Genomic DNA, 68,448 nt, shown 5'->3' with positions numbered 1-68,448 from the left:
CTAGCCCATATTTATGTATTGAGGAGCGAGCCCTTATTCTATAAAAGGAACTCCCTCACCTTCAACGCCATAAGCCGAGCCAACCAAGGTAACATAAGCCACAAGCAGAGCAGGCTCGCAACATGTGCTACTTCTAATTGAGCATCATTTCAGATTGGGCACCGCCTCATATCGAGTATCAGTTCTAGATGACAGCCAACCAAGGTAACATAAGCCACAAGCAGAGCAAGCTCGCAACATGTGCTACTTCTAATTGAGCATCATTTCAGATTGGGCACCGCCTCATATCGAGTATCAGTTCTAGACGACATCTAGTTACTTCGGCCCACACATGGACTGAATTTCAAGTCTCTAGCCAAAAGACTTTCTTGACTGAAGACTTGGAGGACTACTGTTTATACCATACTTAGGGCCTCCGTATTTAGACCTCGTATAAATACTCGGGGGACTCAAATGTAATTATGTAATAAAGGAAGAGGCAAATATGTAATAAGTGATGAGCCCTTATTCTATAAAAGGGACTCTTCACCCTCACAATAGGGGCAAGCCTCCTTACCCCCAAAAGCCCTCTCATCCTCTCAAAGCTCTCACTCTCATATTCAGAGCTCTCTCTCCCTCAGAAATACAATATCAGTGTGGACGTAGCCCAAACATTGGGGTGAACCACGATAAATCTTGTGTTATTTACTTTCTTGCAGATTCACGGTCGGATTTACGTTGTTCCAAGACCCCTCCGGTTTTGTGCATCAACACCTTTATTGTTCGTGATTTTGTTCGTGATTTTGTTCAATGGCTCAATTTAATCATAGTGTTGTTATGCATCTTTGTGGAACAAATAAATGGATAATTGATACTGGGGCCACTGATCATGTGACTAATGACCTTAGAGTGTTTGATGAGTTATGTGACTATATTCGTGATCCGTATATTACTAGTGCAAATGGAGCACTTTCCCCTGTGAAGGGTGAATGCACTATCTCTCTCACTCCAACCTTATAACTAGTCCGTGCTTTACTTGTTCCTGATGTTAAGTGCAATCTTTTGTCGGTTGGAAAATTTCTTGATACCTTATATTGTTCTGCTCACTTCTACCCTACGCATTGTTATTTTCAAGACATTCAAACTCAGAAGATAATTGGTCGTGGTAGAAGAATAGGAGGTTTGTACATCTTGACTATGGAGGATATTGTTGTTTCCGGTTCATATAATCATCAAGCTTTAAGTGCTAAAGTGGATGACAGACATCAAATTTGGTTGTGGGATCGATGATTGGGACATCCATCATTCAGTTATATGAAGCATCTATTTCCTTCTTTGTTTCGCACTTGTAGTGATTCAGAGTTCAAATGTGAAACATGTGTCCTGACTAAGAGTCATCGTGCTTCCTTTCCCGTAAGTGATTCTAAAGCTACTTTGCCATTTGATTCGATACATTCTGATGTGTGGGGTCCGGCGAAAATTACTTCTAATGGATTCTGTTGGTTTGTTACTTTTATTGATGATTGTACTCGGTTAACTTGGGTGTTCTTGATGAAGAATGAGAGTGATGTTCCGTTACTTCTTTAAGAATTTTGTACAATGGTGTCTACTCAGTTTCAGACCAAAGTTAAGGTCTTCAGGTCTGATAACGGAGGAGAATATGTGAATCACACTTTGGCATGCTTTTTTCGTGATCATGGTATTATTCACCAGACGACTACTCCGTTGACACCCTAACAAAATGGTGTGTCCGAACGGAAGAATCGTCAAATAATGGATGTTGCTTGCTCCTTGATGTTGGATAAATGTGTTTCTAATCATTTGTGGGGTCATGTTGTTTTGGTTGCTGTGTATTTGATCAATCATGTTCCAAGTAGGGTTCTTGATTTTCAGACACCGTTTGATGTGCTACAAAAACATATTTCTCTTGTTTCTGTATCAAAGCTTCATTTGAAAGTGTTTGGGTGTATTGTGTATGTGCATGTCTACTCTCATCAGCGGAGTAAACTTGATGCATATGCTCTCCGGTGTGTCTTTGTTGGGTATGCTAACAATAAAAAAGGCTATAAGTGTTATCATCCTCCAACTCAAAAAACTTATATTACCATGGATGTCACCTTCCATGAGGAAGTTTCGTATTTTGTGAAGCCATCTTCCGACTCTCCACTTCAGGGGGAGATGGGGAGTGAAGTGCAGATTCGAAGAGATGGTATGGATGATGTGTTACAGGCAGAGTTGGGAACATAACCTATTATGTTGCATGATACTGATCAGTCGGCTACAGATAGTGATCGATCACCTGTCATTCCCGGAACTATTTCTACTGACGACAGATCAGATGTGCCCAACGAGTTGCCTGTTAGTATGTCTGACGAATTACCTTCTGATGATCAGTTGCCTGCTGCTGATATGTCTAACAAGTTGCCTGATGATGGTTTGTCCAATGATGATTTTTCTAACAGTTTGGTACAAGATGGTGGCATACATGAGGTAAATTATGACGATTCTTCTACTTATCAGTTGCCTCCACGAGCTAATCGTGGAAAACCTAAAGTACAATATGAGCCTAATATGCATGCCAAAGCCAAATATCCTATCAATAATTATATGTCTACTCATCCTTTGTCCAAACCGTATGCATTTTACATATGTCAGCTATCTCGTGTATCAATTCCAACAAAATTGAAAGATGCTTTGTCTGACCCTAAGTGGGTTAATGCCATGAAAGTTGAGATGGAAGCTTTGGAAAAGAATTCTACTTTGGATTTGGTTCTTTTACCAAACGGGAAGAAAGTCGTTAGATGTAGATGGGTGTTTACTATTAAGCACAAAGTAGATGGTTCTATCGACCGGTATAAAGCCAGATTAGTTGCTAAGGGTTATACTCAACCCTATGGGGTGGATTATTAGGAGACGTTTCCTCCTGTTGCCAAACTTAATACTGTGTGTGTTCTTCTGTCCTTAGTAGCAAACCAGGATTGACCTCTGTTGCAGTTTGATGTTAAGAATGCTTTCCTTCATGGTGATCTTAAGGAGGAAGTTTATATGGATCTCCCACCTGGTATTGGAACATCTCCTGAAAAAGGTGTTGTATGCAGGTTACGAAAGGCTTTGTATGGTCTAAAACAATCTCCTAGAGCGTGGTTTGGGAGGTTTACAAGTTCAATGAAGAAGTTTGGGTATATCCAGAGTCATTCAGATCATACTTTGTTTCTAAAGCGACAAAATTGTAAGCTAACTGCATTGATTATTTATGTTGATGATATGATAGTGACTGGTGATGATCAGAAGGAGATACAACGCCTTCAAAAGTACCTAGCTACTTAATTTGAGATGAAAGAATTGGGTGAATTGAAGTATTTTCTTGGAATCGAGGTTGCACGATCTAAGCATGGTATTTGTCTGTTTCAACGGAAGTATGTTCTTGATTTGTTAGCTGAAACAGGTATGTTAGATTGCAAACCTGTTGATACTCTGATTGAGCAGAATCATCGTATGAGATTATTTCCAGATCAAGTTCCTACTCATAAGGAACGGTATCAGAGGCTTGTGGGGAGATTAATTTATTTGTCTCACACTCGCCCTAACATTGCTTATGCAGTTAGTGTGGTAAGTCAGTTTATACACTTACCTAGTGAAGCTCATATGGATGTAGTAACCCGTATTTTGAGGTACTTGAAGATGGCTCCTGGCAGAGGCTTGGTTTTCTCCAAGAATGGTCATTTGAATGTCAAAGGGTATACAAATGCAGATTGGGCAGGTTCTATCATTGATCGGCGATCTACATCTGGATACTTTATGTTTGTGGGTGGTAATTTAGTTACTTGGAGAAGCAAGAAACAAAAAGTGGTGGCTAGGTCAAGTGCAGAAGCTGAGTTTCGTGGTATGTCTCATTATGTATGTGAGTTTTTGTGGTTAAAAAAATTGTTGAGAGATCTTGGGTTTAAACCCAAGCGTGCTATGAAACTTCATTGTGATAGCAAGGCTACTATTGAGATTGCTCATAATCCAGTGCAACATGATCGAACAAAACATGTGGAGATTGATCGACATTTCATTAAGGAAAAATTTGATGCTGGAATTATTATGTTTCCGTTTGTCAGATTTGAAGATCAACTTGCTGATGGTCTTACTAAGGCTGTGTCTATTAGTGGGTTTTCCAACTCGCTTGACAAGTTGGGCATGCGTGACATCTTTGCACCAACTTGAGGGGGAGTGTTGTGAGTTATATATTAGTTAAACTGTAAATAGTAGTTTATTGTCCCACATTGGTGAAGTACATATGTAATACCAATTGTAACTCCTATATATACTCCACTTTGGAGATTAATGAATATATAAGAAATTCCCAAATATTGTTATATATATTTTTGGTATTTATTATATAATAAAACGATGCAATTCAAATGATTTTTGTTAAAGATGATCTTAAAATGAAATTTAAGAGAATAAAAAGTTTTGATTATAAAATTTATACGATGAAGATACATTATTTGCAACAGGAGATGCAAGTATTATCCTGGTCAAAATATGTAAAAGATCAATTGTCGGCAAAAGAATCCCTATGGCACCATCTCTAAAAGAATGTTTACATCTAGGGTTGTGATTTTCACACACCCTTAACCACCTTTCCCACACCCCTCCCTATTTTTTAATAGTTAATTGGTATCCTACTATTTAATCTTCCGTATATATCCTTCCTACTTTTTTATGGTAATTAATGAAAGATTAAATAGGGAGGGATATGTATGGAAGATTAAATAGTAGGATACCAATTAAGTACTAAAAAATAGAGAAGGGTGTGGGAAAGGTAGTTTAGGGTGTGTGAAAATCACAACCCTACATCTATTAGGAAGAAAAAAAGGGAATGTTCCTACAGCTATAGGCTATAGCGATATGTGTTTTGGACAATTTCCTTTGCCCATATATGCATATTAGAGATTCAGAGGTAAAACATTTAGAATATATACTTATTTTTTCTCTCTTTTTTTTTTCTTTCTATTTTCATACTTAAAATTTTGATTTTTCTGCCACTTTGATACTCCATTAGCCTAGTTATTAACTGATGATGTGGTAGAATCTTAGCTCACTAATTCTCACTTTACTACTCTCAAGTATCATGAAAGTCGTATTTTGTTACCCTAGTTTTTTCATCTCTTTCATACCTAAAGTGACATTTTGCTCCCAGATTCATATTTCCGTTAGCCTAGGCAACAGGAGCTCCGTGAATGCGTGAGCATGGTGGCTCCATGTGGACATATGAAACAATTAAAAAAAATTTAAAAAAAAAGTTATTGTCAAAATAAAAATAAAATAAAAATGTCAAATTTTTTGTGGGAATAAGGATTTTTCCACGTAGCAGCACATGCTGCTTAAGATTTTGAATTTTTTTAATTTGGCAGGAACTTATTTCAAAATCTCCGCTTGAACCATCTGTACAACTTGCGTAGCCCACAATACTACATTTTTGCACAATCATTGTTGTGGATGCAAATTTCTTCATTCTTCTTCGACAAAATTGCATCTATAAAACAATCAACACCTTAGGGTCAAGGCCAAGAGCCTCACGCGCCCACGATGAATGGGGGAGGGCTTTGGCCGAAGAAACTTCGATGCCAAACTTAGAATTGTAGAGAGAAAAGTGTTTAGAGAGTTTTTGGAGTTTGCAAGAGTGTGAACTTAGGTTTGTAGAGAAAATGGGGCTCAATATATACAGTATGGCCGGTCCCTTTTGAATAAAAGGTGGCCGGCCTTTGGGATGTTTTTTGGGAGTATTTTGGGGGTTTAATGTGTGATTTATTTGGCCATTAATGGATTAATTAGGCAATTGATCCATTAATTATCCAATTAACACATTTTTAGAAAGAAAGTTTTGGAGGTTATGGAATGAATAAAATAAATAGCTAATTGATTAGCTAAAAAAGGGTAAAAAATATATGGAATGAAATAGGTTTTGGGAGTTACCTTGTATAAGGGATTTGATGAGATAGGTTTTGAATTGTTACCTATTTTGGGCATTTTTGACTTGGTTGAGGGATGATTACCCGCTGCTCGCGCGTAGAAATTCCGTTGTACCTCAAGGGTATTTTTGTCCTATTTTATCCAAAAATCCACGTGTCGCCTTGTGATTATTTTTGGCTCCACAAATGCCGCCACACCTGTTGGGTTGCTCGTAGGAAAGGGCAGCAGGTGTAGAGATCTTCTTGCTTTAGGAAACATAGGACTGCTTCCTTTTTTGATGTAGATTCCCTCTTTAATAGGAAATTAGATCCGTCTTGGAAAGGGAAATAAATTTCTCTCAAAGCCTATTTAAGTCCACCTTAAGTGGGTTATTAAATCAACTTTGGAAAGCGATTTATTCTACCCTACAAGAGAGAGAGCTTAGATGATATTTCTTCCCTTCCTTTAACAATCTTCTACATCTTGCCCATGCAAATGATCGTCTTTCGTTGATTTCTTCGTCTTCTCCGTGCCGCATCGATGTAAGAAAAATTTAATTTTTCTTGTCTTCTTCTTGGATAATGCTATTGCGAGGCAGTTGTCGGGGTGGTGCAGCATGTCAGCTGGCAAGGGCCAGGAGTCGGCTTGGCATGGGCCAAAGAGGTGTTGTGGCAGGACCACTGCTTTAGGCTGCCTAACTTGGCTAGAGTCATGGGCAGCTTGTGCGACTGGGACCGTGGATTGAAGCGCTAAGATGTAGTGCTAGGTGAGTCGCATAGCTCATGTCTTTTGGGCTCTTGGACCTGACGCTGGCCAGGCCGACGATTGAGAGAAATAAGGAGGTCGCGGGCCTCATGGATTGCTGGAATACTGGGCATCCAGGCCTCCTGCCTGCTGGAATGCTGGGTTAAGCTCCCCTGATGAGTACCGTGAATGGTGTTGGCTGCTTAGTTCTTTTCGTCGAGAGAAAGGTGGGCTGCTCCCAAAGAGGAGGTAAACAGGATCAAGGCGGATGCATTGGCTCGTCTGATCATTGTCGTGGAGCTTACTATGAATAAAGGTGGAAAGAAGAGATATTCCTCGCCTATTCAATAGATGTCGGTTGAGAAAAAATTGAAGACTTCCTCCGTTGCTCATGAAGATCTGTCTGCTATCGAAAGGCCTGTGGTTGGCATAACTTCTTCCAATGGGAAGAAAAATAAGGCTACTAAATCTAAGCGTGTGGCGTCTTCCATGTTGAGAATGGCTAGTACAATTGTTGATAAGATTGCTCAGCGTCAAGGTTTTATTATGCCCCTAGTGCCGATGTCTGTACCAGGACGTCCGTTGGGAGCCAAGTCTGGTTCACCTTTGGAGAAACTTGCTATTATGAAGAGTGGTAAGGTGGACTCTGTTGCTAAAGTAGCAACAATGCCCACTCCCTCTGCTGTTGAGACTGATTCGCCTGCTGGGAAGGAAGAGACTGCTTGCATGGGCAGCTGTGAGAAATCCATTAAGCCTGTTCCTATTGAGATCTGTATGCTCTTGAAACCATATCCGCTTGAAGATATGGATGTTTGTGCCAAGTTTGTTGATGGTGTTAGAAAAGTTTGTTTGCCCAAGTTCCTTAGCGAAGCATATGACCCAATGTAGAAGGACTGCTCTGCTTGCTATGATGCAGATATAACAAGGCTACCAAGGTGGTGGTGAAGACTATGGCAGCTGAAACTTATTCGTCAGCCGATAAGACCAAGAGGTTAGATTCTGAGCTCGTTACTTTGAAGGGGTCTAATATTTCTGCCCTCACTTTTCTGCAGCTTGAGACCATACGCCAAAAGATTGTTGACTTGAAGGCTAGGCTTGACACGATCCAAGTTAAGTATGAAAGTGCAAAGAATGAGATTGGATGTTACATACCTCAGATTCAAGATCTTGAGTTTGCAGTTTTTGAGCTTCATTTTGCTATTTATGCAAAGGATGAAGAGTTGATTGCTGCTTATAATTAAGTGATCTATTTCAAGAGAGTCGTCGATAGGCTTGAACCCCAAGTATTGGAACTTCAATGTGTACTGAAGATCAACGAAAGTTTGAAGAAAGAAGTGGATAAGCTGCAGCGTGTCCGTGTTGGTTTACTCGATGAGATAGGGCAGCTGAAAGGTGAGAAGGCTGGGCTCGAGGCTTCGTTTGTTCAGAGTCAGACTGATTTCTATAAGCTGGGTTATGTAGATCATCTCTTTGGTAAATCGTCTGACTTTGAGTTTGCTGGGAGAGACTTCAAAACCTTATCTATTTCTCCAGAAAACTTGGTTGCCTTTACTTTTGAGGACTCCATTGGTGAAGTAGTCAGATATGTTGGTGCCTAGGCTAGAGCAGCCGGGGGTGAAGCACCAGATGGTGCCACTGCTAAAAATGTCGCGGCTGTTGAACATGTGGCGACCGAGTAGTCATAGAGTGTCCAAGCTACTGAAGAGTAGTCTTCTAGATAGTCTTTAGGATTTTCTTTGTTTCCTTCATTATTTTTTGCTTTGCTTGAACTCCTTCGGTCTTTGCTAGTTGTTTATCAATTTTGCTAGAAAATTTAATAAACCTACTTCCCTCATTTTTCTTCATTTTTGCTTCTTTTGTTCATGCCCTAAACTTTAGACTTTATAGACTAGTGGCAGACGTGCTACTTTTTTATAAGCAGATAGGCCTGCGTAGCCTATGCAGCCGTAAGTGTTGGTGTATAACTTTGCAAAGTTGTTAGCCATAGGGTTGGTAGCCGAATGCCTTACTTACAGAAGTAGACAAGTCCGCGTAACCACTAGGCTTTTAACCTTGGTTTTATCTAATTCCGTAGGCTGCGTAACAAGTATCACAACATTTTAGGACTTGGTGTAGGTTGTTCTGCGCTTGGCAAAGGTGAAGCTTATTGACTACATAGCATGTTAGCAGTGGATAAAGCTTCGTATATACACGCTAGTTTGTTTAACCTTTCACAAGAATGTGCGGTTGTATAAGTCTAGCGTGGTTTTACTGCTCGAAGGGCAAACCGTAAGCAGTCTTTCAGAAACCGTAGGCTACCTTAGTACATTCAGTAGCAGCTTTAGGGTTCCAGGGCAGCCGTCTGTAGGGCTACTGTGTAATGCGCCCCCTCCATCTCTAGGGCCCGGTTCCCTACGGATTAGGCCAAGAGACCCAAAATCCTTCAGTTAGCTAAGCCTTGAAAAAGACCATTGTGGCTACTTCAAGGAATCTCGGTGCAAGCCATCGTGCATCTAGTTATACTAGGGCAGCCATGCTTATCCACGTCTGGATATTCGAAGTGTAAAGTTTATCCTCCCGTCTTGGAGAGCTGACCCATGTGGGTGTCAGGGAATTGGTTTACCCTCTCGTATTAGAGATCATAGTTGGTCCCTCAGGGGGCGCAATTCATGTGATGAGTCCCTAAGAAGGGCGTAGTCTTCTTTTGAAGTGCATGAGTGATTAGTTGTTGCAAGCATGCAGCCAAGCCAAGTTGTGATTACTTCTGAATTCCTCATTGAAAAACGAGTGAAACGAACGAGAACTTAGCTGTAAGGTAGGAACTGCATAACAACTAGATAGTCCTCGACTTGTGAGGTGGTACCCGTCGGGCTTCTTGAGTCTTCGGGCTTTGATGTAGCGGGAGGTCACACATGGTACTTCATCACATTGTAGGCGCTCCACTGCTTTTCGATCTTTTTATCGTTTCATGGTGGCGAGGTGTAATTACTTTTGTCACCTATTCTGCTGATCTTGTACGGACCTTCCCAGATGGGATCCATCTTTTTTAAGCCTTCTCTACGGGTAGTTATGAAGGTTTTTCTTAGGACTAGATCTTCGGGTTGAAACTACCAGATCTTGGCCCTTTTGTTGTAGTTGGAAATGAGTTGTTGCTGGTAGGCTGCGATGCAGGTGATGGTTTTCTCGCGCTTGTCCTCTACCAGATCTAAGCTTGTGGCCATCTCCTTACTGTTCTGCTCAATGCTTAGTAGTAGAGCAGTGATACTTGGCTTAATGACATTAGGATGAATGATTGCTTCTGAGCCAAATACCAAAGAAAAAGGAGTCTCACTGATTGCTCGTCTTTTGGTGGTGCGATATGCCCATAGACATCCAGGGAGTTCATCTGGCCATTTTCCATTCTTGTTGGTGAGGGATTTCTTGAGGCAGTTGAGGATCATCTTGTTGGATGCTTCGGCCCGCCACTATCTTGAAGATATCTTGGCATGGACATGTGTTGCTTGATGCTATACTTTTGGAAGAACTTCGCCACATCTTGGCCCACGAATTAATGGTCGTTGTCGGTGACGATGGACTGAGGGATGCCAAATCGGCAAATGATGTTCCTCCATATGAAGTGCTTTATGTCCGTCTGAGTCGTGGTCATCTTAGGCTCTGCTTCTACCCATTTGGTGAAGTAGTCGGTTGCCACGGTCATCATGCATCTGCCCCCAGTAGCAGGCAACATAGGTTTTACCAAGTTGATTGCCCACTACATGAACGGCTAAGGACTCGTCTACGGGTGTAGCTCGCTGGCAGGCAGTGCTAATATCAGCTTATAGCGTTGGCAACGGTCGTACTTTTGTACTAACTCCTTAGTGCCTTGGTGCATGGTAGGCCAATAGTAGCCTGCATTAAGAGCCTTTTGTGCTAAGGATCAACCTTCGGAGTGATTTCCTCAAACATGTAGTAACGTGTTGCCTTGATTTAGATCTTGAGTGAGGGTGTAAGTCTGAAACGCCTTAAGCAGTCTTGCTAGCGATTAGCTGGGAATCAAAATGAATTGCTAGCTTTTTCACTACCAAGTCTTTTGCCATTCGGAGGATTACTAGTAGGATCTCGTACTCTGTTTCGTTGTTGGATGCTTTGAAGCCTAGAGTGATCTCCTGTTCGGGTATCGAATCATATGGAGTGATAAGGACTACGCCTACTTTCAAACCTTTGTAGTTGGATGCGCCGTCGACATGCAAATGCCAGAAGTTTCCATCGGGTGGAGCAGGCACGGCTAGGGCGTACTCAGCTACATTTGAGGCGTCGTTGGGCCGCTCTATTGCGTTGTGAATGCTTGGTAGGGAGTTGTGGAGCTAGGGCGATATTACACGTAGTAGGAGATGCTCAACTGCTGGTATTGGACCACTCTAGAGCTAAATTATGGAGCAAGCAACATGAGGTGGTGCTCAACTGCCAGTACATGTTTCTTTTATGTATAATCTTTTGGGGTGACGAAGATAAAACTTGCTTTCGAATATGTCATTCCAGTGTTCGTCTGTCCTTGGCATATCTTTTGGGCCAAGTTGTTGCGTTTATCAGAAAACTTTGCATCCACCAGGTTCTACGCCTTTATCGTCGCGTGTCCGGATTGGGTGGAATAGTGCATCATGAGGATGACTGCGTGTGTTTGAAGGTAAAACTTGAGTTTTCAAGTTGTAAAAACTATCGCCAAAGTTAGCTTTTGAATTTCTGATAGCATTGAAGAAAGCTTTTGAATTGTGGAATACAGGTAGTCAGGCCCCCAACTCTTCTCGTATGATGGTAGAGCTTACTACTGCTTTAGATACTGTCAAACATGCGACTAAGTTCTCCGCTGCTTCCAGTTTGGATAGTAGGGAGGTGATGCCGGATACTTCTTTAAGTCATTGAATGTGCATTATCGAACCTCGTCCCAAAGTGCATATTTCTCTGCCAGAGCGAAAGAGTCTGCCAGAGTTAGATTTTCTTTCATGATCAATTTTTTGAATAGCGGGTGGTCTGCTGGAAGTCCTTTTTGGAAGGCTGCTTTAGCTATCAAGTCGTTGCATCCGACTATCCTTGCTTTCTCTACTTTGAACCTCTTCAGATAGTTGCGAAGCGACTCCTTTGGGTTCTTCTTGATGTTGAATAAATGGTCAGACTTCTTCGTAATCGATCGATAAGATGAATATTCTTTGATGAAAATCAAAGAAAGTTCGTTGAAACAGATGGATTGTGGCAACAGGATGTATAACCAATCTTGAGCCTCGCCTTGTAAAGTGGTGGCAAATATCTTGCACATGAGATCGTCGTTGTTTCGATAGAGGATCATTATGTATCGGTAGTGCTTTAAGTGTCTCTTCAGGTTTTCATCCCCTTTGAAATATGTGAAATGTGGCATGCTAAACTTGCATAGAGGCTCTACCTGCTCGATCTCGTCCGTGAAGGATGACCTTCTTATGTTGGTCTCGTTCCGTCGTAGTGCTTCGTCGGTGACCTCGTTGCGTTGGAATTGCTCAATCGCTTGGTCAAGAGTCTCTTTACTTCTTCCTAAATTTGCCTTTGTTGAGGTAGTGGAGCTCTCGGCTACCCCCAACCATGACTTGCTGGTCTACACTACTTTTCTATGTGTTTGGCATGTCTATGCTGCTGATGCGGTGCGTGTAGCGCGTTCCTAGCAGGCAAGCGAGTTATTCGCAGGCTGCTGGTTGAACTTAAGCCGGATTGAGTGAATGCTTCTCTCCGTCCTTTGTGCTACCTACTCCGATGTGAGGTGGAGGATGCTCCTTATGGGTTTAGCCGCGAATGAACACTTCGCCTGGAAGGTTGCTTATGTTGACTATCGAAGTGTGACCTCAACTATGAATGTATGCTCGTCTATGGGCTCAGTCGAGAGTGCACGCTCCTTCGCACTCAAAGACAGGAGTATACCCTATCTCGAGGGCCCAATCGGGAGTATACACTGCCTGAACGCTCAGTTTGTGGCTGGTTGAGTGGCTGCTTACCGGGACATTGCTGGAGAGGTTCTTTGCCTGCCCTTATCCTACTTCGAGACACCTCGTCTGGGGCACGTTGCTTCTCGGTGCGCTGTAAAATCTGGTTCACCAAGGTCGTTTGCTGTGCGAGGGCACTCGTTAACTCTATGACTTGTCGAGACAAGTGTTGTTCTCCATTTGGGTTGGAATAGCTTGGAAGGAATGCGTATCTTTGAGCAATGGAAGTGTGGTAGACTTCAGGCGCGAGATTTGAGTTGGAAAATGTCAAATTCGTAGAAAAATATAGTGAAAATGCTCCCAATTCGATCGTCGATTTGAAAATCTGGAGCCTAGACAGTTGAACTAATCTTGGATAGATTTGGGCTACTTGGAAGGCCACGGGAGCAAACTGGGCCGCGGAAGCAGGTTGGGCCACGAGAGTGAGTTCCTCGTCGGGAGCAGGCTGGGCCACGGGAACAGGTTGTGCCACGAAAGTGGACTATTCAGTGGAAGCAGGCTGGGCCACGGGAGTAGGCTGCTTGGCTGGAATAGGCTGGGCCACGGGAGCAGACTGTACCACGAGAGTGAACTGCTCTGCAGGAGTAGGCTGGGCCACGAAAGTGGGCTGATAGGTGCGTGATGCATGCGAGTGCGAGGCTTGGGTCGTGGCTTTGGTGCCATGGGCCTTGGATGTCACGGCTTGGGCTTGGGCCCGTGCAAGCTTGGATAGCACGGCTCGGGCCATTGTAGCGGTGCCATGGACCTCGCCGCGAGCAGTGGTAACCATGGTGGCCACCGCGGTGGTTGTCATGGTGGAGCCTCATAGCGATGGTGCCGCTCCTATGATCACATTTAGCCTCGTGGATCGCCGTGATCCCATTTCTTGAATATCAGAATTTTCACTTGTGGAATTTTCTAAATTTCTAGCCATTATATTTCTCTTTTACGTTTTATCAAAAAATCTATGCAAATAAAAAATTCTAATAATAAGAACGTACGAAAAATCTACAATTGGACAAGAAAATAGAAAAACCTTTTGATGCGAGAGTCTTCTACGAGTGTGTGACTCTTTTCTCAATGCAAGCACCAATTTGTGGATGCAAATTTCTTCCTCCTTCTTCTTGGACAAAATTGCACCTACAAAACAATTAACACCTTAGGGTCAAGGCCAAGAGCCTCACGCGCCCACGATGAATGGGGGGCTTGGGCCAAAGAACCTCTGATGCCAAAGTTAGAATTTTAGAGAGAAAAGTGTTTAGAGAGTTTTTGGAGTTTTGCAAGAGTGGACTTAGGTTTGTAGAGAAAATGGGGCTCAATATATAGAGTATGGCCGGTCCCTTTTGGAGAAAAGGTGGCCGGCCTTTGGGATGTTTTTTGGGTGTATTTTGGGGTTTAATGTGTGATTTATTTGGCCATTAATGGATTAATTAGGCAATTAATTCATTAATTAGCCAATTAACACATTTTTAGAAAGAAAGTTTTGGAGGTTATGGAATGAATAAAATAAATAGCTAATTCATTAGCTAAAAAATGGTAAAAAATATATGGAATGAAATAGGTTTTGGGAGTTACCTTGTAGAAGGAATTTGATGAGACGGGTTTTGAATTGTTACCTATTTTGGGCACTTTTGACTTGGTTGAGGGATGACTGCCCGCTGCTCGCGCGTAGGAATCTCGTTATACCTCAAGGGTATTTTTGTCATTTTATATCCAAAAATCCACGTATCGTCTTGTGATTATTTTTGGCTCCACAATCGTCCAATCAAAGCATGACATGACACTTGGCCCACAGTGCCACATTTTTGCATAGTCAAGCATCACATTACACTTTAACGGAGCCCAGATGCTTTGGCTAACATAAGTATGAAATGGGAGCAAAACGTAACTTTAGGTATCAAAGATGAAAAAACTAAGGGTAGTAAAGTGCGAATTTCATAATATTTGATAGTAGTGAAGTGAAAATTAGTGCGCCATGATCCTGCCACATCATTAGTTAACGGTTAGGATAACGAAAATATCTAAGTGGTAGAAAAATAAAAAATTTAAGTATGAAAATGAGAAGAAAAAAGTAAGTGTAATAAAGTGCGATTTTGGCAATACTAAAGAGTAGTAAGTGGGATTACTGAACATTCTTTCACAAGAAAGTAAGCCCATCATAGATTCTATTTTGCTAAGAACTAAGGATGACATTTCATATTTTTTAGTGTAATCATTTTACTAGTAAAATATGAAAAGGTTATTAAATAGTTTAACTTTTTTATCATCTACATTTTCGCTTCAATTTTTTTTATTTTCACAATTTAGAGACCTAACAATTTTGATTTGGATGATTTTTTTTTTGAACTAACTTGAAGAAGCCTAAACTAAATACGATTCCGATTGTTAAACTAGTCGCTCTCCCTTATGGTTCGGCTTCGTCCCCCTCCCTCCCCCACCACGTCCTTCTTGTTATTTTCTTCCCACAACACACCCCCTTTACGCCACCGCCGCCGCCACCCCTTTCTCAACTTGCACGACTACACCTCTTTATCCTCACATCCTTTCCTGGCTTCTCTCCCACCATTTTTGTGAGCAACCTATCCCTTGGCTTTGGTGCCTTCTACTAGACCTGAGCCATGCCTCATCTCAAGGTCTTTCTCTTGATTTAAGGTTAGATATGTGGTTGTCGTTGGGATTTATAGCTATTGGTGGATTAGATCTATCTCCGTGAACTTGAATCCACGATAGTAATATTTTCCTCAACCAATTTTGTGGCTGCTCCGACTAATGTGCCTAGATTTAACAACTATGCTGCCTTATGCGCCAAGTTCTTCCGTTTCCACTGCCTAGAACTTGCAACTTTGCCTTGATCCGTGGAAGATGTGGATGTCATTAGAGCAAAGTTGTTGTAGGATGGTGTTGGATAAAATGTCATCCACAATGATTAGCCAACCGACGAATTCGTTCTCAGATTAATGTAGTTTTTTTTGTCTCACTTAGAGAGTGGTGTTATGGATGCAAATTTCCGCCGTCTCTTCTTTTGACGAAAATGCACCTGCAAAATAATAACACATTTGATTATGGCCAAACTCCCCACGCGCCCATAATGAATTAGGGGCTATGGTTGAAGAATCTCCGATGTCAAAGTTAAAATTTTGAAAAGAATGTATTTAGGAGTTTGTGGGTAGTAAAATGCTTAGAATTTTAGTGGGATAAGAGAGGTATTTATAGGAGGGTGGCTGACTCTTGGGTGGTATGTGACCGGCCATATATGGTGGTAATTGGAGAATAATTGCAAGATATTATGTGAAACAATGTCTTGCAATTAACATGACAATTATTCCTAATTTAAGTAGGAAGTTTTGGGAGTTACCTTTTGAATAAAATCAATAAGGGATTGATGAGGAGTGATGAGAGGAATATGGAATAAATTCCACATTGATCACCTTTGACTCTTCCATGATTGAGTCGTTATTGTCCGTTGCATGCGTGTGGGAATCTTGGTGGGTTTCAAGGGTAATCTTATCTTTTTACCCAAAAGTCCACGTGTCACCTCCATAGTTTTTTGGATTATTTTTGGCTCCACAGTTGTGGTCATGCTTTTTTGGTGATTGTATGTGGCCTTTGCTTGTGAGCAATGAGTTATGTGGTCTCGTCTTTTAACAATGACTTTATGTGGGCTCGCTATTCAACGATGATCAATACGTGCACTAATATAGTATGTTGCGTCTTCCATTTGTGGGGTTAATTACACAAACACCTCTTGAGGTTTTTTGTGTTTTCACAAAACCACCTCAGGTTCTTAACATATCACAAACACCCCCAGACGTTTTAAAATCATTTCACAAAACCCCTTTAGTTAGAGTTCTATTAGTTTTATGCTGACATCAACAAAAAAAATAAATAAATGAAAAAATTAACCTTGTTTATATTCCAATTAGAAATATGATATTCCAGTTAGAAATATGATACACTTGCAGCCAAACACCTCAAACATTATATTTATCATATTATTCCAATTAGACTAGCCTAGTGGCTTTGTGTTTCACGATACAAAAATTCCCCTCTATGTTTCTTGATCAACTTTTTCTTGTTCAAAATATTATTCCCCTCTACTAACAACCAATTCACTGAGTGCAACCAACCCTATGACTGCGCGCTTCAAGCAGTATACAATCAAAACAAGACTTAACACGATAGATTTAAGAACAATTCAACATTCAACAATCTAATATGTTCAACAGGTTACAACAATTCAAAATAAAACTTAACACGATAAATTTAAAAACAATGCACAACCAAACATAATATTATCATATTATACCCAAAATGTAAAATAAAAGTCATAATCCAATTGTAGCAACTTCTTCAAAATGGTTGATTGCCAACAACTTGGTTTGTTGCATTGGCTTGGCTTCTAATTAATCTTTTGACTTGGTTCAGGAGCTTGACTTCCAATTTCTTCTCTTGCTGCATGAATGCCACCGATTTGAATTCCCTCATTTGTCACTATCAGCATAAATACCAAAATTAAATGAAATTGTGAAGAACAAATTCATATGTCAAAACTGAAAACAAAAACAAAATATCATATTGTAGTAGCCAGTAAATATGAAAAAATAGATTCTGACCTCCTCTCCTAGTGTTACCAGTTATCCTTAGTGCATCGACTCCTTTGCTCGCTCTTCCCGTTCCCCTTGCAACATTTACACATTTTCTTTGAATCGTTTCAAGATTTCCATTTGGGCACCTTCTTCTATTATGACCCAATGTACCACATATTTTGCATGATAATGCATAAGATCTCTTTCTCTTTCCTCCGTTCTTACGTCCATTTGCCTCTTTTCTCCTATTTTTTTTGGGCCTCACATGGGGTTTCCTTAAGGGTGGGGGATGAATGGCATCATAAGGGTCATCCGCCCAATATCTCTCCTCTAGAACAGGGTGAATATGATATAAGTATGATGCCATATACTTCTCTTTGTTGAAGAATTCATGATAGTAGTCTTCTGGGTAGGCTCGCTTCCATATAATGCATACACACACGTGCTTACCATGGAATCCCATAAATTTGCCATTCCATACAACTGCAGTGGCTTGTAAGCAATCGCACAATGTGCTTTTGGGAAATGTCGTGCACTTCAAACTCATCTCCACTAGGTCCAATAAAAAAAAGTCATACTAAGTGTTTCAGAAGAAAAAAGAAAGAAAGATATACTATGGAATAAATAAAAACAATTTGATAATTATTACATGCATGAGCTACTGTAATGTTCACACATTCTTGCACATTCGTATTTAACTTCTTTCTTGAACCTTCAGTTAGCCTAGTAGGCCATTCCATCCCTCTTTCACATCTCTTTGGATATCGTCTCATCATTTTTTCCCTAATTGTATCAATGCACATTAATATTGGTTTTCCTCTCCACTTGTTCACCGTCAAATTAAATGATTCTAACATATTGTTAGTAATATGATCATTCTTTACACGACGATCAAATGCATGCTTGCTCCATTGTGGAGGGTGAATTTTATTTAGCCTATTTCATACGTCTTCATCAAGTTTCTTTATTTCTTCTATTGCCTCTGTAAAACTCGCAACATCACACGCTCTAGCCGCTTTCCAAAAGTTACTTCGAAGAAGTAACCCAGGGTTCATTTTTCTCATATTACTATATATGTGTCTACAACAATGTCTATGGAAAGCGGAAATAAGTTAAAAACACAAAATAAGAATAATGCTACCTTTTGTCTGACATGAAGGTCCATGGAATATTGTCTGAGTTGTGACTACCAATCATTATTTCCAAGTGAGTCATGAAGAATGTCTAGCTTTCTGTGCACTCTAATTCTACTATTGCCATAGCTATTGGAAATACCCCAGAACTACTGTCTAGACTAACTGCTGTTAATAGCTGGCCTTCAAAAGGCCCTTTCAAGAAGCACCCGTCAACTCCAATAAAAGGCATGCATCCATTTACAAAACCATCTCTCATTGATGCAAAGCAAATGAAGAAACGCTTGAAGATAAGATACCCTAAGTTTCTATCAACCTAAATCTTCACAGTGCTCCCTAGATTTGATTTGAGAACCTCATTCCCATATCTTCTTAACTTACCATAACATGCAGCATGCTTCCCTTCCACGACCTCTTTAGCCTTCTGTCTTACTCTCCATAACTGTATGTAACAAGCTTTAACCCCATAATTGTCTTTTAGCTCACTCTTCATAGCATCCGATTTCATGTTCGGGTCTAAGATTAACCTATTACCCAATTTTCTAGCTATCTAGGTCGAAGTTGCATTATAGTTTTTCTTAACCCTAGTACAAATATGCTCATTGTTGTATGACTTAATCATATACGTTATTGAGGACATTGTGTGTGTAGGAGAGGCATGAATACGCCAAGGACAACCAACAGCCTGAGTTAAAAAAAAATTTTAAAAAAAAACATGAGCAAAGCAATAATATTAAACATGTATACTATACATAGTATGAAAATGAATCATACCTTACAAGCAGTAGTAACTCTAGTTCTTTCATTCTTCTTTCGATGAATTTCGAATCCCTCTTGTATAACGTAGTCTTGAAGTGTATTCCAGAAATGCTTAATATCATTAAACACTTGACCATCCTTCAACTCCACCTTTCCTAACGGGCAATCCTTGTATAGCCTTTTACTCAAACTCCTCATATAGTCAACCTCTTCCTCATCCTCAGAACTAACTACCTTGTCGTGATCAGAGTCCGAATTATAATCAGAAAGCCCATCATCATTGTCCAAATCTTGTTCATAATCATCAATACTATAATCATTAGTAGCCTTGGATGTGTAATCCTCATATTCATTACCATTAACCACATCTTCACCATTTATATTAGGTTCCAAATCATCGTCCTCATCATCCGTGAATGGGAACAACTCGTTTTCTCCTTCGCCAACATCTCCAGGTACTCGACCCTCATCACCACTACTATCATTATCTTCACCCTCGTTCTCATCCTCATTAACTATGTCAAAATAAAAATCAACCACAAACTTCCTGTGTAATTCAAATAACGGAAACATGCTTTGAATATCATCGTTTGATTTTATAGCTTGTAGCACACCAGTACTTAGGTGCCTAAACTCAACCAAAAATTCAAACATGATCATACAAATCAATAAGGGAATACTTATCGCTATCAACGTTAACGCTTTTTCAAGTAGGGTTGCTTTGAAAGTGAAGCTCAATATCAAATGTTACCATATTATTAAACTAATCTCACTGTAAAAAGTAGAACAAACACAACGTCAGATACAAAATTACACCATCACAAAAGCATGAATTGCAAGACATTAAAAATTACACCACACGAAACTCTGATACAATGACATGAAAATTATAAAAGGACATTTTTTATTTCATTGGGCGAGGGAAGAATAGAATAATTTTTTGTCATGGAGGGAGGTTGATAAATGATTTTAAAACGTCAAGAACCTCAGGGGATGTTTGTGTAATTAACCCTCCATTTGTGACATAATTTGTACTGGTGACAATTGTACGATTTTGCTTTTGGTTGTCAAATAGGGATTTTACACAATTTGTGTATTTGTACAAATTCACTCCAAATCGATTTATTGGTCACTGAAGTGATGTACCCAATTAACAACCTTATAATTATTTATGTTGATGAATGAAATACTACTTTATTGTTCTCTCTCTCTCTCTCTCTCTCTCTCTCTCTCTCTCTCTCTCTCTCTCTCTCTCTCTCTCTCTCTCTCTCTCTCTCTCTCTCTCTCTCTCTCTCTCTCTCCACATGCAAATTGGCAAACTAGAAAGCAAACAATTCCAACTTTTTTTTTTTTTTTTTTTTTTTTTGTCAAAGACAATTCCGTCGTATATTTTATTTCTATTATATAATATTCCATCAATTCCATCATATAATAGTGTTTGTTAAGATAACATTCAACGCACATTTACAAATCAACGAAGAACCTGCAAGGGTGATTATCAACCTTTCTTTTTAAGGAATTATTCTTCCATGAAGCATGGAAATGCCGTTTATAAAATACCATCCATCCAAGGTGCGCTATAAGTATATATTCGAATTCATAAAACATTCTTTTGCCATTATTCCCTTAGAGAAATGGTGAAGCCTCAAATCCATTTGCTTTAAGCCTGAATGGAAAAAGTCACTCCATTTTCAGCAGAAAATGAAATTCGTTTGATCCAGTTAAGTATGGTTGGTTGGGTTGGACCTAGAATTACACTTCTCTCAGAGGCTAAGCCTTGTTTAAGGTTTGAGTAATCTCAATTAAGTGAAAAACCCTAAGCCCAATATCATTCCAATCCTCAACTTAAATAGATGTGTTCCTACCTCACCCCACCTTAACACAGCTTCATCGAAAATTCAGATATGACCAAGGTAGTTAACTTTTGAATGCACCACAAACATTTGGATTTCTAATTTTTTTTTTTTTTTGGTACAACGATATATTTTACACTAATGAAATGGGGAAGTTTGGCTAAGCACACAATGGCAACCTAGTAACAATTGAAAAGGAATACCACCAGACCATAGTATTGAGTGACTTGGATTTCTAATTTTACAATTGAAAATTTGATAGGTAAACTGACAATTATACTCATATATGATTTTATATGATTTTAAATGATTTAAAAAAAGTAAAAAATTAAAGGGTGTTAAATCCGAATTTTAAATGAATTTATGAATATTCAGAGGTATTAAATCATAAATTGAAAGAAGTCTATAAAGGACAGGTATATTCAATAACGGATTGATATTAAAGAATTTTAAAAGGGGATTTTGATCAATTTGGAGGAATTTCATAGAGCATTATGGGCTTTAACAAATCATGCATCTCCCCTAAGAATCAAAGAATGGTAGGAACATGCATATGGGTGGTGGATTATGAATTTTTTTTGTTTTTTTTAGAGAATTCAATTGATGGTTACATAGACATTATTTTGGCCATGGGAGCTTAAGAACTAAACACACGAATGCTTAGTCCAAAATTTTAATTGTTTAAGTAAAAAAAACATATTGAGTCTAAACAATTGTTCGACAATTAACGTAGTTGGGTTGTAAATTTAATTGGGAAGAAATAAAATTTCATTTTGGGGGTTACAAAATTTGGGCTTTTCGCACTTTTGGGTTGGGATGGTCCAATGTTTGATGTTTATAGTTTTGAGGTTTTTTATTATGAAAAATTAATTGCCAGAACTTGGAACTCTTTCGAACAGCCATGAGCAATCACAATTTTTAGGTTGGGATTTTGAAGAAAGTTGGAGTTCTATCATAAAACCAATTAGTAATATGGAGTAACCCAATCTCTTATAAGCACTTGGAAGGTTCCTCCTTTCCTCAACTTGGGATTCGCTCTCAACAGGGTTATCTTAAATATTTCTTAAGCATTTGAATATAGCTTATATGATAAATGGGATTTCCTTATGATGTGTAAACCTTTGAGTTTTAGAAAACCCTTTGATTCCTTTTTCACAATTATAGATCTTCATAATAACCAGTTTGGCCATCTAACTGAAGATTCCTGCTTCCGTTTAATTTCTTGGAGCTGAAGATAAGCATAGTAAGGCAGGAACACGTTTGTTTGTTATAAGAGCCACAACTGGATTTGATTCAATAAACTTCAGTAATGGATGGTCTGTTCATTGTATCTAGGGATGGGCAATGGTTATGCGGACGGGTAACCTCGGTTAATTTACCCATAACCGTTTATGCTCATACCCGCGTAACCATTTACCCGTTGGGTAATTGCCTAAACGGTTATACCCGTATCCATAACCGTTTATAAACGGTTAACCATACCCATAACCGCATACCCATTTAACCGTAACCATTTAATACCCGTTTACCTATTTATCCTTTTTAACCTGTTTATCTTTTTTTTTTTTACCATTACCCTTTTTTCACCTGTCTACATGTTTTTTAACAACTTGAAAATTAAAAAAAAATTGTCATAATTTTTTTTTTTCGACAATTAAACACTGTTACAGGTACATTCATCATACATTTCCATATTATAATTTTTTAAGTCCTTATACCATTCCAATAATTGAAATAATAGTTTACGGACGATATTTTTAACTGTTACCAATGAAGGTAAATATAATAGTTGCTAAGTATTATTGGGTTACAAAAATTGTTTAGAAGATATTTCTGTCAAAGCATTTCTGTCAATTTCACGGTTACCCACAAGGAATTTAAATTAATTTGGTCAATTCCTTGATGATGAGAATCATCATTCCTATAGTAGTGTTATTGAGAGAATGACCGATGAATTCCTTGCTAATTTATTGGGTGCTAAGTATTATTGGATCGAGAACATAGTTTGTGTTAGTTTTACATATATAAAATAAATGAGTAAACGGTTACCCGTTTATAACCGTGGTTAATACTCATAACCGCCTATTAAATTTCGCGGGTAAACGGTTATACCCATAACCGTTTATTTATCTAAACGGTTACCCATAACCGTAACCATTTAATTTAAATGAGCGGGTAACCGCGATTACCTATGATGCATGGACACGGGAGAAGACCAACGTATCCCGTATCTGACACGCAGGGATACGGATACGCAGGACGATACGTGCGGATACGCGACCGATACGTATCCGAGTCAACAGATACGTTGTTGACTGATGGGATACGCGTACCTTACTGTTGGGATACGAGTATCCTGCTTTTCGGATACGTTTTAAACTATAATCAGAGGATAATCACACAAAAAAATCAAGATAATTAAACTTAATCCGCACAGAATCCTGATAATTGACATTTGATTGAGATTAGCTGAACCGAAACGATTATGTGACCAAAAATTGAAACGATTTTGTGTATAAAATACAGATCTACCTATTTTTCCTCAAACATCAGAACCGTCTTCGGCAACTGCTCCTGTCGTCTCCATTTGCTACTGCTGCATCGCATCTTATGCATCTGCTAGTAACTGGGTTTCGGATTCCATGCTTTCTTGAAGCTTTCTTGTTCTTTTTGTTAGAGTCCTCTGCTTTACTGATTACAGTCCCCTTTTGCTTTTCTCAATCCAAACGAAAAGCTTCTTTTGCTTTTCTGTTTTTGCATATTATAATAATTTTATTGTTAGTAGTCTAGAATATTTTAGATTATAATATATTTATATATGTTTTTATGTTGCTTTGTTGATCTCATAAATTTGAATTGTAACTTTTTATGCGACTACTTTGAATTGATTCTTACGATTTATATGTTGATAATTTAGGAAAATAAATCATTCTGATAATAATGCAAATGTTAATGTTAATCTAGTTGAGAATGTTGAAAATGATCATGGTACACTGTAGAAGTATGTCAAAAAGCTTGAAAGAGTGGAAAATGAAAGAGGAGATATTGTGTTTCAATGCAACTATTGTCAAAAGATTTTCAGATGATCCTACTCTAGGGTCAAGTTTCATTTGTTAAAAATGTTTGGAAATGGGATCATCTCTTGCCATAAGGTTACTGATGAAGTTTTTGCAGAAATGAAAAAGCTAGTTCGAGAATGAGGGACTCTTTCCTTTTATTTTTTAAGTCGTTTGGATGTTCTTTTTAGTTTTTCAAGTTTGAAGACTAATTTAGTTGTTTAGTGGATTATCTTTTTAAATGTTTGAAGTTTATCGAAATAAATTTGAACTTGAATAGTATATTTGAATGCTTATTTTATAATATTTAGATATATTTATTTATTTATATTATTTTTAATTGCCGTATCCTTACCGTATCGTGTCTTCATTTTTAGAAATTTGACGTATCCCCGTGTCGTGTCGTGTCGTATCGTATCCCCGTATCCGTGTCCGTGTCCGTGCATCATAGGCGATTACCCATAACCAATGGGTATTTTGTATGCCTGTTCGGAATTGGTGAGGACACGGTTGAAGTTTAAAGTAGAAATTTGTCATAATCTTTTGCTTTTGGTTCGAAATTACATATATGCCTTTCAGCTTCAGTAATGACCAAGTGAATAAAAAGTCGCTAGCTCTGTGACGACTAATCAATTATTGCTTGAAATTTGAAATGTTTTAGCTGCTTCTCCAAGGCAAAAATAATGTGGTGAGTTGCTGATGCACATTCCTGACCACACTAATAACACATTCATGTGTGCATGAACCAATCAAATCAATGGCTGAAAATGATGTGGGATTTTGATGGTATCATGCAAGCTTTGCCTTTAACCTTCCCATGTGCAAATCATTGTTGAAGGTGAAGTCATTGGCACATTGATTTGAAAACTTACCGTCTGCGGCTAAATTTGCTAATGTATTGCATGGGAGACTAGTATAAGAGCCTTTTGATCATCATACAGCTACTTACGTGTGTGCTGAATTTCGAATACCGAAGAAGGAAAGTTGTTTGAGGATCCAGCCTCTTTACCCCAAGATCTTGTCTTGGTATGCAAGTTATTGCTGTGAGTGATCACAGAACAAACTCTTTTGATTTGTTCTATTATTGCGTGCTTAATTACTATTATGATTTTTATGTCTGAAGTCAAAAAACGTAATTCCTCTAAATATGTCCTTCGGTAACTGGATTTGAACAATGAGTGTGAATTTATCTTAACCAATGGGGAAACTTGATTCTTATCCAACTTAATTATCAGGTGATCAAGATTCAAGAATTTAAGGAATTTAGGAGGGGGACGAAAGCAATGCATATCTAGGATTAGCTACGTTGGTTATAACAATATGCTCCCTCTTTGTACTCAAGTTCGAATAATCACTCCCCAATGTGCGTATTTTAGAATAATTTAGGGTAGAATAAAACATAAAAAAAAACTGTAAATACTGTATCATTTGAAATGAGTTAACTATTAAAAAAGCAATTAGGAATACCAAAACATTCAAAAGCTCAAGTTGTCACCAAGCTCATTGGAGACCACCTCCTGCAGAAGAAAGAAAAAAATCCATACATGTTAGTGAAGTAGTTCTCCAAATTACAAACAAAGAAACAAACAAACAACAATCTTATACCATATATTTCTACAAACTTTAATTTATCAGACAACTTAGATTGTACGTATTGATCAATGACTGAAGGTGAAAGGGATTGAGAGGTTTTGTTTTTAAAATGCAAATGACTAATAGTTTACTTTTCATTTTGTTCCTTTTGGACTTTCGCGGATCTCCAGAAGAATTCTGGGGTAATAGACTTAATTAGCAGTGAAAATTGAGACAAACTAATTGTTTATCAAGTATAATATCTAACCCTAGACCTAGCTAGATGTTGATTGTGGGTCATCTTTATAAATTGCACCAAGTGAAGTAGAGTCTGATGAAAGAGTTGTTTTTATACATGTACTGAAAACAGATAAGATAAACCAAATGAAAAAGAACTCAGAAATTGCTCAGAACATATAAAGTTGAAATGTTGAATTGCATGGGACGACTTTCCTTGATGGTGCCAAGTGATTCTGAGGGAATATATTAAAGGAAAGGTGATGCATACCAATCTTCAATGTGACTGAATGTATCTTTTGGTACAGACTAAAGTCGTTTGGGGGCCTAACATTTCCTCCATTACTGCAACTACTTCCTCTTTGCTTTTTCCCTTCTCTTGTGTTGATGTTCCTCAGATTCTCAATGCACCTGCTATTGTCAGGAGAAACACACAACAATCTTACCATGTACTTCTTCGTGATTCATTGAAAGGATTTGATTTATAACCAACAACTGATTGAATTATTTAATCCTGCTTTTAGAGCATATATAGTATTCACTATTGGACATGATAGTTGGTATTCTTATGCCTTTAATCCAATGAAAAGGTTAATGTCAAACTCTCACATACAAATCTTATACCATCTGAAAAGTTTCGTGCTTTTTTCCTTAAATTTGTGTTGTATTAGCATGTGCTGTGTATTTAATAGAAATATGTTTTGTGTTCATTCAGGTCGTATTTAAAGGTCAGTTTATCTTTGTTTTAAATTTTTACTTTATTTATTTATTAGGCAAATTGAAGAAGATACATGTGAATAAGAGAGATGGAAATGTTGGGTTTAGGATGGTGGGAGGAATATAGAAATAATGTCTAATGACGCAGAGAAAATAAAATCAAAAGACGAAAAAGTTAATTGACAAAAAAATGGTTATCAAACAAACTTTTATTTGTTTTCTTGCTATAATGTGATCATATTTGAAACCACTTTTGTATGTTTTTGTAATTATATCTAATTATTATTAATTTATTGTGAATCAATATACCGATATTTCTAAGGAACTTTAATGAAAAGCTCCCGGTACTGTTCACTTTAACGAAAAATCACATTTTTACACTAAAAAATCAATGCTGGTACTATTCACTTTATCCTTCATTTTATCCTTATCGTTAAAATTCAAAGTTTTCAAACAAAATGGTTATCAAACAAACTTTTATTTGTTTTCTTGCTATAATGTGATCATATTTGAAACAACTTTTGTATGTTTTTATAATTATATCTAATTATTATTAATTTATTGTGAATCAATATACCGATATTTCTAAGGAACTTTAATGAAAAACTCTCGGTACTGTTCACTTTAACGAAAAATCACATTTTTACACTAAAAAGTCAATCATGGTACTATTCACTTTACCCTTCATTTTATCTTTATCGTTAAAATTCAAAGTTTTCAAACAATTTTCATTATTTTTCCTATATTTCTAATCCATGTGTTTCCTGCACTATGTAATTAAAAGGTAATGACAATGGCAAACTTGAAGTCATTGCATTCTCAAGCCCAACGTGTAACTATTGTCATGCAAAATCAGAATTATTAAATATTAATTCCCACATTAGAAAGGGGGAAAATATCAGAAGCTGGAACCAACTGTTTTACATGATAATGTTTGGCATGGACTGTTTACCTACCCAGAAAATAATAGAATATACACATTACGAGGATCAATCAATCCAAAAGAAGATAACAGACTTACTATTAACTGATGCAATCCAAAGACTAATTGTAATTTGGAAAATTGTTCAATTATTGGTTAATTAGTTAACTTCCCTCCGTAGTTAAATACCATGGTTAGCTTCCACGCCATATATACCTTAGGATTAACATGAAATAAATTAATTATTATTTCTTGCAAAAATATTATGGGTCACTACCAAACACGAAGACCAGATTCAAAACCCTGCAATTTCAAAGAAACTGTAGAAATTTGTCTTTCTCAGTGTCAGTGTCTCATTTGAATTCCATTTAAGAATTGCAAGTGACTTAAGATAATAAGATGTATCATTTCACTGCAACTTACTGGAAATTGAGCATCATTAAGATAGTATGACAATAGATCTGACCAAGCGATTATTAGGAACTAATTAAATCTGCTCTTGACAAAAATGACAATTGTTCAGCCCAAGGCTCTTCAGTTGAATATGTTGGAAATTTCTCATATTTGATTGCCATGCGTCATGTTTTTTTGTCTGTTATGCGCAAAGTCAATGTTTTATTACATGCATCCAAAATCCACAAGAAATCCTCTATATTATTAGAGTATTGTTTTCCTAGACTTCAGGTCCAAGAAAAATGCAGTCACCTTTAGACCTGGTAATTTTTTACACGACACGGTGATACGACATGAAAATAACGGATTTCGGATTAACAAGATGACTAATCGGGTCATTATCGGGTGACCAGTTAATAACGGGTTGTTAACGGGTATACATGCGGGTAACACGTGGGTAACCCGTTTCGAACCGTTAAGAAAAATAAATTATAATTTTAAAGTTTAATTACCAAAAAATTTATTATAAAATACAATAGCCATATTGTATATATTGGTATATTCTATATTAAATATATATATTTTTGTATTATTATTCTATATAAGTTAAAAAAAATTAAGTTTTATTCATTCATTTATTTTATTATGAGAGTTTCTTATTATCATTAATAGGATAAATTTTACTTAACATGTTGCTGTCCAAAATTAAAATAAACTATTATAGTATTAGTATAGGCAATAAGACATCCCTACAAGTATGAAAAATGTGAAAGAATATATAAACACTAATGATTCATCATTCCTCCACGAGTAGACAATGGTTACACTTACATTATTGTTTAGATTTTTAAAACCCTCCAAACCATCATGAATAGTGTTTTTTTATTTGAGTGTAAAAGTAATAAAATTAATAATAATTATTGTAGAAGTGTAAGAAATGTAAAAAAATATAATAATATACAATCACTCAACTTTCGTGAAAAGGTTAACTTCGAAATCCGACACTATAATCAATAAACCTTATATTTGTATTTAACCGTCGATTGTCGTTTAGGCTTTATTTTTTATATTGAATTTCATTTTTAAAATTTTCTTTTTTGAAAACATGATATTCTGGGGGATGTAGGAAGATGAACGGTTTGGATTTTTGATATCACGTTCCGATATTTACGGTTAATTGAAATATGAGTTCATGTTATATAGTTTGTAGAGACTTTATAAACACCAAGCAATATTTTCACTAACTATAAAACTCTGAACATAATATCAATGATCTGAACCGTTCATCTGCATGTATCCTCTAATAGATCATGCTTTCAAAAAAGAAAATCTGAAGAAAAAAAAAACAAAATTTGGTGAGAAAAATTAAGTATAAATGTAAACAACAATCGACAGTTAAATTTTGATCTATGATTTATATGATTATAGTGGCACATTTCAAAGTTAAGCCCTTCATGAAAGTTGTAAAGCTTATCATTACGAGTGTTTATATATTTTTTTTCTATATTTTTCACACTTCTACATTAATTTAAAAACTATTAAAGACTTTACTTAAACAATAGTCATAGGATAAATGAGAAGAGATTGTTAATGTAGAAAGCCTTACTGAAAATATCATCAATATAACTCTTGAAGACAATATATCAAGCCAAAGTTCCAATACCGTTTCCCATAGTAATTGATGAAAATTGAAGAGTTTGATTGTAAGAAAATGTGCAAGGTTCCAAACCTTGAAACATAACTCCCTTAATTTTGCAAATCTTTTGAACATTTGATATTTTGTAATGTTCTAATGTTTTGTTTTTATTTTTTATTATGCTATTATTTTGGGTATGTAAATATGTAATATTTGAAAGACAAATGTGTTTTTATGATTTAAATGTGATAATATGATATGTATATACTTATTTAGTATTATGTTTTTCATTTGATTATTTATTGGTTTAAAATATATTTTCCTTAATGGGTAACGGGTCGGGTCTTATTTCCTGTTAATATTATCGGGTCGATTTCGGGTCAGGTCATTTTACCCATTTATTTTAACGGGTGTTACACAACACAACCTGTTAAGATATCGGGTATGACACGAACACGGAAAACACGACATGAATGCCAGGTCTAGTCACGTCCTCTCCCTTCTCCCACCACATTCGATCTTAATACAAAGGTAAAGAAAAATGTATAACCAAAAATTAGAGGACCACCTACATTGGATTTAGATTGAACGGTGGATGACCAATTTTTTTTTAAACCCTAGGATTAGGGGACCATGTTTGATTATTATTGTTCGGACCCTATAAGGAAGGGATCCTTATTTTTTGAAAAAAATAAATAGGGATTAGTGGTAGGACTCATTCTACATCGAACTTCAACGATCTGAACTATCTATTTTGTAAGTCTTGATTCATAGATCATCTATGCAAAAGTTCAATTTTATCTAAAACCATTTGTTCATTTAATTGTCAAGATGAAATTTCAATGTTTCTTAGAACATAATATTCATCAATTTCTTTGAACTCAATTAAATGTCTCAAATATTTTTTTATTTAGCTTATATTTTGCAAGAATGATCTGTGAGATATAACTTGAAAAATAGATGATTTGGATCGTTAAAGTTCGATGCGGTGTGACTCACACGACTAAATTCCATTTTTTATAAAAATAGGAATCTCTTTCCTTTAAAACTCTGTATTATTGTCATCATTTCCTTTGTCTCAAGCAAAACATTTGTCGATCAAGATAATATAGAAAGTTTCATCCCCTAATGAGATGTTTTCTTCTCTGCGCAGTAAGTCCATGCTACTTTCTAAACCCTATAACAAACACCACATTAAGATTGGTTTTATATTTTGCGACTTATTAGGGCAGAGTTAAATTAATTATGTTACATCATGATAAAATTGATTATTCTCCCAGAACGTTTGTGTTACTCATATTTTTCGAGAGGGTAATGTAGTTGCTAATTGTTTGACTAATTTCAGTATAGATCATTATGGGAGCTTATATTCGGATTCTTGTCCTCCTTATGCAACTTCTATGTACATTCATAACCTTTCTTCACGACCTAATTTTAAGTTTTGCTAGTTTGGTCCTTGATGTTTTGTTTTCTTTGTGTGGAGCGAAAAAGGTATGGTTTTCTCTTTCATTAACTTTAGCTTCTGCTTGTCAATTTCTTTTCTACATGTATTTTATCGTATGGTCTCGTAGACCGTAATGGCTCAATGAGCTCTATTTTTCTACGAGGGGTAAGATTCTTGCCCTTCCGCTCTTTGTTTGTATTTCTCTATTCAATAAATCTATAATTCACAACATTGTTTTTCCATCATAGTAATATTAAAGTGGATTTGATATTATTGTTGATCTAGTAATATTAAAGTGGACTTGACATTATTGTTAATCTAAAAAAAAAGATAAAATCGATTATCCTAGAGCCTGTATTGTACAAAATTCGATTGTCTAGCATATCAACCACCATATCCAGTTCACGAAAAATATGCTTAACCGAAAATTGCAATATCTGCTCTAATATATGCTAAATATCTTGAATAATAGATCTTATATTTCATGGTGATTTGTTTTCTTCATAGGGATTATGCTATTTGCATCATATTTATCTACCTTTTTTTTAGTCAGAATGGTTATATAGTTACCATATACTACTCACATCTCTCACAAGTCATCACAAGTTGCACAAGTATATTTCAGATCTCTCACACTTGATAAGCAATATAATCAGCAATAATGCAACAAAATAAGCAAGAATACATAATTCAACAATATTCTTTATGAGCTGCAAATGTATGGAATCCATTGGTCAAACAGAGAAGTGTCATTTTTTTTAGTATAGTGAAGAGTGTACTTAAGGCGGTTTGTTTCTTACTCTGTTTGGATGAGCGACTTTAAAAGTCATAAGAATTTATTAAACTCAATTTTGTAAGAAGAGAATGCTAGAGAGATTATCTACTTGAACCTTATTTTGTAGACCACATAATGTGGAGGTTGATAGTTGAATTCTTTTTTTTTAATTCTTAAAAAAAAAAAAAGAATTCAACCATCACAGTCATATTATATGGTTTACAAAATATGTTATTCCTAGCATTTTCCTATAAAATGTACTACAAGAATATTGCTCATGAATTATTCAAACACTAAAAGTGCTCTACTGAAACACTACAAAGAATCTCTGTTCATATTAACTAAATATATTGAAGTGTTTCACACGGGCACACAACTTGAAGTTAATTGATTGTATCAATCGTAGGCTGGAAATTATAGTACTGTATGTTCAAAATGAATCTTATACGGATTGGAAGAAGGACATTGAGCTACTCCAACATATAACCAATTAGGTTTATGGTAGAAGCTCAACTTTTTTCAAAGTGCCAAATACATTATAATATTTCTTGTGCTCGTAATTTCTGCGAAGCTTGAGCCTCAATTGTTGTTCTCGAGCTGCTTACTACATTTTAAAATGTATTCTCTATGGGATCCTGGCGCCAGCAATAAACGTCACCACATTGTCACTTTACCTATCCAAACCTTCTTCCCAAACAGCCCCAACTTAACGTCAAATTACTAAGGTTGCCACCATTTCAAACAATCTAACCGCGACTTGTATCAGCAGGACTCCAAGTTTGGAACCTTTTTTTCCAGCTTTCAAATTTGAGGTCTTCTGAAAATTGGCAAATCCTTAAAGGTTCAAGGGCCATATCTCCTAGGTCACAAAGTTGAATGGCACATCTTTTAAATAACAAAAAGGTCAAGGGGCAAACATGGAATGAAGATCCTTTATAAATCTCTTTCCATTAGGCCCTTCAGCCAATTAACCCCACAGCCACTTAGGCACACATTTTGCACATACATAAAAGGTTAGAGTCGGACCCTCCTCCAATCTAAAAACCCCCCACCCTCCACCTTATCACCACCACCATCTTCTGCCTTAAGCTCTACCATGAAGATCAAAACCCTAGTCCACACCCTCATTTTCTCACACATGTGCCGCGTAATTCGGTGCCTCAACAAAGCCAGGTCCAAAGCCTTTTCAATTCTCATTCAGGTTCTCAGAAATAGGCAACCCATGCAGCTCATCTACCCCACCAAAAAAACCAAGAACAAGAACAAGACCAAGAAGATATTCTTCGGCTCGTTTAGACTGCACTACAACTGGTCTACGCATGTGTTGCCCGTGCCTGCGTGTGTCTACGATGGATTAACGGCAACAAATTTGTACTATGATTCTACATGGAATTCAGTACTTTCAACTGATGGCCAGCAATGTGAGGATAATCATGGTGCTGAATCACAGCTCTCTGGGTACCTCCAATGGCTTGAGGAGAAGGTGGTCCCTGATAATAATAATAATTCCATGTCCGATGATCAGACTGATGCTAATGAGATCGATAAGCTAGCTGATTTGTTCATTGCTAAAAGCCATGAGCAGTTCATATTGGAGAAGCAGGAGTCCTACAGGAGATTTCAAGAAATGCTTGCCAGAAGCATGTGAGATATTGTTAAGTGGTTAAGGTGTGTGAATTGTCTTGTTTTTTTTTTTTACCTTTGTCATTCTTCAATGTAACATCTTCGGAATGAGGAAAATGTAGTGGTTAGGATGGATTGAGTTTTTTCTTTTTTTTCTTTTTCTCTTCTTTTTTTTCTTTAAATTTAGTTACTTGATTAGCTTATGTCTTTCGATAATGGTGGGGTTGGAAGTAGAGAATTGTACATGATGGTTGTGGATATTTGTGCAATTCTTATCTTGAAATGGTGATGGAGAGTTAAAGATCCTTATTGTGGTTAATTGTTAATTAGTACTTAATTTGCAAGTTTAAAGCGATAGAATTGTGTGCTTATAAAAACTTTTTTTTTTCACATTATTTTGTAGCGTGTGTGTGTGCGTGCGCTGTTTTTACGCAAATTGCACGATCGACTTACAAATCATGGGAAGCCATCTGATAATTCTCACAAATTAATGATGTATGAATATTCTATGCTTTTTGTCCTTTTATTTTTTACCAGCTAAGTTAGTGTCAAAATTCAAAGGGAATCTGAATTGGGTTCAACACGTATTTGCCTCGAGTGTTGTTTTTGGTTTGAGTGCCACGAGATGGCTCAAGAGGAAGAGAGAATAGACGCGCAACTGTTGGAGGTTGCCAACAAATAGTGTTTGTGTTGCATGTGTGAAAGTTATGCATTAATCTGACTTGTTAATCAAATGATTGTGCACCAAGTGGGACGTTGGTTCGGTTAAGTTCTTTTATGTGCCTCAAAGGAACGAGGACATAAAATTCAATATAACTTCGTGTATGCTTGCCTAAAAATTAAGTAAATAAAAGCAAAACATAAACTAAAATGAGAAAGACAATGTAATCATTTCGTGATGGAGTCAAAATTACAAACGTACACAACAGTAGAGTCTATGCCGATGGGTTAGCTACATAACTTGAAATGTAAATTGATTGAAAATATATAAAATAAAATAAAAAGCAGTAAAACTCTAGCAATATTTAGGCCCTGAACGCAAGATAATACTAGAGGAGGCCATCGAGACCACTGGTGTCGGATTGGACTTAGTAAAAAGTTTGGGAATTGTAGGGAGTGTTTGCGCATCAACTAAATCATACAATGGGTGTAGCAAAGCTATAAAAGTTTTGGATCTGGATCGTAGACAGTATTTGCTTTGAAGGAAGACTTTAAGATTGTAGCTTAAAATCATCTCCAAATGAGATGTCAAAAATACTACGCGGATTGTTTTAAAGGAAACGTCAAATTTTCTTTTTATTTAATGTTGGGCACACATAGTTCTTTATTTTCTTCACTTTTTGATCATTTTCTCCAAAAACCATTTTAATTTGACATCTCAATTGGAATAGGAGACTTTACAAATGTTATTATGCCACATCAGCTATAAAAATGTAATTTGACATCTCCAATGGAGATGATCTAAGAGCTAAAAGAGTTTTTGTTGAAGAGCAATTGAGTTTGTGCTGAAAAGCAGTTAGGTTGATTGAAGGATTGCTCAAGGTTTTTGTTTAATTGTAGAGATTGAATTTGATGAAGGTCCCGAGCTTGAAGGCCTCTAACTCTATTTATAGGCAGGGGAGAATGAGCAACCTTGATCATATCGATGAGCTGGAGCAGGGGGAGATTTGTCATTTGGCACTGATAGTGACTGTAATTCATGATAAGTGACTTTCTGTTATGTCTTGAGGTGATTAGCACAATGACATCAGCATGCTGAATGACGCGTGCTTAGGCATTTAAGGGGGCAAGATATTCTCAGCCTCTAGTCACCTCTGTGGCAGACATGCTTCCGAGAGTAACTTGTTCGAGCCCTCGAATAAGTTAGAGTGAAATGAGATGGTCGTCCAACCTCCAATTTTAGGCTTCGAAATTAGTGGGGTGGAGACGTGCGATTTTTGCGTAAATAGAAATAGATAGGCCCATAACCAGCCTTATTTTCATTTATGACCAAACATAAGTAGTTAATCAGAGCCCTTATCCAAAAGGATTCCCATTTTTTGGTAAAAAGAGGACTAGTTAAGGGGCTCATTTACATCGAACTTCAACGATCAAAACCATCTCTTTTTTAAATCTTCATTCATAGATCATATTTGAAAAAAAAAAAATCACTTCAATCTAAAACCATTTACACATTTGATTGTCATGATGAAATTTTAATGTTTCTTAGAACATAGTGTTCATCAATTCCTTTGAACTCAATTAGGGCTGGTTTGGTATTGCTGTGCTTTGAAAAAAAGCTGATGTGAGAATAAGTGGCTATGCTGTGAGAATAAGCGGCTGTGAAATAAATCAGCAGAGTGTTTGGTAAACTTTTTTGTAAAAGTGCTTTTGAAATAAAAGCAGTCTGATAGTAAGTCTTTTCATTAAAGGAGCACTGTAGCTCAGTGTGCTTTGAAAAAAAAGCCAGTTTTCCAAAGCTACAAATAGCAACTTCAGCTTTTTCCTTTGATTTCAGCTTATTCTCACAGCAGCTTCAAAAATAAGCCATTTTTTTCAATTTACCAAACACCTAAAACCCTCACAGCTTTTTTTCATGGGTGCTTTTTTTTTTCAGCACCTCACTCCCAAACCACCCCTTAGATTCCTCAAATATTTCGAATTTGACTAATATTTCACAAACATGATCTATAAATTGAAACTTAAAAAATAGATAGTTCGGGTCATTATAGTCCGATGTAGAATAGGTCCACAATTAGTCTCCATTTCTGCCATAAAATGAAAATCTCTTTGAATAAAGGGCCAGAGTAGTTAATTAAGGGTCATTTTTAAAGGCTTCCAATATCTAATTTGTAGAATTTTATGTGAAAAGGTTCTGTAGATGCAAAGCTATTTACACAAACCTCCAAGTCCCCAAGTTTAAAATTTGGGGACAGCTTATCCTAGATCTCGGGGGAAAATGTGCTTAGATGGTTCTCTTTTTGCGAAAGACCTAGCATGAACCAAAACAGAAATACGTGCCCTGCCGATATCTTTGTTTCTATGCTAATTACCCACTTCATTAAAAATTTAACCGTCCATTTTCTAGATATCTGAATTATTTTCCTCCCTAATAAACCAAAATTTGTACCCACTCTATACAAGCACATATATAAATACGGAGGTATGGCTTATTTGTTTAAAAATCACATCAGTTGGTGATTTTAGTAATGATTTTCTTGAAATTAAGACTGGACTGGGTCAACAGCCTCACTGCTAAATTACCTGTCTGTTTCCTGCCTTTGTTGTTCTCTCTCCCCTTCCCTGTCAGCAGACATAAGCGCGCAGTTGTCGGATCCCAACTTCTTGTTTCATCTTTTAATTCAGCGTCATATCTTATTATATTTTCATATAGAATAGTTTTCGAGTAAGAACTTGTAGTAAAAGACAAAAGTTTTGTTTCATGATGCGCACAGTACTACTTAAGTAATTTGAAGAATCGACGGTTAAATTTTGTAAATAGAAATATGAATTTTTTGCAATAGTTAGATTTTGTATAGGAATATGCATCTCTGCAACTATTAAATCTTCCATAAAACTTATATCAATAAGTGATACGTACTATTGTGGAATCAAAATTTTAACCAACAAAAAACTTGTGCAAAGACGGCAAATTCACTAAAATATGCAAACTTCAATCAAGAACATTTTCACTTTAATCGGTGTGTTGAGAGTGAAAAAAGAAGAGTAAATAGAAGAAACTCCTCTTCTTTTGTGACTAAATTCTGACTTTGCACTGTATCAACATATACGACAATTCGTAATAAATTGCTGCAACTACTAGCTGCCAATGTCAGCTTTTGTAGATAGTTGCTATATGAATCAATTCTTATTCTTGTAAGTGTTTTAAAGTTGAATTGCACAAAGTTACATCACACTACTACGTTTTACTATTTGCGCAACGAACAAAAGTTGGTCGCACAAAGTGCATTCCTATCGCACAAACTTCAGCGCGATAGAAACTTCATCGCGCAAAATCCATCACGCAAAGATCATGAAGAAATACTTTGTGCGACGAAAATCATCATTGGTAGCAAAAACAAGGCACGACAGTTTACCTTGTGTCGCACAAAATGTTTAGGAACGAATGTTTTCGTCGCACAAAATACCAGGATACATAAGTGGGATGACTATTGTTCATCTTTCTAAACTTTGAGCGACAACAATTGATTATTGCATGACGAAACCCTGTTTGTTGCTTGAGTTTTGCGGGATGAAGGATTTTGTCGCGCAAAAATAAAAAAATTAAAAAAAAATTAATTTTACGTTTTTTTTTAATTTTGTAATAAAAATAAATTGCTTTTTTTGTAATAAAATTAAATTGCAATTAAGAAATGTAATGAAGAGAAAAATAATATATTTAAAAAGTAATATAAATGTATGTACTATGTACAAGAAAAAATGTTTAAAAAGTAAGGAAGTAAAAAACTAAGAAAATAATCTACGTGGTCGTCTAGCAAAGGCGGCTGGAAGGTCTCGAGGTTGTCGACAGGGGCAGAGGTCGAAAGGGCTGAGGTGTGGCCATGCTCAGGTTGGAAGGGCTCGGAGGTCTATAGGGGACGTAAATCCGGGAGACAAATGTCGAACTGACTGAGGGCCTGTACAAGCTGTGACATTTTGGCTCCTATACTAGGCAAGTTCAGTCCTAAGGTCAGCCACCTCTGCTATCAAAGCTGTCACCTGACTATTTGACTGCGATGATGAAGGGGCTCTAGATTCCCACTATTGGGCATTGCCCATCCCCCTACAATATGTCCCTGGCCTCCACCGGAGAGTCTGATCCAAGGTCTCTGTAAGGATCTGCAATCCCACATCCTCTGGGGGATCCACAAACTCGAGCAGAGTATCAGTAGGAAGTTGGGAGGTGGACTTCTGAAGAACCAACTGCCTCTTCTCCATCATCATCGCCTGTGTAATATAACATAAAATATTAATTAAAACATTCATATAATAACCATGAAACTTGAATGCGTAAGATAATAATTAAAATTAAAGAATACTTACATAAAGGGACTCGGCCAACTCATCCCCGGGTCGAACATAAACGTCACTAAAGACATATATCTTCGGGAATTTTGAACCCCCTAGATAGAACAAGAGAAGAAAAATGTTAGTACGAATTTTTTTTTATATTAATGACATATTAAAAATTGAATATAAAAAACTTTTATTATTACCCGCCGCATTCCTCCATCTTTTATGAGAAGGGCCTCGAACTGAAATGGTGGAGAAGAGTCTTCATGTCCCTATTGTTCTTGTTAGCTTTCGCCTTCTTCTGTTATACAAAAAAAATAAACGTATTAGTTCAAATTGAAATGAAATATAAAAAAAATCAATAAACTTTAGTAAAAAACGTATAATAATTTTAAACTTAATATAAAAAAATACCACCTAGTCAGGCTCCTGAAAATCACCACAGAGCCATGCCCAATTATCGTCCCGACCCTCAAACTCCTTCGGGCAACCCTCCTCAAAAACGACATGTGGATCATCAAATGTCTGAAAATATTGGTGCAGGTCACTCTTCCACTACTTGTACCGTTCAACGAAGAGCATGTTGACGTACGCCAACGACTCGTCGTTGATGTCCTTTAAATTGTAGTTCGTCTACAATGAAATAAATTAATTACATACATTAAGTAATATAAATATATAAAATTTGAAGGAAAAACAATTAAAAGGTAGGATACTTACCGACATCTATAAGCTCACTTGCGTCCTCACCTCATCTGACATCACATTCCAAGACTTCCATTTCATAGGGCAATAGGTCCGAACGACATGACCAATGTAGTGGGCCAATGCGCTATGCTGCTCCGTCGTTGGTGCAGCCCGATGTCGCTTGTCATATCTAATACTGATACGGCTATTGTTCACCAGAGTGATCTTCACCGTCTTCAACTAGCAACAAGGTCCCTAGGTGTTCTTATTGGCTACAAAGAAATATAAAATTAACGTTAACCCAAAATCAAATAACAAATCCTACTAAAATTTCAGCATATCCTGCCTATAATTAAAACATTTCCCATAAACCAGAAATAACATAAACAATATATGTATCCAACAAAATGATCACAACTGTTTAATAAAAGGTTCAGAACGATGACAACAATAAACAATATATATAATAACTGTTTAATCCTTAAATGACATAACTTAACAAACTAAACCAAAAATAACAAAACTAAGTTAACCAAATTGTTATCATATTTCATATTTGGTATTCGTTATAAGGTTTGTACTTTTGCCAACATTGTATGCACTATTACAAAATGTAAATACAATCCAACTCCGCGATTTGCATAAGTAAACAACAATTACTTTCAGTTCAAGAAGCATATGCATTTGAAAAGCACAATGATACGTCCGCTTTACACATTTTCTTTCTACTTACCTAAATAACTAAAGATTGAACTTAGAGCAGCTGGAGGTCAAATTTTTGAACAAACTTAAACCAGTAAAACTCGGAATTAAGTAGAAAATTTGAACAAAAATTTTACCAAAACCCAAAGCAATGTTATTTGTATTAAAAAGAAACTCTAGATTTGAACAAAATATTTATTTGTTTGTATATGACAAACAAATAAATATTTTCACTATGAACAAACATTAGAATTGAACAAAGATTAGTAGAAATATTGGAATGGGTTCTACTTTACGCCCACGTTTTGATCCAAAGCAGCTGGAGTTCAAGGAAATCTTTACCTTAATGTGACCCCGACACATCAGTAGTGGGTGTCAATGGTGTGTCGGGCATGCGGGGGTGGCAGTGACCACGCCTGACGCTAACAGGTAGCGCCACTAATGAGGCTAATGACGCCGATGCTTGGGAAACCCCGGGACTAGGGATGGGCAATTGTTAAGGCGGGTGGGTAACCACGGTTATTTACCCATAACCGTTTATACTCATACCCACATAACCGTTTACCCGTTGGGTAATTGCCTAAACGGTTATACCCATACCCATAACCGTTTATAAACGGTTAACCATACCAATAACCAAGTACACATTTAGCCATAACCGTTTACCCGTTTATCAATTGAGCCATTTTTTTTACCCATTTACCCTTTTTTTTTTTTACCGTTTACTGATTTATTAGTTGGTAAAGTTAATTTGAAGGGATTGTTAAGGGACCATAGTGTATAGATGTTCATATATTCTGTATCTATACATAAAGCACAAAAGTGTAGCAAGTGACGGCCATATAACTGTAAATGGGTAAAAAAAAAGAAAAAGAACTGAGAACTCCTAAGATAAAATTTATATAAAGAGACCAAGATGGAAAACCTATTGCGGAATTTTAGCCACATCAAGGTGTCTATTGTTCTTTTCTGCCAAGACTAATCAAAATCTGATAGAATAGAAGATAAACCATGGAATTATACACAACTCACAAGTGAAATGCACCTTCAAAACCAACTTCATTCGCATATGTGCCCACCCCTACCCCTACGTATAAGTAAGCAACACACATCACCTACGTATAAGTAAGCCCCCTTGACCATAAAACTAACTCTTCCATTTTCTTTACTAGTAATATATATTCATCCCAAGCCAAATTCATTCAACATTTAACCTGAACATTATTCATTCAGATAAAATAGGTTGATGCATCTTTTAAACTACCATCCAGACATTGCAATGTGACCAGAAACAACGGACAGTTTTGTGTGAACCCACGCTTCGGTTACCACACTGAAACTGCATTTTGAACATGTACCCAAAACAGATTCAGCAAAAATTCTAGGATACTTCTAGTTATTAGATCATAATTGCAATGATGGAGAAATCAAAGCGCATTGAGGACACAATGCATGGGTGGGGTTTTTTGTACCCTTAATATGTAGACTCTTGACAACTAAATGATCAAAAATTGCATGTAGCATAATACCCTCCTAAGATATCCCAACAGTTAAATAGTCATGTCAATTGAAGAGAAAGACAGATGAAATGGTGTTCATGCTCATAGCAATGCGGTTTTGACAAAAGCTAAAATGGAGTTTGATGATATCCAAAAACAGAGAATGAGAGAGTCATTAAAGGCAATTCTCAATTCTCAATCTTATCAAGAGTTTCCATATCCTTCCTACCTTGACCCCCAACCCATTCAATTAATCTCATAATTCTTCACCCATGTAACAAAATTATGCGGATTGGGTGGGATTGTTAGGACCACCGAATCCCCTAAAATATGAAAAATTGTAAACCCTAAAATCTGAAAAATAGTAAACCCTAATCCCCAAAATGTAAACCCTAAAATCTGAAAATTTGGAAACCTTAATTCTCTAACTTAATGGTTTATAAACTGGAACCCCTAATGCCTCAAACGAAAATCAAAATAAATTAATAAAATTTGAAATATTTACCTTGTTAGCAGCGATGGGTGAAATGGGGAGAGAGTGAAGAGGCCGAGAGGTGGGTGAGGGTGACAAAGAGGGAGGGTATGTCGAAGGGAGTTTACCAAAGATGAAGAGGTGAGGGGAAAAGTGTTTGCAAATTCAGTCTAATCCTGACTTTCTTGCGCGATGAATACAAGATATTCGTCGCGCAATAAATTCAAATTTTCACCAAATTATTTTCATGCGCACCCAATTTTCAGCTCATTGCGCGATGAATGCTAAGTAATTGTCGCGCAAATGCTATTAGCGTGTTGAATAATATTTTCTTCGTCACGCAATGAGATGAAAATTTAATTTACCCGGGTAAATTAAATAAAATTTATATTTATTCAAATAAAACCAAACTATTTATGACATAAGATAACTAAATTACAAACAATTTCATTTACTATGTTTCACATGGCAAGTCGTAAATAAATTGCATTATTCATCATCTGAACTATAATAACTTTCGCTATCGTCGCTATCATCACTTTTGGTCTCCCAATCCTCCTCCTCTATAACTACGTCACCATCGTCGTTCAGGCCCACTGCAACATCGTATTGTGGAAGATCATCGAGGTCAATTGTAATTGACTAAATTGATATTTCGATTCAAGACACTCCTTGTATCTGGAACTGGTATTGGATAAGATTTGTATCTCAAAGTGTTTCTGCATCATTTTCCATTGAAGATTCTAAACGTTGGTTAGCGACGTTATCTACATCATAGTCAGTTGGGTCTTGTTCTAGTCTAGCATACACGTTCCTCTGATCCGTCTTCTGAACAACTTTCCAACCTCTCCCGGCTTTAGGGTCATCTAAATACACAATCTGTTTTGCCATGTTTGCCAAAATGTAAGGGTCGTCATCATACCAAGTTCTATTAATGTTCACAGATAATAAACCATGGTCTATTTTAACACTTCCCTGCCTATTTGGGTTTGTATCAAGCCATCGACATTGAAACATGATCACTTGGTATCGGTCTTTGTAAACCAATTGCACGACAGTTGTTAGTTTGCCATAGAAATCAATGTTTGTACTTTCGCCTCCACCTGGGACATGGACACCGCTGTTTTGCGTACACAACTTGTCATCTCATGCAGTTCCCAAAAACTTGACGCCGTTAACATGGCAACCTGAGATCAATTCAGCGCGAATTGGGTCAAACGCCAAGTTATATAACTCTTCATTATAAGTAGGGGAATTCGATGATTTCAATTCATTCACCTAATATTATACAAAAAACATTCATATGTTAGTTTGAGAAAATTAAATACTACAATATATATGTCAAATACAAAACACTTATAATTTACATATTTGAGAAACCATTGTGGAAAGAATTCTCGGTGTTTCTTGGCATACAAATGTGATGGATGTTCTCGTTTCATCGTCTCTTCATGCTCATTTAAGTATGCCATTATCTCATCACAATTGTTCAGTACGAACCAATGCGCTACCTCCATGTCATTTATGGAAAACTACTCTCTTCGTACATGATCTCCAAAGGGTCATGCGCTTTGGGCAAAAACAGAAAGTTTCTCCTTTCTCACACCCCTATCATTATTACGCTGAGGATGATTGAAAGTCATCTCCACATATTTTAAATACATTCCACAGAAAGTAAGCAACTCATATTGAACCTAAGCATCTATAATTGATCCTTCAGGCTTCGCCTTATTGCGTACACTTTTTTTCAGCTCCCTGAGAAGCCTACCAAAATAAAATGATACGATACAAATTAGTAAGCGTGGGCTAATGATGTATAAAAAATTGATGAGGATTTTATACCTTTCTATTGGATACATTCAGCGATAGTTAACAGGACTAGCAAGCAATGCCTCTTTGAACAAGTGAACCATCACGTCGATCATACTTGTGAAGAAAGATGGAGAGAATATCATCTTGAACTTGCATAGGACTTGGACAATGTCATGGCACAATTGATTAATGTTCATCTTTCACAACGTTCTTGCCATTAGTTGGGAAAAAAAAATCTGGACAACAACATGATTGGCTTCACTACATCTTCCGGCAATAGGTGTCGAATACCCACTAGAAGTAGGGGTGGGTTCAAATAACCGAAAACCGAAAAAAACCGAAAACCAAACCGAACCGAGGCCGAAAAAAACCGAACCGAAAAAAAACCGAACCGAATCTGGCTGGTTCGGTTTCGGTTTTTGAGGTCCAGAAACCGAACCGGACCAAACCGAACCGAAAAATATATATATATATATATAAATACAAAAAAATATGATAGCATCAAGGTTCGAACCCCTGACCTGTAGGTTGGGTTTAGATGCTGTCAGCCAACTTGACTGTAAACTTTCTATTGTTATAGTTGTACCAGTATATTATTTATAGGTTTCTTATATTGAATGCTTTATAGAAAACTTAAAACCCTAGCCGTCTCTGTCCCATTCCCATTTCATTTTCAGATCTCAAAGTCTCTCTCTCCCCGCCGCGACTTCCTTTCTGCTTCCTCAGTCTCTCTCTCTCTCCCTCTCCTTCCTCTCTTCCTCCAAATCACTCTCTCTAGTCTTCTCTTGTCTTCCTCGTGGTTTTTTTTTCTCCAAACAATGATTTTCCCTCGCCCCTTTCGAGACCCGACGAAAAGAGGAATTGTAAGAGCTTGCGACGATCACTGCGATATCGCTGCAGCAAAGGTTGTGGGTTTTATCTATTTTTCAGTTTATGGGTTTTTAATTTTATGGTTACCCATTTGAAATTTATGTAATTTAAGGTGGAAAAGTTTGTATTTTTCTCTGAATATGTTTTGGAATTTCTAGATCTATTGTGGACTTGACTATGAATTTGAATATGGGCACTGGGCATGTGATATTGGAGTCCAATTATGGCATTTAGACGAACCCATTTGCTTTTTTTTTTTTGATCTGCATCAGTTAATTTGTTGAATTATTTCATGATTTTTCGGTTTTTTTTGGTTTTCGGTTTCGGTTTTGGATTTGTGTATTTGGATATTTGTTTCGATTGTTATTTGGATTACTGATGGATTCGAATACTGATGGATAGTTACACCCACTGTACTCTCCCTCCCTCTCTCTCTCTCTCTAACCCCCAACAAAGAAAAAAAGAAATCCAAATACTGATGGATTTGTGCATTTGGTTTTTGGATTCGATCTCTGCATGCCTGTTTAGATCTGATGGATTTCGTTATTAGGTTATTCATATTTCCATTTTTATTATAGTTTTTTCAGTTTGGTGCCTAAGAAAATTGACGAGAACTAGATTTTCAGTTGTTGTGCTTTTACGCCAATGGAATTGAGCAGTTCTAGTAGTTTTAGGTCTAAATGTTAATCAATTTTCCTTGTTTGTTCTTCAGTTTTTTATTTTGTTTAGAAATGATATTGCTATGTGAATTATGCAAGTAATTCATAAATCAATGACGAAAAAGGTTATTTTTCTCTTTGAATTGTGATTGTTAATTCATCAGCTGAAGGAAAATTATGTTTGTTTGTGCTCAGGGGTTGTTAAAAGCAGGAAATCATGATTGGATATTGCGATTCATGGTCTTCACCTCTGGTGTTTGTTGGATTGCTGGTACATGGTCGCCGGAGCTTGCTTCGACGGCGGCAAGGGAACTTAGCAGCTAGGGAACTTAGCAGCTAGGGTTTTCCGTTTTTTTCTTTCTTTTTCGGGCTCAACCCTTGGGTTGGGTTGTTGTTCTGGCCCATTTTTTTGTTTGTGTTTAGTTGTGGGCTTTTATATGTATGTAAGTTTAATGAAAGTTTACATTTTATTAAAAAAAAAAAAACCGAACCGGACTGAAACCGAACCGAAAAAAACCGAACCGAAAAAAAACCGAACCGAAAAAAACCGAAAAAAAATTGAGCCGAACCGAACCGAACCGAAATTTCGGTTCGGTTTCGGTTTTGGCAAAAAACCGAACCGTTTCAAACCGAACCCAGCCCTAACTAGAAGTAGGTGTTTCATAAACACATGGCAATCATGGCTCTTTAGTCCAACAAATTTATCCCTGTCAACATTCATGCAACGCGTGATATTAGAAGCATACCCATCAAGAAACTTTACAGACGATACAAACTTTAAAAACTCTTTTTTGTCATTTGGTTTCATGGAAAAAAAAATGCAATATCTCTTATGGCTTTATCACTATCCTTATTCATCCATAAACCCCTCCGTATACCTATTCATTCCAAATCAAGACGAGCTTTGATCGTGTCCTTTGTCTTGCCCTTGATATCTAGAATTGTGCCCACCAATGTGTCAAAGACATTTTTCTCAACATGCATAACGTCAAGGTTGTGTCTCAATTTTAGTTTCGATCAATATGGGAGCTCAAAAAACATAGGCTTGTGCGTCCAGTTCATATGTGTAGAAGGTCTGGTCCGACTCACTGTTTTCCCGAACGAAGCAAAATCTAAACAGTTAAGTTGTTCCAAAATTTGATCACTAGGCCATTCTCTAGGTCTGAGGTGATGCTTTGTGTTCCCGTCGAACTCTTTATCATTTTCCCACCACTTGTGGTCCCATGGCAATCATCTTTGATGACCAAGGTAACAAACTTTTCCAGCTTGCCAACCAGATGTTACATCATCCTTGCATACAAGGCATGCCATATAACCTTTAGTGCTCCACCTAGAAACCATTGCATATGCGGGAAAATCATTCACGGTCCACATAACTGATGCCCGCAAAGTGAACATATTCCCAGTGGACTTATCGTATATGCGCACACCGTTTGTCCATAAATCATTTAGCTCATCAACCAACGGCCTTAAGTAAACATCAACTGACCTGTTAGGATCCTCAGTTATCAAAAGAGTCATCATCATGTATTTTTTTTTCATGCATTTCCAAGATGACAAATTATATGGGAATACGAATTCGGCCAAGTGTTGTGGTGTTGGTTTAGAACCCCGAACAGATTGAATCTATCAATGGCAAGTCCCAATCTAACATTATGGGGATCAGCATCAAACTTAGGGAATGTTCGATCGAACTCTTTCCATGCCTCCCCATCTGCAGGATGTCACATCACATCGTCATCTACCCATTTTTCCTTATGCCATCTCATGTCTATGGCAGTATGTCATTTTGAACCTCAACCCATTGCATACAGGGTATTTATCCAATGTTTTATACTTTTGTAGAATAAAATACAATTGTTTTGCAAGTGTGATTTTTTTTTCATAACCCAATCCAAGACCATTCAATACCTTTTGCTCATGTCTATGGTCTTTCGGCAAACAATTATCTTTCAGAAGCATTCTCTTGAAAACCCCCAAAAAGTAATCGAAACACTGGTTCGACATACGATTTGGTTTTTTAATAGTTTTTCATATTATTCAAACTCCGCATTGTCCATTGATGTAGGCACGTCATCTTCCCCATCCTGATTGGTGTTTGTCGATGCAAATGGAAAAGCATCATTTATAATATCCATGACTTGTTCATTAGGATCTACAATAGGTTCAACATTGTCCACTCTTGTGGCGTTTGAAGACGAAGCATTGTCTAATTGTTCCCCATGATGGTTCCAAGTATTATATGTCCCAATCATTTCACTCCTTACTAAATGAAATCGAACATTTTCAATTGTCTCCCTTGACGTTTTGTTACACCTCCTACAAGGACACCGGATTCTAGTTGCACCTTGGTTGTGTGTGCATGCAAAGTCAATAAAATCCTCGATTCCATCCAAGTATTCGTCTGCGCATCTATTCGGGTTTTGTATCCACCTCATGTCCATAATTCCTAGAACCACAATCACAATACAACAATCACAAAAACTTCATACAAAATCATAATGTCACCTTATGCTTCCAGTAAGGGCCCTATCCCATTCGGGAATGCATATTCATGTCATGTAATTTACAGCTACATTAGATTAGATTTAGATGTGGATGAATTTTGGTAGCATCTTGATATGGTTCTTCAGGTGTACGATGTAGATATAAAATACCTATGTACCACCCGAAGAACGTATAGAGATGACATCGAAATTTCCACAACCAATACCTAATCCTTCAACCATAAATTACGCGTCATAACTGTGCATTCCCAAACTGTCCAAATAATGGGACAATTCAAAAATTAATTGGACCGCAGTCATGCTTTCGCATCCATGCGCAAAATCCAACTAATCCTCGAACGGAAAACTAAGTTTTACTAAAAATAAAAAACAAGTACAAAGTTAATTTCAATTAACTTTGTACATCATAAAATATATTTGTACGTCACATACAAATTTAACAACATAATATAAATATAATTTCACAACACAGTATAAACACAACAAACTAAGTTCAACATAATTTAATTAATTTTTTTTTTTTTTTAAATAAAACAAAGAAAATACCTTCTCAATCGTTCTCCACCAATTGCTAATCACACACAACATCCTTATAGACAACGAAATTAATGGTGTTCGTACGAATTTACATTAATACTTTTACAATAACGACAAAAAACGCTTACCAGACACACCGAGATAACTCAATCAACCTAGAGAAGAAAATGGAGGGAGTATTAGATGATGAAATAGAGAGAAAATGAAAATGATGGATGCTGGATTGCGCAAAATCAAAGGGATGAGTGCAGAGGCACAATTTGCAATTTTTTTTGCAGTTTGCCTCTGCACATGGCTGAATCAAGATTAAAAAGTTCACTTTTGGACAAATGATTTTGCGCGATGAACAATGACGCACCTCGACCCTAATCAGAACATGTTGGCCGTCACGTGAGGGTGACGTAGCCATGTGCACAATGCGGAAGCAATAATGATAATAGAGAATACGAGTAATTAAAAATCAACTCATAAGAGTACTAGCTAAGGTAAGTGCTAGAAAATGTGTAATACACAATCAGAGCATAGGTAGCCTAAGTTCAGTCTAGAAAATAAGTACTAACTAAACGAAACCCAAAGATGTCCTACATTTGTGATAGTTTGTCAGAACCTCCAGTCAATCCTCAGGAGCCACCAACAAACAAGCTTATCTAAAACCTAGAGGGGCGCAAAACATAAAACGTGAGTGGGCAAAAACAAAGCTTTTCAAAATCATTTCATTTATCAAATGCTCTAACCCCTCGCCGTAAAACATGTATAATTTTCCCAGAAATGAAATATAAATATATATATATATATGTATATATATCAATTCATGCTTCACATAACCATATTCATAAGTATGCCATGCCAAAATGTAAAACAGAATAAGTAACTTAGGTGATAATAATTTCATAGAAAAATAACATATTAGTCGTAACCTTTACCGAGGTCTGTACGGCTGAATTCATAGCTCATTAGTTAATCTAGCCGGAGTAACCACAAGTGACTTATATGGCACTACACTGCACATAAGTTGGAACCACTGTAATAGTTTGTACGACAAAACTGGGTGAAATATATTTATGCTCAATGCTACTCTTTCATAATAGTTGTGCGATAATTCGCTAGTCACCTACGAGTCGAAACCACCTATGATGGTATGTACGACAAGACTGTGCACTTAAATTGGATCCAATGTAAGCATACAGTGCGGGAGGTGACATCACAAACAGGCATGTACCTTATCTCTGGCTAAATCACAATCACCTGGGGTGCAGGTTTATGAGCTCTATGCTTCTCAAATAATCATAACCATTATTCACATTCACAATTCATAAACTCACTTGGGCTTACCTGAGCGTCCACAGCACCACAATTATATATTACGCATCATATACTATTTCATATTCTGAATATAAATTTATATGCATGGCATTTCAAAGCATACTTTCATTTAAACACATTTTCTGGGAAAATATCGAGCATATAAATATATACTGAAAACCAAAAGCCCACTCACTGGTATGTCGAAGGGTCGTAGCCCCCGAGTCGCCCTTGACTGCGTTCGTCCTCGAGATAAGTCTCCCCTATATGCGAAACAACTATAAAAACATTAATTTAAAGCACATAACCAATACTAGCTAATAACTTTTCATACATTGTTCAAATAGAGTGTTTGAATATACCAACGTGATTTACACAACCTCATGAACATCTCCATATTTTTAGAAAATTTTTCCGACCACCCACGCGTTGCGCCGGCTAAGGCACGGCCAGACGCTTCCCCACGCGCGGGTAACCCTAACGGAATCCTAACTGCCGTTAGGAATATTCCGTTAAAAAGTAATAGAAACCGTTAATTCTACCTGACGGCCTTAGAATATTCCGTCAAGTTTGACGGAATATTCTCTATCTTCTACCTTCCAACTCCGGCCATCGTCGCCGTCGCCGGAAACTAGGAAAATATTAAAATCCTTATATCTCCGTCATTTCTGAACCAAAACTCATGAAATTGGTCTCAATTTAAAGCTTATAACTAGAAGAACACATCCTTACCAATTTCAAGGCTTGAAATCCACGAAAACTCGCCGTAGAAAGCTCAATAATCCGACGAAAACTTAAAACTTGTCGAACTCGATATCCCGACATCCAAATCGCTTGGTTTTTCTTCTCCGAGCTTCGTGAGGATGATTCAAAGCTCCATATGTCCTTAAAAACTCCTAAAAACCTCACATTAATTAGTGCATGAAATCTGGGGTTAGAGTTCTCGAGGTTTTTGAAGCTTTCAAGTTCTAAAAATAGCATATACGAACTCAGAAGCGTGTAAGGAGTTCGAATCTTACCTTCTTGATGTCGATCCGGGATTGAATGAGAGGGTTCGAGATTTGTTCATACACGTGTACGTACGTTGCAGAAAAATCGAAAGGGAGAGGAGAGAGAGCATGGGGAAAGGTTGAGTGTGTGTGTCGATATGTGGTGGTCCTACATGGTCTTTCAATACACAAAACAAACACTTTTAAGTCTTAAGTGTTCTAAAAACTTAGGAAAATCTTTGAATTGGTCCAAATAAAACTTAATCCACATAACCACACAAAACGTCCAAGCGTAAATAAGTAATTTCATGCCGTCAAAAATAAATATTTCGGGACGGGCTGTGACAAACAAAGTCTTCGTCACGCAAATACTATTTGGGTGACAAAATAAGAATCATTCATCGCACAAGTTTACAATTTTTTTTATTTTATTTCCCTTACTTTACAATTTATTCTTTTCAACAAATTGCGACGACAAAGAACACGACAAAAAAAGAATTGTTCGTCGCGCAAGTTTACCATTTTTTTTATTTTATTTCCTTTCCTTTACATTTTATTCTTTTCAACAAATTGCTCGATGAACAATATTTTTGTCGCGCAAAAAGAGTCGTTCGTCGGTCAAGTTTACCATTTTTTTTAATTTCCTTTACTTTACAATTTATTCTTTTCAACAAATTTGCGCGACGAAAACTTGTATTGTTGCACAGTACATATTTTTTAATTTTTTCTGTTTTATTTGTATGTATTATAAAATTTTATTTTATTATAAATTCAAAAACTCAAACCTAATTAAACATTAAATTAATTAACAAAACTAATTTACTATCCCAAATAGAAATTATAATTAAATTAAATATTAATATTAATATTAATCCACATAACATAAATTTATTAATTAAATTTAATATAAAGTCCACAAAATCTTATTTATAAAATTAAAAAAAAAAAAGACAACCCTCCTCAACTTCAATCTTCCCTCGTCCTCAACACATCAAACTTCCACTACCGGAACCGCTGCTTGAAAAGCCCATCCACATAAATCCATTGCTTCTCATCGGTTTCATCAATATCCCAATGAACCTACATTAATGCCAATAACAATAAATTAGTAATTTAGAAAATATTACGTTTTGAACAAAAATAATTGTTCATTATTTATTACAAACTTACCGATAACTCCCCCAGCATGGACTTCTTCAACTCCTCAGGGACCTTTTTTCAAGACTCAAACTTGGCAGAACAATCCCTCTACACCAAATTCCCAATGTCATACACAAATTCGGCGTACGCTTCAGCCATATTTTTGCCTCCAAAGTACAGCATTTGCTTCTGTCGATACCTTTCTGATTGCACCACAAGTTTTTTTTTTTTGGCAGGAACCTTCTCCAAAATCGACCCTTCTTTTTGAAACAAATATTTTTTTTTAAATCTTAGGGTTCTAAAACTGTGTTTATATAGCACTATGATACCTTTGCGCAACGAACCCATTCGTCGCACAAATCTTATGTTCGTCACAAACGCAGTGTGACCATCCTTTGCACGACAAACAAATTGTATTTGTTGCGCAAAGACGTCTTAAGTGACGAATGAAATGATTGTAATATAAAATTTACATAAACATAGATAGATATCCATGTTTACATAAACTTTATAATTACAAACAAATATTCACAAACTATTTAATACCTTAAATATTTATTCTAAATTTAATTAATACTTTAAATATTTATTCTATAAATAATTAATACCTGAAATATTATTCTATAAATAGTTAATACCTTAAAAATTTGTTGTACAAATAATTAAAGCCTTAATCCAAACAATTATTTTCAGCATAAGTATGATATTCATTGAAGATTAAAAACACATATAAACCGAGGATAGCTACAGTGCTTACATTAGGTCTCAATAAAAAAAAAACCCCAATAGGAATTGAAACCTAATTAAGTCCAAATATATAAATTATAAAATAAAAAAACCTTAAATTTAAATAGTCATACAAACATAAATTTGAAACTACTATTTGGATGATCATGGTCTATTCCGCAAGACTTCATAATGCCACCGATTGTAACCTCCATCCAACGCATCATCTAGCAAGTTCATCAATTGTTCTTTCGGTTCATCATCAAAAACATACTTACACTATTACACATATATGCAAATAATTGATTCCAACATATAACTAAAAATTTCACAACCTTAATTATTGATCCATCAACAATATACTTAATAGTTCATCCATCACAGCCTTCTTCACCTTCCCGGGCACATCTTTCCAAGAATGCCACTCAGCAGTGGGACAATTATTTCCCATAGCTATAGCAATCTCATGAGAAAACTCAAAATGCTCCCTCAAATCATGCGGGTTGGCGTCGCGCACACTCTCATCGTTATTTTTATCCGCCATCTCAACACGAACAGAATTGTGAAGAATAAGGACAACAGAAGCACCTATTTATAGGAAAGTTAGGATCTTTGTGCGACGAAGGCTTTGTTGCGAAAACATCTGTATTAAATGTGGTGCTTATTCCTCTGATTCACCTGCATTAAATGGTCAAAACTGACTGGAACTTGCGCGACGAATATTTTCGTCGCTCAAGTTTTATTTAAAAACTATCCTTTCTATTTTGCGCTACAAATGTTGTTTTCTGTCGCGCAAGTGCGTCTTGTGCGACAAATTATTGTTCATCGCGCAAGCTATTTTTTCTACTAGTGTCAAGACACTCCCATCGGTTGCAAGCTATCTTTCCCTATTTCATCAAAAAGGGGTATCTTAATGATCACATGCAACCATCGAGCATTTGCACATGATGACAAGAGTCATCTATAGAGTCAATGAGGTCATAGGCAGATGGCAACCTTCAACAAATCATATGACAATTTACAAAAGAAATTAATTAAATACCAAAAGAAATGAAATGAAATACTAATGCAGCAGCCAATGCACCAATATACAATCAAGAACCTTCCGCGCACTGCACAAGAGCATGTGAATTGTGAGCTCCGCGGTCTCCTGAAACCACGCCTTCGAACATTCAAAAGCAGATGAAATTTGGCTTCCATTTCTTAACTGATATGTATGCATTGGTAAAAGTGATAAAGATTCTCATGAATATAGTAATTGTCACATATTGATAATCTCCGCAAACCAAATAAAGTTTTAAGTAATAGAGTTGAAATTTTTGGTTTAGAAAGTTATCGTGGTATCAGAGTCGGTAAGTTCAATTTGCCTTAATAAAGCACACTTCAAAATTTCAAGTTATCCAAAAGATATCTATTTATTCACATCACATGTATCTAGAAATGATTTCACGTAAACGGGAGTGTTAAGAAGAGCTCAATATTTGGTTGAATTAAATAAAAAACCAAATGAGTGGGTAGCAAATCACTTGAAAGACAAAAAAAGCTAGAGACACCTAAGGAAATTAAGGAATGCTTGCCATTATAAGTATCAATCTACAACATATGACACATTGCGATATATTTGGCTAAGATTTTGTTGCTATTGTTTCATTTTGTAATATCTATAAAATGTCAATCAAATAGCGAGAATATATCAGTGCTCATAGATTGATATCATATATCAACCAATCACTACCAATATGCACTGTATGGGTCTCTTCACAGAATCATTTAATTAGGTTTTAGGTTACTTATAGTTTTGATAGTTCAATACAGTCAACTATGTTTGCTACAATTGTCGCAAAGTTAATCACCTATGTTAATGTTCTTAGATCCTTTGTTTGTCCAAAGCTAATCACCCACCAAAGAGTAAATTGGGAACCAAAAGAATGTTATCAAACCCTAGGGCCGTTTAATTATCATATTGTTGTCAGTTTTCACTTTTTTTAACAATTAAAAACTAATTTTGGTGAGCGTTTACATTTTCATTAAAATGAAACCTACTACTGTGAGTTTTCAAATTTTGGCCAGCTTTTTAGATTTAGTTTTCAAAATATAAAAGATTTGTCTCCCCTTTCTAATGTAAATATGTACAAAGTATGCATCCTTTGCAAGTGGTTCGATTTTAAGGTATAATTAAAGTTAATAGTGTTCAACTAGTATTAGTAATTAACAGGCAAAAAAACATGTGATGTAACCTAACTAACGAGGTATTAGGCTTTGAAACAGGATAAATTAATTTAAACACAATTTCAGGTATTTGAAATTTGATTTTTGGTTATTAATTTAGACGTGGTTGGGATAAAAAAAAATTGGAGATTGATGGTTGAACAACACAACATATATATCGTATTGTTGGGAGAAAAACCTTTGTGGATGAGAGTAAGGTCCCATGCATGCATTAGATCACTTTGAGAGTGTGAATGAGATAGTTGGTAAATAATATTATTTGAGAAGATCTGATCTTGTAGCTGGCAACAAGACTCAAACAAGAAATCTCAATATATATGCCCAAAACAAATGATTAATTAGTGTTATATATAAAGAACACATAGTGATATAAATGTTCAACAAATCTGTGTCAGTTTAGATGTTATATAATTTTTTTTTTTGTCAAATAGATGTTATATAATTTATGTACACAAAAATATGTAGCGTGTTTTAAAATTAAACGACGTGTGGCAAACAATTTTATATATAATGCAAGACGTAATTCATGTAAAAAAAACATGATACGTGGTCCTACCTTTTGAATATTGGGAGTTTTACATATAGAGACAAAAACTTTCACTATATTTTGAGGGACTCTACTAGTTAAACATGTCAATGAAAGATAAAAACAACTAACGCCTTGAACAAAAATATAAAGTCCAACCAAAAAACATAGAAACATTATTTTAAAATATCAATCATACCCTTATGGCTTTTAGGGCTATTAATAAAACCTAGCCTTCACAACTCCAACAAAATTAATATGTACCATAAGCTCAACCCATCCTCAATTATTTCTGTAGAATCAGTTTTGAAACTATATGTAGAATCAATTTGTATCCTTTATTACTAGAATCAATTCAACCCGTCCTCAACCATTTTTACAGAATCAATTCAATCAGTCATCGACCATTTTTATAGAATTGTTTAAACTGTCCTCGACCAAGTTTGAATCAGTTCAACCCGTCTTTTGACTATTTTTGTAAAATCAATTCAATCAGTCCTCGATAATGTTTGCAGAATTAGTTCAATCTGTCATCGATCATTTTTGCAGAATCCGTTCAACCCATATTCGACAATTTTGCAAAATCAGTTCAATCAATCATCGACCATTTTTGTAGAATCAATTCAACCCATCTTCGACCATTTTTGCAGAATTAATTTCAAATACATGTAGAATCAATTTTGTATACTTTTTTTTTTGTAGAATCAGTTTATAACAACATAATACCATATGATTTAGAGAGGGAAAATGTCAAGGAGAGGGTTTATTGCCTCCCGTTGTGATTCTATCAAACCTAAGGTACATTGGGTCCTTTTTCTTGAAAGTAACTATAAACTCATCATTTTACCTGTTATTAGAGCAAGTGGTTTAAGTTTTTTTTTTCTACTAAGGCTGTTTAACTATTTAAGTTGCTTAATAAAGATGGAAATGACTTCAACTTGTATATGCATATATCATTCATTCCACATAAAAGATAACAGTTTCTCTATTATGGAATGAAGATGTATAAAACCTACACATCAAATTTAAAATTCAATCAATTCAACCTCTAAAAAAAAATCTGGAGGCCCTTAGAGTTGTTGCTTCCTGCTATCTGGGGTGTTCCACCACCTTCTTTGTTTGAATTTTTTTTTTTTTTTAAAAGAGAAAGAAAAACGAAAAGGCTATGTAAAAAGGAAGTAGGGGCAATGAGAGATAAAATTGTTGAACAGCAACAACAATAAGGGAAAGGAAGGGAATTTTCTTCCTTCCTTGTAGTTTCTCAACATTAATAACCCAGTTATCAACTTGCTTTAATAACTCTTCTTGTGTGTTCTACTTTTTAATGCTAACGAAGCTCTTTCTTTTTTTCTTTCTTGGTATTCTAATCAATGTTCTAAAAAACGCTAAGTGCTAGTCGACCGATAGGCTAGCGCCTAGGTGGCTAGGCGGGGTCTAGGCGGGCGCCTAGGTGGATTTAGGTAAATTTCTTGTATATCTTGTAAATAAGTGCATATTGACACTAATTAAAAAAATTATACTCGTATAAAATCCATGAATAAGATAATAAAATAATGATAAAATCAATGTTCTAAAAGACACTAGGCGCTAGTCGGACGGCGAGCTGGGCATAGCGCCTAGACGGATTTATGTAAATTTAATATAAATTAATTAAATTTACTATATAATATATAAATGATATGTCTTTTCTTTTAAAATAATATATGTTATGTTAGGATTTAAATACATACTAATGTAAATGGTCTTAAAAGAAAAAAGAATAATAAAACAAAAGAATAAAAATTTGGTAAAGAGAGTAATTGGACCAGGACTCGCGCAATCAAAAATTCAAAAGAGAGGAGATGGTGGGACCATAAAGAATTCACCCTACCCGTCCGTTTTAATTGAAAGCTAATATGGTGGTCCCCACCTCTTCATCTTCTTCCTCGCGACCTGCAACATCATTTTTCCAGAAACATTTTCAGATCCTGACGTCTTCTCATACACCCACCTAGGCCCGCCTAGCTTCCGCCCAAACCCGTATGGCTCCGCCTAGACCCGTCTAATCCCACCTAGGTGTCCGCCTAATACATTTTTTGATTTTGCGACCGATTAATAGTTAATCGGAGCGGTCGGTTACCGTCCAGTGCCTAAGCGGCCGCCTAGGCCGATTTTTTGAATACTGATTCTAATATAAATTTGTTGAAAATATTTCTTGGTGCTAAAACGTAGAAGTAGGGTATCAGTAGAGAGAGGTGAGAGAAGGAAAAATCGGGCCTATGGAAGAGAAAGGGAATAAAAGATGGATGAGGTAGAAGTGCGAAAAGACTTTACCACTATATAAAGGGTATTTTCGTAATTTAAACTAAAAAAAGGAATGATGTCATCTTCAACATGTATTAACTTTTTTTATCTCTTTCAAATGTTTAAAAAGTGTTGTCTCGATATAAAATAAAGTATTAAAACTGTAATCTACGTGTAATTTTTCCTTGTTGGGTTTTATTAAAAAAAAAAAATATATATATATATATATATATATATATATATATATATTAGGGGCTAAAATTTTGCCTACATGGTTTGCCTATTTCATTAGAGTGACACATTTTTTCCATGAGGCAATTGAGTAGGTAACTTGGCACGTCAGCCATTATACTATATTTGTGCCTGTTATGTTTGCCTACACCATTAGAGATTCTCTAAGTCATTTATTAACTGACATCTTGTAAAAGTGACAACGATTCTCATGAATATAGTAAGGGTTGTGCTTTCCACACACCTATTTGACTTCTCACACATCCTTCTCAATTTCCAACTGCCAAATCGAATGAATTGAAGAAGATCAATAACAAAAAATTAATAAGGGTATGTGAGAAGTAAAATTAAGTGTGTGAATAACACTATCCTATAATAACTAATTGTTAATACTAATAATCTCCACTAACCAGATAAAGTTTTGGGTTATAGAGTTGAAAGTTTTTGGGTTAGACAGTTGATCATTGAATCACAGTCGATAAGTTTAGCCCACCTTAGCAAAGCACACTTGCAAATTTCTAGTCATTCCAAAGAGGAACTATTTATTCACATCATATGTATCTAGAAAATAAAGTGTTAAAAAAAAGTCCAATATTTGGTTGGATTAAAAGATAATAGGTAGGTAGCAAATCACATGAAAGACCAAAAAGCTAGAGACACCTAAGGAATTTAAGGTGTTTGCCATTAAGTATCAATGTACAACACATGATACATGTTATTGTGTCAACTTGTAATATTTATAAGGGGTGCTTTAGATCTAGCCCCTTACAATTTATGAACTCTAGATATAAACCCACCTATATTAAAACATCTAAATAAACCCAAATTTTGAATTTTGATGCCATGTGAGATAAAAGATGTCCATACATTTAAATTTATTTACAACACCATGCCACCAACATTAATATGGCTATTACGGTTTTTTTGTAGACTTTTAATTTATTGTCTTTTGTTTGTCAACAACATTCAATTAGTTTAAGTTTTTTTTGCTTTTAATTTTAAAAAAAAGGAAGTTCTTTTCTTCTTTTATGTGAAATCGCCTAATCCAAATCTAATTAGTTCAATATACATTCTATTGAAAAAGTAGATACATTAACTTGTGAAAATAAAAATAAAAATAAAGGTAAAAATAAACTAGTAGATACATTGTTTCTTGTAAAAACTAAACAATAGTTACATTATTTTCATAAAAAGATAAACAATATGTAATTTTTTTTTACAAATTACATAATAGTTTCACAATTTTCGTAAAAATAAATAATAGGTACTTTATTTTGCATATATGGGTTTGTAATATGTAGGTAAATTATTTTTCATGTATTTTACATATACTGGGTATATTATTTTTCTTTTTTTAAGCAATCTAACATTTTGAAATTTTAATAGTAGGTGCACTGTTTGAATCAAATGTTTTTTTTTTGTAGGTAAATTATTTTGCATGAATTTTACATAAATCAGGCATATATATATATATATGTGTGTGTGTGTGTGTGTGTGTGTGTGTGTGAGAGAGAGAGAGAGAGAGAGAAATAATTTACCTACATTAATATGTAAAATATAATTTTATTGACTTAATTAAGCATGTATAATAACATATATTAGACATGTTTTATGTTATTATATATTAGGCAATGAATTTATATTTTTTGTATAAAATCATTAATTCTCCCTTACCATCCATCCGCATGGCATTAATTATGTACATCAAACATTCAAATTTAGGGTTTATAAAAATAAAAATATTCAAATAGGGTATTTTAGGCATCCGAAATTTTTTTAATGTGTGAAGTCAAACATAATTAATGAATTTACTGATGTGGAATCTAGTCAATGGTTTTATTTAAGAAAAAAACTTATCTCGGGATTTATGTAGAGAAAATTAAGTTTTAGGGGCTAAAGTCATATTTTCATATTTATAAACTATCAATCAAATATCGAGAATATAGCAGTGGTTATAGATTGATACCATATACCAACCAATCACTATCAATATACATATGGGTCTCTTCACACGATCATTTAATTAGGTTTTGGGTTACATATAGTCTGATAGTTCAATACAGTTGACTATGTGACTATGTTTGCTACAATTCTTACAAAGTAAATTACCTATGTAATTCTTAGATCCTTTCTTTGTCCAAAGCTAGTCACCCACCAAAGAGTAAATTGGGAGTAATGCTATTTGTTGATGCACAAAACCGGAGGTCTTGGAACAACGTAAATCCAACCATGAATCTGCAAGAACTGTAAATAACACAAGATGTATCGTGGTTCATCTCAAGGTTTGGGCTACGTCCACACTGATTATCTATTTATCTGAGGGAGAGAGAGCTCTAAAAGTGAGAGCTTTGAGAGGGGGGAGAGGGCCTAGGAATTGGCCTCAGAAATGGCCTCCCCTAATTGTGAGGGTAAGGGGTCCTTTTATAGAATAAGGACTCCTCACTTATTACATATTTGCCCCTTCCTTTATTACATAATTACATTTAAATCCCCCGAGTATTTATACGAGATCTAAATACGAGGCCCTAAATATGGTATAAACAGTAGTCTCCCAAGTCTTCAGTCAAGAGAGTCTTTTGGCTGGAAACTTGAAATTCAGTCCATGTGTGGGCCGAAGTAACTAGATGTTGTCTTGAACTGATGCTCGATATGAGGCGGTGCTCAATCTGAAATGATGCTCAACTAGAATTAGCACACGCTGCGAGGCTCGTGGCGTTAAAGGTGAGAGGGTCCCTTTTATAGAATAAGGATTTGCTCCTCATTACAAAAATGATGGGTTAGAGTTGGTGCTCACTGCGAGGTGATTGCTCAGCTGGCGGCGATGCTCTCTAATGATGGTGAGGGGTCCCTTTTATAGAATAAGGGTTCGCTCCTCAATACATGAATAATGGGCTAGAGTTGATGCTCGCGACGAGGCGGTTGCTCAGCTGGCGGCGATGCTTTAATGAAGGTGAGGGAGTCCTTTTTATAAAATAAGGGATCGCTCCTCAGTACATGAATAATGGGTGCTTTCTAATGAAAGTGAGGGAGTCCCTTTTATAGAATAAAGGTTCGCTCATTAATACATAAATAATAGGCTAAGTCCCCCAAGTATTTTTCATGAGGCCTAGTTGAGGCCCAATATATGGTACATAATGTAGTCCCCCAAGTCTTCGGTCAATAGGGTCTGTTGGCTGGAGACTTCAAATTGAATCCATGTATGGGCCGAAATGGCGGTTGTTCGGAGGCGGTATTTGTATACCCTGCACTGAAGCTTTGTAGGTGAAGCTTTGCAAGTGAAGCTTTGAAGCTAGAGCTCTGTAAATGAAGCTTTCGAAGCTGGAGCTTTTGTAAATGAAGCTTTTGAAGCTAGAGCTCTGTAAATGAAGCTTTTGAAGCTGATTAACATGAGTGATGCTCATGAATGTTTATTTTGATTGACACGATTGACATGAGTGATGTTCATAGATGTTGTCATGGGTGATGCTCATGGATGTTGTCATGGGTGATGCTCATGGATGTTGTCATGAGTGATGCTCATGAATGTTAACATGAGTGATGCTCATGAATGTTAACATGAGTGATGCTCATGAATGTTGACATGAATGATGGTCATGAATGTTTATGTATGATTGTTATGAGTGATGCTTATGAATGTTTATGTATGAATGACATGAGTAATGCTCATGTATAATTTGGAGTACTGGGCGTACTTTTGATCACCTGGTTGGTGGCATGAAGGAGAGTACGGGTTGTACATTTCATCACCTGGTTGGTGGCATGAATGGCTAGTTGCCAAATGATATTATAGTACGGGTTGTACATTTCATCACCTGGTTGGTGGTAATAACGACAGGTTACCGAGTAATTGTGGAGTACTAGGCGTACTTTTGATCACCTGGTTAGTGGTAATAATGGCAGGTTGTCGAATAATTATGGAGTACTGGGCGTACTTTTGATCGCCTAGTTGGAGATATTTTGGGCTTATGGGTCTTCGCCCTATACACAACATTCCAGCCCATTTATTTTGGGCTTTGGCGTTTTTTTTTTTTTACCCTCTAATGGGGTTTATACAGATGTTTCCGAAAGATATGAAAATTAAATTACATCATACAAAAAAACAAGAAAAGTAAACCACATCATTCTAGTAGGGTGTTTATTCCTTGCTATTGCTTTCTCTTTTCCCTTTTGGTAGATGGCAGACAACGCTTCCGTATTGGTTGAGGAAGTGCGCAGGCAATTATCAGCTATCACAGCTGGGTTTCTTGGGTCATCCTCGGGAATATTTCTTTCAACCTTGCCGACAAGATCTACACCGACATAAGCAGCTTTGGTATATATGCCTCCTCCTTTTTTCTTTTTCTGCTGTTTGAACATAAGCTGGTGTGCTCCAACTGTAAAACCCCATCAAAACGCTTTTCTTTCTTTCCATTTTACCTTTATTCCACTTTTGCTTTCTCTTAAAAAAATGATTTCATATGGCACTGTAAAGAAGATGCAGGGACCCGACTTTGGCCTCTCCCACTCAATCGGGAAATCGAGAGGGTTGCGGCGGGTGAGCTTCTCTTCATCCGGTGCCATATGCATCACCTGACTCCTCCGATGCCGGCGAGGATCGAACCACAGGGCGAAGGAATGAGAGGGTGATGGAGGAGGCCATGGATGCTCTTACAATCGCTCCATGTTCCATGAGTAAAGAGACGAAGTAGGTCGATGTATACAACATATCTCATTCCTTGAAGCTCGAGCACATTGGGGACAGCCAAAATCTCGGAGAAAGCAAAGAGAGAAGAATGAGAGGTGAGTTGGACTATGAGGCTGACGAGAGAGGACCTCTAGAGACTAGAGGCTTACTTCACGAAGTGCTAAATCACATGGGCTTGCTTCTGCTTTACCTCCATTGAAAACCCTCTTTAAGAACACAGAAAAAACCCAGATTTTGGTGGGCTTACTTCCGCCCACTTTCCACTGCCAAGGTGTTTTCCACGCGGCTTCGTAATCTTCTTCAAAGTCTCGTCTCCTTTGATCTGTGACGATCCAGCACAACCCATTATACAGAGAGATGGTCAAAAATGGGAACCCAAGAGATTGAGAGCTCTGTGCAGAGGAGAAGAAGAAGAAGAAGAAGAAGAAACAAGCAAGCGAGCAGCTTTAAGCTTAGAGGTTTAGCTCGGAAGGCATTGAAAGAACGCTTGCAATGCAGAATGGCGCTTTGGATTTTGTCCTGCTGCTGAAGCAGCGAATCATCCCTCATTTGCGTTATCACGACGCCCGATGGAGCTGCGACTACGGTGGAAGAAAACGACCAGCTCTTCCCCAAGTGCTTACAAACCACTCTCAGCCCTGTTTCTGACCACTCTTCGCATTGCTCGCAGTTGTCAGCGGAGACTCCGACATTTCTGCTCCCGGTTGGGTCTTCTTAGCCACAGCCGTTGCTGATGTCGAGTTGTTCAAGCCGAGCTGCCTGGACAGTCTAAGCTTCTCATCGTACCTCTTTGAAACGCGAATGTAGAGCGGCTTAACCGCTTTCAAGTACTTTTGCATTACCTCTTTGGAAAAACGCTTTTCCTCAAAAGCCGATTCTTCAGAAGCGCTTATTGGCGTCAGCTTCTCCTAGGTCGTCTGAGACTTTTTTTAGTTGTAGAGATTCTCAAGCTATTGTCTTTCGAGCTATTCTCGAGCTATTCTCACAGCACCACCTCTTCGCCAATACTTGAGCAAGCTGAAAACTTCCATGGTTGGGAGAGCCAGTATAAGGCAGAAGGAGTGGGTATACTGACTAAAAAGAGAGAAAGATGGGACTGAATCAGGAAGTGAGTCCGCTGATTTTTGTTTGTTTTGGTTTCTGTGTATGACCGACCGAAAGAGGAGAAAGAGAGAGATTTTTTTTTTGATTTTGCAAATTCACGTGGTGGTATGAAAAATTGAGAGAGAACCGACATGGCTTTTTGTGTCGATTCCCACAGATGGCGCCAAAAGTTGATACACAAAATCGGAGGTCTTGGAACAACGTAAATCCGACCGTGAATCTGCAAGAAATGTAAATAACACAAGATGTATTGTGGTTCACCCCCAAGGTTTGGGCTACGTCCACACTGATTATGTATTTATCTGAGGGAGAGAGAGCTCTGAGAGTGAGAGCTTTGAGAGGGGGCGATAGGGCCTAGGAATTGACCTCAAAAATGGCCTCCCCTAATTGTGAGGGTGAAGGGTCCTTTTATAGAATAAGGACTCCTCACTTATTACATATTTGCCCCTTCCTTTATTACATAATTACATTTAAGTTCCCCGAGTATTTATATGAGGTCTAAATACGAGGCCCTAAATATGGTATAAACACTATTCATACCATGTTTTTGTACCACATTTTCATAACACCTTAGGTGGCATTTGATGTGGGCAACCACATCATTTGAATTAATCAGATAATTAAATGATGATTGTGGTATATGAGGAGTCTTTCTCCTTCATTTCCTTGGGTTTTGCAAATTTTTCAAATGATGTGACTGTCCACATCATATGCCACCTAAGGTGGTATATAAATGTAGTATAAAAACATGGTATGAATAGCATTACTCGTAAATTGGGGACCAAATGAATGTTGTCAAACTTAGTAATTAAGGGCCATTTAGTTACTATTTTGTTGTCACTTTTCAATTTAAAAAAAAAATGTTTTGGTGAATGTTTTCATTTTTCATTAAAATGAAAGTAACTTTTGTGAGGTTTCAAATTTTAGCTAGATTTTCATTAAAAATATATGAAAACTAAAAACAAATCACTGATTTGTTACCCAATGGCCGGGTCATAACTTCGCTTGGTTTTTTTTTCATCAAGCCCTTGAATCAGACAACGAAAAATTAGTTTAGTTGAACAAATTCCAGAAGGGCACACGTATTATTTTAAAACCTGATGACGAATCTGAATCTAGGTGATATGTCAGGTTCTACATATGTTCATGGCACATGGATTGAGTGTAACATTATTTAGGTTTGTCTTTCTTGATTAGTTATATAAGATAATTAATTAATAGGTACATGACCTAATCAGATTGAATCTTATCTTATATACTGAAAGAGAGAGATGCACAATACATTGGAGAATCACGGATTAATACGAATTAGTTGACATGCATTATTGTTAACTACGTACTAACGGAATAGTAGACGAAGATATAAGCCATGTGAGATTAGACAGTCAAACTTGGATGCTTTTCTTTTTGGCATAGACATTTGTTTTTATAAGGCATCAATATTGATGCCTCTTTAGTCTATATATTCGTTGTTTCTTTATTCCAAAACCCCCTTTTCTGTTCTTTATTTGAAAAGATGTAGAGAGAGAGAGAGAAAATAAACTCTGGGAGGACCATTGCATTGGTTCTTTTAGCCTTTACATAAAAGTGAATGCCTGGAACTTCTTGGGGATTTTATTCCCTTACATAGGATAAGATATGTGTGTACTTGTAAGTAGTGTGTTTCCTTTCTTATGGACCACATGCGAGCATGCCTTACCCACTGAAGAGTTAAGTACTCTTGCTATGTGTATAATTAGGAGCGAGTGTTTAAACACTTTTTTATAAGTACATTTAAAATTTACAAATACAAAGTTGATGCACCTGAAATATTTTATAGCTAGTATATGTTACCTAGTACTCGAGGGTTTGCGGATGATAACGCGTATTTGAGAGTCATTGTATTTAGGGTTTAGGATTTTAGACATAAGAATGAAGTCAACACACAAAGAATCAAAAGAGAACCTGGCATCAAGTTTGGGAAGTCTTCCTCGTCATCTAACAAATACCCTGTAGTATGATCTACTCCTGGTGTAAGAAAATAAATTTAAAAAGAATTAATTTGCTTCAGTTATGCTACTTGTGTGAAAATTATGTGAACTTCGTGAATTTTGAAAATATATCACTTAGACTCTATTTTGTGAATTTTGAAAATATATCACTTAGACTCTATTTTGTGAATTTTGAAAATATATCACTTAGACTCTATTTTCTAATAATGATCAACAACAAAAAGAGGTTAAGAATATATATACAAACTGCATAGTCGTTCCAGTGAAAATTGAGGCCTAAGACGAAAATGAAATGATTTTTACAACAATATTCATTTGAGGTACACCAAATTAGATTTATGAGAATAAAAAGAGGTTAAGAATATATATACAAATTGCATAGTCGTTCCAATGAAAATTGAGGCCTAAAACGAAAATGAAATGGTTTTTACAACATTATGTATTTGAGGTACATCAAATTAGATTTATGAGAATAAAAAGTTTTTTTCCCATCAAGAATATGATGAATAAAGAAACATTTAAGATACATGAAAAGAGTATGAAGAAAATGTAAAACTTAATTCAAAGTGAGACTCAAGATCACGTGCGTTGTTCGCTTATCTCTATACTGCTTTTGATAAACTGGCAGAGCCACTGAAGAACAGTTGTAGATGAGAGATCAAAGATGAGTTGGTTCTTGTGTTGTGTGCTTCCATCCATTCATATATCAGTCATGGAATTCAATATAAAAACCTTTGGATCCTTGCAGTTTGCATGCATATTCATTTATCTCCTAGAATTATTTTGATGCGGTCCAAGTGATCAACAGTAAAATTTTAATTAGGGTGTGATAAAAAAGGTCTGTCTCCCCTTTCTAATGTAAATTTGTACAGAGTAAGCATCCTTAGCAAATGGCACGATTTTGTATAATTAGAGTATATAGTGTTCAACTAGTAGTAGTAAAAATTACAGACAAAAAACATGTTGTGTAACCTAATTAACCATTTAGTTATTCTTTGAACGGGATAAATTAATTTAAACACCATTTCCCGTGTTTGAAATTTAATTTTTGGTTATTATTTAGACGTGGTTGGAAAAAAAAAAATTGATTGACCATTTAACAACACAACATTATATCATATTGTTTGAAGAAAAACATTTGTGAATGAGAGTAAGGTCCCATACATGCATGCTTTAGATATTTTGAGAGTGAAAGAGATACACAGTCTGCTCACAAATAATTAATATTATTTGAGTAGAAGATCTTGTGGCTAGCAAGAAGATTCAAACCAGTAATCTAAATATATTTGTCCAAAAGAAATGATTAATTAGTCTGCCCTAGCAAGTTGTAAATAATATATATGTCCCAACAATATAAATAGAATACATAGTGTTATGTTCTACAAATCTGTGTCAGTTTGAATGTTAAATATTTAATTGATGCGTGTTTTAGAATTAAACGACGTCCGGCCAACAATTTTATATACAATGCAAGATGTAAAGCTTCATGTCAAAAGAAAACGTACAAACCCACAAAGGGATTGAAAACTATGAGGGAAAGAAAACACCAACCTCAACAACCAGTATAAAATAACAAACAATAAAAGAAAATGTATCGAAAGGGGTAGCTTGGAAGACGCACATAGTCTCGATGAAAATACGGTAAAATTAAAGTAGAAGGAGAGTCCCACCAAACAAAAATCAGTAGAAGAGGATCCATGGTTTGCAAGAGTATCAGCTACTTGATTCCCTTCCCTGTAATTATGAGAGGACCGAAATGGATTTGGGAAATATGATGCAAGCCATTCCTCCACTCCACCCTCAACTGCCAACTCACAAGCTGAGGAGAGAGAAAGAAATCAAGAATCAAAGCAGAATCAACTTTCAACAAGAAAAAATTCCAATTCCAAACTGAAGCCAATTCAATAACTGTTCACCGCTACGTTAGGATCTCCAGGTTAGAACAAAAAACGTCAAGGAACTGACCTTTGAAATCTCGAAACTTACCACCATAACTGACACGACAGAACACTACTACAAAACCATTTATTAGTGTCGCTATGATAACCAACAAGAAATGTATATTACTGTCGGATTTTAAGCAAAATCCGATAGAAAATGGATGCAGTGATGGATATAATAAGCGACAGAATTGTCAGTATCAGGAAATGAATTTTCCGACAGAAAATACTCTAAAACCAACAGAAATTGTGTCAGATATAACTGACAAATAATATATTAAAAATGAATAAATAAGAGCATTCTCTGTCGGCTAAAACTGACAGAAAATACGGTTATAACCGACAGAGAATTTATTAATAATGAATAAATAAAAGCATTCTTGTCGAATAAAATCGACAGAAAATATATTAATAATAAATATAAAATATAAACCACTCTCTGAATCATTTATTTCCCTTTCAAGTTGGCTTAATTAACAGGATTAAATGTCAACCTTGGATGAACACAAATTTGGGTTTTAGAAGCCCTTTTGAAACGGCTCTTCCTGGTTCCCAATGGGGTTCTTTGTTCACTGCTCTCCAGGTTCTTGCCATAGATGAACTGTATTATGGGGATGCAATTACACATTTTGTTGACGAGTTGAATGCCTTGGAAGTTATAGTTGATGATTCTAGAGCATCTAATATGATCGTTGTCCAATTTAATTCCTTAGTGTCTTCTTCTAACCTAGCTCCTTCAACAGTGATGTCACTGCTAGGTTGCATCAAAGAACTGGTTAAAAACACGACATGGTTACAAGACTCCAAGAGAATCAATTCTTTTTAGCTCCAAATGGGGGTCAATCTCGTTCTTTGTTGATCTTCCTCTAATTGATGACGCATATTATGGTATCGACATATATAAGTTCAGGGATGAGCTGCAAATATTGGGTGTAATCATGGATTTTGAACAAGGAGCATCATTTCTAATTCGATTCTTCCTGAGCTACCGGAGCATTCACCAGCCTGCCCGAAAGCACTGCCATAGTACCATCCCCTTCCCGGGTTCTTGTTCTTCTTAGCCATGACCAAATATCTCAAAAAATCTCCTAACACTATTCTTTATACCATAATCGTGATTTTTCCAGTTAAACAAAAAGGGGTTAGTTATGTTGCTTAGGAAGGAGCAATAAAATCAAGTTCTCCAATTTAACCTCCAAAATTATTAATTTTCGATACCAAAAAAACACATACGAAGAAGAAACTTAGCAAAGCTTAA

At 36.3% G+C, this 68,448-nt stretch overlaps 1 protein-coding gene, 3 long non-coding RNA genes and 1 pseudogene across 4 annotated transcripts; 2 read left to right on the top strand and 3 right to left on the bottom strand.

Moving 5' to 3' along the window:
• Window positions 1–23,372: 23,372 nt before the first annotated feature.
• LOC126593793 (uncharacterized) lies at window positions 23,373–24,394 on the bottom strand. Its single transcript, XR_007613026.1, has 2 exons — window positions 24,345–24,394; window positions 23,373–23,681 (listed from the first exon to the last, which is right to left on the bottom strand). It is a non-coding gene; the product is annotated as an uncharacterized LOC126593793 (long non-coding RNA).
• An 8,269-nt stretch (window positions 24,395–32,663) lies between these two features.
• On the top strand, window positions 32,664–33,634 carry LOC126593768 (uncharacterized). Its single transcript, XM_050259884.1, has one exon. The coding sequence runs from the start codon at window positions 32,782–32,784 to the stop codon at window positions 33,331–33,333; it is 552 nt and encodes a 183-aa protein (XP_050115841.1). The 5' UTR covers window positions 32,664–32,781; the 3' UTR covers window positions 33,334–33,634.
• A 4,095-nt stretch (window positions 33,635–37,729) lies between these two features.
• On the bottom strand, window positions 37,730–38,561 carry LOC126593660 (uncharacterized; annotated as a pseudogene).
• A 106-nt stretch (window positions 38,562–38,667) lies between these two features.
• Window positions 38,668–41,916, bottom strand: LOC126593901 (uncharacterized). The gene is made up of 3 exons (XR_007613054.1): window positions 41,694–41,916; window positions 39,021–39,259; window positions 38,668–38,933 (listed from the first exon to the last, which is right to left on the bottom strand). It is a non-coding gene; the product is annotated as an uncharacterized LOC126593901 (long non-coding RNA).
• Window positions 41,917–44,106: 2,190 nt separating this feature from the next.
• LOC126591994 (uncharacterized) lies at window positions 44,107–45,459 on the top strand. The gene is made up of 2 exons (XR_007612562.1): window positions 44,107–44,377; window positions 45,197–45,459. It is a non-coding gene; the product is annotated as an uncharacterized LOC126591994 (long non-coding RNA).
• Window positions 45,460–68,448: the final 22,989 nt, after the last annotated feature.

Source organism: Malus sylvestris, chromosome 12, assembly GCF_916048215.2.
Source record: "Malus sylvestris chromosome 12, drMalSylv7.2, whole genome shotgun sequence".
Taxonomy (NCBI): Eukaryota; Viridiplantae; Streptophyta; class Magnoliopsida; order Rosales; family Rosaceae; genus Malus; species Malus sylvestris.
The sequence above is the reverse complement of the archived record's forward strand: the minus strand, read 5'-3'. Positions and strand labels throughout refer to the sequence as shown.

Coding starts and splice junctions, on each gene's coding strand:
- LOC126593768 (XM_050259884.1), top strand. CDS start 32,782: ATGAAGATCAAAACCCTAGTCCACACCCTCATTTTCTCACACATGTGC.